At 38.9% G+C, this 59617-nt stretch overlaps 2 protein-coding genes across 2 annotated transcripts; both read left to right on the top strand.

The window, feature by feature from the left end:
• The first annotated feature begins 914 nt into the window (after positions 1 to 914).
• Positions 915 to 36508, top strand: DMC1 (DNA meiotic recombinase 1). Its single transcript, XM_025984237.2, has 13 exons — positions 915 to 992; positions 1805 to 1849; positions 2769 to 2915; positions 5278 to 5360; positions 10581 to 10633; positions 11956 to 11997; positions 13072 to 13144; positions 17638 to 17729; positions 18144 to 18217; positions 18347 to 18461; positions 18819 to 18879; positions 30783 to 30899; positions 35647 to 36508. The coding sequence occupies exons 1-13, from the start codon at positions 942 to 944 to the stop codon at positions 35714 to 35716; spliced, it is 1023 nt and encodes a 340-aa protein (XP_025840022.1). The 5' UTR covers positions 915 to 941; the 3' UTR covers positions 35717 to 36508.
• A 17043-nt stretch (positions 36509 to 53551) lies between these two features.
• DDX17 (DEAD-box helicase 17) lies at positions 53552 to 59617 on the top strand. The gene is made up of 3 exons (XM_072746242.1): positions 53552 to 53944; positions 58439 to 58589; positions 59242 to 59617. Exons 1-3 carry the CDS (start codon positions 53895 to 53897, stop codon positions 59374 to 59376), a joined length of 336 nt encoding a protein of 111 aa, XP_072602343.1. The 5' UTR covers positions 53552 to 53894; the 3' UTR covers positions 59377 to 59617.

Below are 59617 nucleotides of genomic sequence, written 5' to 3'. Positions count from 1 at the left end.
TCCTGAGATCTTAACAACTAGTACGGTGTTAAAGACTCCATTTATCTGCCTCTAGCTTCTCACGTTATCCTAATATTGGGTATCTATCATAATTTTCAATCTTAAAAAAATTCTTGAGACCAGTAAATACCATAAAATAAAATAGATCTAGTGTTTTATGAAACAAAGGGATATGTTGCAAGGGAGCCCATTCATAATTAGGAGGCAGGAAGGCATTCATCATATATGACAAAAATAAAATCTATTGATTGAGGGTAGATTAAGTTCTAGGAGCCAGGGAAGATACAGGAAGAATGACATGAGGTCAAAGTTCGCTGGGCATTGTTAACATAAACGTGAAAGGTGAAACAGCAATAAGCAATACTAAATAGCATTCCAAGACAACAAAAAAGATATTATCAGACAGTCATATTTGTGCTGTAGAAAATCAAAAGCTGAGGGACGCCTCGGTGGCTCAGTGGTTGAGTGTCTGCCTTTGGCTCAGGGTGTGATCCCCAAGTACCGGGATGGATTCCCCCATTGGGCTCTCTGCATAGAGCCTGCTTCTCCCTCTTTCTGTGTCTCCTGTGAATAAATTAAAAAATGAAAAAAAAAAAAAAGAAAGAAAATCAAAAGTTGAGAAAAGGTGACCAATTTTCAGAAAAGGGAGTAGAAACTAAGCCCCCTACCTTCACATACATATACCCACAAAAGAAACAATGTCAGGTGCCCAGCAAAAAGAAGATACTAAATCATTCTAAACTAAATATATCTCTTATAGCTCTTTTGGTCTTTGGTGACTTTGAAATGAAATCAAGATCTCTGGGCAAAGGATTTTTGTACTATATGATCTACTTTTTAGATACTTTTTAGATATGAACTACTTTTATATGAACTACTTTTTAGATAATATTTCTTATTTTCCCCAGAACTGATTGTTTTTCTGCTGCTCACCTTTCAAGATGAAGGAGGATCAAGTTGTGTTGGAAGAACCAGGATTCCAAGATGAAGAAGTATGGCTAGAATTTTGAAACATGGGTAGACATTCAGTCATTCCACAAAAATGAAGTTCCTTCTCTGCGAGCTATTATTTTTAGAAACAGAGATGGAAAGAAAGCATAGTTCTAGAGAGAGGCAATATTACAAATATGTAACAACTTGTTTGGCAAAGGGTGTTAAGATTAGCTACTTAGCAACTAAGCGTGAAAGTATTTTAATAACCTAACAACTGGTACCACCATGATGGTAACTCTGCAGGCTGGTACCAAATAGCAGAGGAAGGAGTTCAAGGTCTGGTGGGGCAGAAAGTTGAGAAAACATATTTTAAAATAGAGGCGTCTGGGTGGTGTAGTCAGTTAAACATTCAACTCTTTTGTTTTTGGCTTAGATCTGATCTCAGGTTAGTGAGATCAAGTCTCACATCAGGTTCCAGACTCAACATAGAGTCCGGTGGAGTTTCTCTCTCCCTCTTCCTCTGCCTCTGCCTGCCTCTCTCTCTCTCTCTCCAATAAATAAATAAATCTTTAAAAAAATAAAATAAGTTAAATGTTGTTCCACTCCTTTGGGTTAAGGTCTTAAAAATCTGGACAGGACATGACAAAAATATTGGGCTTCCCAGCCCTTTCAGTGTTGGTGCATCTTCTAAATATATAATAATGTGTTTGAAAAACACATTATTGATCCTACCTCGATCTATCTAGAGAAGTGGAATTTGAGGCATTTTGGAGCAACTCATAATATTGAATCAACCCTTTAAAAGATATGATACAATTGGATAATGAAGAATCAAAGTTGCACTTTTTATTTTCTGTTGCATCCCCTTCAGGAATCTTTGTTTCAAGACATTGACCTGTTACAAAAACATGGAATCGTAAGTATTTTTTCAATTTTCAATGTAAGTTTTCAGTGTGAAATTGTTCAATTCAGGGTTTCTCATCCTTGACCCTATTGACATTTGGGACTGGGCAATTCTTAGTTGTGTGTGTGGGGGTGCATTTGTAAGGTATTTAGCAGCATCCCTGGCTCCTGACCACTCACTTTATGTTGATAGCACCCCTTTTAGTTATGACAACCAAAAATTTCTCTAGACATTGTCATATGACCCAAGGGGGCAAAACTGCCCCCAGTTGAGAACCACTGGTCTGACTAGAGGTGTTCAGGGCTACCTACCACTGTTTTCAACAGAAAATTCAGTTCCTTGGCAGGTGATTAGAGTAAATGATGTTGACCAAAATCAGACTTTGAGTAACAAGATGAATTCAACAGCAGTTCATTGATAGTAAAGCTTCTCTGACATTATCTTTTGGAGCCCTCACATTTAATTTCTTTCAGTTGGATTTAGAAAATAGGAGCAAGAGAAAATCCTGGCCCTTTGGCAATGTAGTTATTTGCATTTCCCAAGGGTAGAAGAAAAAAAATTAATTAAAAAAACCATATTCATAATGAAGTTCTCTAGAAGGAAAGAGCTGAACCGAGGGGGCGAATGTGTGATAAATTTGCTAGCTTTTCTACCAACAGACTTTTCTTTTGAATTCCTTGTTACATTGCCATGGTCTCACTAACATTCTTGGGAAATCAGGGCACAGCCAGAACATTTGGCAGCATGCTGGGTATGTTCTACTCAGATATTTCCAGAACATTTGGCTACATGGTGGGTGGGTTCCACCTGGCTGCTTGTATAAAATTGGCATCGTGGTAGAAGGAGATGGACACAAAAGCACATGAGATCGTATGGGAGACTTGCAGGCTGGCATTTTATCAATCTGCTGCACCCATTCTTTTATTTACAGAATGTGGCTGACATTAAGAAACTGAAGTCAGTAGGAATCTGTACCATCAAAGGGATACAAATGACAACAAGAAGAGCACTATGCAATGTCAAAGGGCTCTCAGAAGCAAAAGTGGACAAGATTAAAGAGGCAGCCAACAAACTTATTGTAAGCAAAATCAATTCTTTGTTGTTTTAGCTTAGAAGGGCCCTGGGAGTCTCTGTAGCCTTTCTCATTGAACACCAGAAACTCCTCACAAATACTAGAAACTACTGAGGGAACCCTGAATTTCTATGGATCACAATCTATTATACTCCTCATGTTAACTTTTGATCCCTTCAGTTTCAAAATTTTTTTTTAATTTTTTATTTATTTATGATAGTCACAGAGAGAGAGAGAGAGGCAGAGACATAGGCAGAGGGAGAAGCAGGCTCCATGCACCGGGAGCCTGATGTGGGATTCGATCCCGGGTCTCCAGGATCGCGCCCTGGGCCAAAGGCAAGCGCCAAACCACTGCGCCACCCAGGGATCCCCCTCCCTTCAGTTTCAAAGCAACAACAATTAATTTTTGACAGATTGAGACAAGAGTTAAAGAGACTTGAATACTATAAAGATAATCATTTCTACCAAGCCTTTTTTTTTGGATCTCCTTTTATATTAATTTTTCTCCCTTTATGTTTCTATGCCTTAACGCCTCCTTATTTTTGCTTTGTCTTCTCAAATATTGTATCTTTGGTTGTTGCAAAGCACTCAGCACCAAAGAAGTTGTACTCTCATGGTATAGGTCAATTGGTGAGGGAACGTTGGGTTAGAAAAAGACTAACAGTGTGGTCTACACGTATACAATCGAGATAAATATGACCAAGAATATGCTCACTGAGGCAAATGAACTGCAGCTGAGCTGAACTCATACCTTGGAGCTGGCCCACAGACTATGAGAGGCCCATGCAGCTAAGAGGCTCCAAGCAAAAACATATGCCTTTGACCCTAGCTTTTGTGTTGAACTTTTGGAGGCCAGTGGAGGAAACTAGCTTTGGTAACAAGAATGTGCGGTAAGAAAGTCACCAAGTCTCTCCTTTTGCAGAACAAAGCTTTCCATATTTACATATGTGTGTGAGGGTCTTATTCCCAGCAACTCCTAGAAGGTTTTTCATGGACAGCCATTTGGTTTCCTTCCTCAGAGGCAGTTGAAGTGTGACAGTGATGACAGTGGCAGTGTGGTCCTGAACTTGAAGACAACCTAACTGAACTCTTCTGAACCCAGCTCAGTTGCCCTACCTTCTGAGTAAACTCAGGCGGTATATTCACAGGTCAATTCTACAACTGCCCTAGAGCAGTACCCAGAGTTTTTAAAACTGCCACTTTAGAGTTCATAAGCATTACTCTTATTTTCCTTGTAAACTAAATCCCATTATCAAAGAAAAGAATCCCTCTCCTTCTCAAGCATATACTAGTGAACCCAGAATCTGCATCCTTTCTTAACTAAAGCTGTTTATTCTTAGAAAGAGATTGAGATAGAAGGAGGGAGGGAGGGAAGGAGGGAAGGGGTGGAGTGAGGGAGAGAGAGACAGAGAGAGAAAGGAAGTTAATTTAGTAATATAGTGGTTCCAAACATTAGTGCGTATCAATGACCTGGAGCGGCTAATAATGAAGATATACGCCCAGACTTGTTGAAATAGGATAGGGCCTGTTTTTTTTTTTTTTTTTTTAAGAGTTGTGAGTTTAAACATTTTATTTACTTATTTTACAGGGTGGGGGAGGGGCAGAGGGCGAGGGAGAGAGAGAACCCGAAGTAGGCTCCACGCTCAGCACACAGCCCTACATGGGGCTTGATCTCATGACCTGAACTGAAATCACGAGTCAGAGACTCAACTGACTGAGCCACCCAGGTACCCCGGTTTGGGCTTTTTAAACCTCCTGTCAAGTTCTCCAAAGTTTGAGAACCACTGTCCTATGAAACAAGAACAGAAATACATTAGACCATATCATTAGAGCACATCAAGCCCTGTTCTCACTAGTTACACTACTGCATCACTACAGCTCATTGATTTGGCAAATAAGTAGCATTTCTACTGCTGACAGATATTGTCTCATGAATAGTGAATTTCTGTGCTCCTTGAAATTTCCAGAGCTAGGGGGAAATGATGCTGGTCAATGGAATCATTTAGTAAAATACCATTCTGCTTTGTGCAATAAATATACCTCATTTAAATTTTACAGCTACCCTATGAGAGAGACACTGTTCTTATCCTGATTTGACCCCAAAAATAAGTTGGAGTACAGCAAGATTAAGTAGTTTACCCTAAATTACACAACTAGTAAGTATTAGAGACATATTTTGAACCTACATAGGGCAGTTCCAGCACCTGTTTTTTAACCATGATCTTGTGCTGCTTTCAAAGATAAATAAATGAATTGTAGTTCATATCAAATGATGACCCTGATAATTAAGTAGAGAGTTTTGGGCAGCATTTGAAATTAACATCATCATCTTATACCCTTTTGAACATTTCCTTTTGTCTTTCTGTAGGAACCAGGATTCTTGACTGCCTTTGAGTATAGTGAGAAGAGAAAGATGGTTTTCCATATCACCACTGGGAGCCAGGAATTTGAGTGTGTATCTTGTATCTTTTACTACCACTAGACACAATCTTTGGAATGTTGTATCTTTTTTCTTGAGTTTGTTAGAAATAGCTTCTTTTTCTGAAGTAGCTTTTTTTTTTTCCTGAAAGACTACTAAAGCAAACAAATTCCAGATGATTTGTAGAAGCAAGATTAAATTTCTTATAAGAAATTCAGACCCAAAATATAAGTAGTTTTCTGAATCAGCCTGTATTTTTAAAACCATCTTGAAAATCAGTTTAACTTTTCATTTCCTTTTCTTCTTGTTGATAAAGGAAATTCCATTTCACTTTTGGTTTTACTTAAAAATCAGTTGTTAGATTGAATATTTTAGAAGAAATAAATTCAGTGGGGTTTTTTTTTGCTCTTTAGCATCAGAAGCTCTTACTCATTAACAAATTCTGTCTGCTCTACCTTCAACAACAAATCACCCGATTTCTTTATTTCTTCAACAAATAAATTACAAGGAATCAAAAAAGATGAAGTCAGGGAGAAGACGTAGAAATTAAAAGAGATTTAAAAGACATTTTACCTAGTCCCCAATATATGGATTTTATTTGAATCCTGATTCAAATACACTATAAAAAATAAGATGTATATGAGACAATTGGAAGATTGAACACTTACCTTTTTTAAGATTATTTATTCATTTAAGAGAGAGAAAGGGAGTACAAACAGAAAGAGGCAGAGAGAAGAGAAGCAGACTCCCCACTGAGCTATGAGCCTGATGTAAGGCAGATAGATGCTCAACCATCTGAGCCACCCAGGTACCCCAAAATTACTACTTTTTCAGGTAATAATGATAATATGATTATGTTTAAAATAAGAGTATTCATTTTTTAGAGATAACTACTGAAATATTTAGGATAAAATGATATATTGTCCAGTCTCTGCTTAAAATAATATGAAAGGGGAGGGAAGTAATTAGAGGTTTATATGAAAAAAGATTGACCATGAGTTCATAGTTGATAATTGTTGAAGCTAAATGATAGGTACATGATGGCTCATTAGTATACTGTTTTTTGTCCACTTTAGTTTATGTTTGAAACTTTCCATTATAATATTTATATATATTTTTTATGTGTGTGTGTGTATAGAAAAAAAGAAGAAATAGGAATTCAATTAATTCTCTACCACCTCCTCCACTGTTACCTTACTGGTTTAAACTATCTATTAATATCTCCTCTGGAGTGTTATTATAATGCTTCTAGCCTCTCTCTTTCAGATCTTGGCTCTACTATTTATTCTTCACACAGTAGCCGGAATGATCCCTTTAAAACTTAGGTCACAGGCGTCTGGGTCATTCAGTCGATTGAGTGTCTGACTCTTGATTTCGGCTCAGGTCATGATCTCAGGGTCATGGGATCTAGCCCTGCATCATGGGGTTCCATACTCAGTGGGGAGTCTGCTTGGGATTCTCTCCCTCTGCCCCTCCCCCTCTGCCCCACACTCTCTTAAAAACAAAAACAAAAATCAACAAACTTAGGTCAAATCATGACATTTCTCTGCCCAAAACTACTTTAATGACTCCTCATCTCAGAGCAAAAGCCAAAATCCTCTTTAATCAACTCTCATCTTTTTATTCTTTTTTCAGTTTGCTATACACCAACCACACCAACGTCTTTGCTATTCCTAGAACATGCCAGATACACTCCATCCTCAGGGTCTTTGCACTTACCATTTCCTCTGCTTGGAATACTTTTTCCTTCTACATCTGCATGGCATACTGTCATATCTTTCAGATCTTTGCTAAAATGTCCACTTCTCAATGAGGCTGCTTTAATCACTTTATTTAAATATTTAAACTCCCTGCCTTCATCCTCTGCATTTCTTTTTTTTTTTTTTTAAGATTTTATTTATTCATAGGGACACAGAGAGAGAATGAGAGGCAGAGACACAGGCAGAGGGAGAAGCAGGCTCCATGCAGGGAGCCTGACGTGGGACTTGATCCAGGGTCTCCAGGATCACTTCCTGGGCTGCAGGCGGCGCTAAACTGCTGCGCCACCGGGACTGCCCATCCTCTGCATTTCTTATTTTCTTTCTGGATCTAATTTTTATTCATACCATTTAATAACATCTGACATACCACATATTTCACTCATTTACTTATTATTGTTTATTGTCTATTCTCTCACTAGAATGTAGTAAGCTCCACAAAGTGAAGGATTTTTGTCTTTTGTTCATTGCTTTATTCCAAGTGCATAGAACAATCTCTAGTGTAAACTAGGTGTAGAAGCTGTTTTTAGGCAAATAGGCTTGAGTGATGGAATATATAAAGGGCCCACAGTGACAGCCTGGCTGAATCCAGTCAGGCCTATCAGGCAATGCACCTCAAAGTATCTACAGGCCCTAATAACCAATGGGCTACTTACAACCAGGCACAGTTTACCAAAAAAAGCAGAATTGCATTCGTTGCCATGTTTCCTCATCTGTCCCTTTTAAAAACAGCCACCCCCTCAAATAAATAAAAAATAAATAATAATAAAATAAAATAAAAACAGATCCCACTTACTGCTTCATAGCAGACAGCCTTTCCCTTTCTCTCTTGCCTGCCCCTCCCTTGCAGTGTATCCAATAAGCTATCTCCTCTGTCCTGCCTCTGGTGAATCCTTCACTGCCAGGACTGCTGGCTACCACCTGATCATCACCCCACATTAGGGGACCCCCATCCAATTAGGACACACTCTATCTATCTATCTATCTATCTATCTATCTATCTATTTATTTATGAGAGACACAGAGAGAGAGGCAGAGGGAGAAATAGGCCCCATGCCAGACATGGGACTTGATCCTGGGTCTCCAGGATCATGCCCTGGGCTAAAGGTGGCACTAAATCACTAAGCTACCAGGGCTGCCCAGGACAGACTCCATTTAAACACCACACTAGGTTCTCAGTAAGTATTAGGTGACTGCATGAATAAAGAAATAGTAAATGAAGTAAGTTGGTGAAGTGTAGTATACTATATATTCCTCTTTTGGAGATTCACAGTGTACACCAGCCTACTAAAGGATCTAAAATCCTGTCATGGGATCCCTGAGTGGCTCAGCAGTTTAGCACATGCCTTTGGCCCAGGGCGTGATCCTGGAGACCCAGGATCGAGTCCCACATCGGGCTCCCTGTATGGAGCCTGCCTCTCTCTCTCTCTCTCTCTCTCTCTCTGCGTCTTTCATGATTAAATGAATAAAATCTTAAAAAATAAAATAAAATAACATAAAATAAAACAAAATCCTGTCATGAAATACAACACCTTTTTAACCTAGCATTACCCCAAATTTTAAAAATCAGAACCCTTCTTTCACGTAACAGCTAAGGAAGAGTCTTTGGGAAGTCCTACCCCAAGGCATATTGGTCAAAATCAGGTTGATCAACAAAACAATTTGATTTAAGTGACAGCTTGATATTCTCCAGTCATTCTTCCACATCTGGTTTAAGCAACATTGGTTTAAAGGAATTCTTACTGTTGTAGTGAGTTTTCTGGTGTCCTCGGTTTTGAGTTTTGGGCACAGAAAATACTATTCAAGAACTAGGTTTTTAAAATTTTATTTATTTATTCATGAGAGACACACAGAGAGAGGTAGAGACATAGGCAGAGGGAGAAGCAGGCTCCCAGCAAGTAGCCTGATGTGGCACTCAATCCCAGGACCCAGGATCCCATGTCCCAAAAGTCATGCTAATAGAAATAAGAAAGATTTTAAGAGTCTCCTTCCAGGTCTTAGTACAGTTAACACAATTAATATTTGTTGTATTTAATGAATGAGTGACATAATGACCTAACCTTAAGTCTTTTCACATCAAGAATATTAAATACACTGAAACACTGAGTTGCCAATTAAATGTATGCTGTCAAAATCTGACAGTTATTCTTCTAACTGCTAGCATTACCTATAATACTTTTGAATATTTCCTATCCTGACATGTTCTTCATTGAGTTCTATTTGTGTAAGACCAATCATGGTGACAATCACCAGATTCTCCTAATATCTATTTTTCATACATTTCTCAGTATATTTAAACACTGGATATTCAGGGGATCCTAGGTGGCTCAGTCTCGTAAGCCATTTGACTCTTGGTTTTGGCTCAGGTCATGATCTCAGGCTCCTGAGATGGAGCCCTATGTCAGACTTGTGGCTCAGTGGGGAGCCTGGTTCTCTCCTCCCTCTGCCCCTCCCCCTGCTCATGCTCACTTTCTCTCTCTCTCAAATAAATAAAATTTTTTTAAAAAGATATTATTTATTTATTCATGAGAGACACACGGAGAGAGAGAGAGAGGTAGAGACACAGGCAGAGGGAGAAGCAAGCAGGGAGCCTGACATGTGACTTGATCCTGGGTCTCTAGGATCAGGCCCTGGGCTGAAGGCAGTGCTAGTTGAGCCATCGGGGCTGCCCCAATAAATTTTTTTAATTTAAAAAATAGGGGCACCAGAGTGGCTCATTTGGTTAAGCATCTGCCTTCAGCTCAGGTCATGATCTGGGTCTTGAGATGGAGCCCCACTCAATAGGCAGACTAGTTCTCCCTCTAACTCTCCCCCTGCTTGTGTGTTTTCTCTCTGTGTGTCAAATAAATAAAATCTTTAAAAAATAACAAAAATAAATTAAAGAAAACCACTAAATATTCAGTTGACTTTTTTTTTTTTAATTTTTATTTATTTATGATAGTCACACAGAGAGAGAGAGAGGCAGAGACACAGGCAGAGGGAGAAGCAGGCTCCATGCACCGGGAGCCCAACGTGGGATTTGATCCCGGGTCTCCAGGATCACGCCCGGGGCCAAAGGCAGGCGCCAAACCGCTGCACCACCCAGGGATCTCCTCAGTTGACTTTTAGAAACATAGTCCCAAGCACAATATGAACAATCCAGTTAATAACTAAGACCATTTATTCAAGCTGCAATTCAGTTCTAAAGAATAATGAATCTTAAACCTATATAGCCCATTTCCTATTGATATTCAGAAGTAAGAGCAAAAACAACAGGACTTATATGTTTGTTTGTTTGTTTGATCCACCTTGCCAATATACAGCAGAACCTATGGTCTAAAGAGGTAGAGTGCCATTTGTCCTGCCAAGAATTCCCGTTTGTGATGGTGGATAGATAGATAGATAGATAGATAGATAGATAGATAGATAGACAGATAGATATGACACAAATGGCACACTTTCTTCTTTCTTGATCTATTTCTGTTCCTTTTACTAATGCTTACTTTCTATTTCCAGTAAGTTGCTAGGAGGTGGAATTGAAAGCATGGCAATCACAGAAGCTTTTGGAGGTAGGTAGAACCTTAATATTTTGTTAAATGAAAAAACTTATGTACACACATACATATATAATTAAACAGACAACCAATAGTACATTGTATCTACTTTGAAATTTATGTTGAAATCTTAATTATAATAGAGGGCCGTTCCGGGCTGGAATTAAAATACATTCTAACATTAACGGAGAAGTCTTGTTGGCATTTGTCATCTTTTTGTCTCTGACTTCCATAGAAGAGAATAGACTTTTTTTTTCTCTCGTTACTTCAAAAGGTAATTGGATAACGAGACCAATCTTATTTCTAGGATATGCATGCTCCATGAACATAGAGAGTAGATTTTTTCTTCTCAGATTATATATCTTCTATTTTTCTTCAAAATAATTCATGCTAAACTATTTTATATGCTGTGCCTTACAATTCCAGTATCTGCAATCCTTGGAGAACTAAGTCTGTTTTTATGTTGTTGATGTTCTTGTCAACATAGAGAAATAAATCTGGTTTTTATTATTTCTGTTGACTATCAGTCTTAGTGGCTTACTCTCTTGTGTATTTTTTTATATTTGTGAGCTTACTGCCTGATTTTTGATCTATGGGATTTCACTGGACCTAAAATGGTGAGTGGGGAAGCAGAGAGAATTTGCTTTTATTGGGAGGTAGGGCATACCACCAGTCTGAGACTCCTTCAGCTTTCCCTTGAGGATCTCAGTGCAGTGGAAGAACCCTAGGCCCTCCTTCCTTGTAGTAGGGTCTTAAGTTTTCATTTATATGACTAAAATGAAAAAATTCAGTATTTTTTTCCCTTTATAGGGAAAACCCACTTCTTTCCTACTGTATATTTTTTCCTGGAAGTCTCTTACATAAACACTTCACTTCTGACACTTCTGGTCACCAAATATATGGATTATTTTCCCCCACAACAAGCAATTATCCAAGAATTCAAGTCATTTCTGACACTGTCTACCCAGAGATAGCATCAGATTCCACAGCTTAGGGGCACCTGAGTGTCTCAGTGGTTGAGCATCTGCCTTTGGCTCAGGTCATGATCCCGGGTTCCTGGGATCGAGTCCCATGTTGGGCTTCCCGCAGGAAGCCTGCTCCTCCCTCTGCCTATCTCTCTGTGTCTCTCATGAATAAATAAATAAAATCTTTAAAACAAACAAACCTTTAAAAACTTATTTTTACTACTGGTATTCATATTGCAGGATCTTTCCATGACACAGTGGTACTTTATATGTAAGATTTGACAAAGAAAATACTCTAAGACTGTTTTTCATTCTTTATGAAAATAGCTAAAAATTAACTATGTAGTTTTTGTTTCTTTCTATATTTCACAGAATTTCGTACTGGAAAAACCCAGCTGTCTCATACCCTCTGTGGTAAGGATATAAAACAACCACAATAATGATAATAATCATAGCTTTTGCTTACTAATTTATTTTGTGCCTGGAACTTTATATAATCTCATGTAATCTGAAATTTGCAAGGAAATTAAAGCTCAGAGAAGCTAAGTAAACTGCCCATGGTTACACAAATACTAGAACTGGTCTTTGAACGTGTGATGCTTGAGGTAATGTTATATGTGCTGCACTCTGAACACCACCTGAATGGTAACAAGGAGGAATTGAATGGGTATATGAGGATAGTGTTGGTAGTGGGGAGAGGCCCTCATTGTCTCCATTTTACCCATTCCATCTTTTCTATATCCTATTGACAAGAATGTTACAAAATTAGTTGAGACCTAGAATCTCCAACTTTCCATGGAGTGAAGTTGGCCTTAAAAAAGACCTAAGAATAAATTTTTCTAAAACAAAATAAACAAAAATACCTCCTTTTGTACAAAGATGTTACTCTGTATTTCTTTGACCTAAACAGAAGGTTTAGGCTCCAGTCTTGGCTCTACCATTAATAACTGTGTAACCTCAGGCAAGTTACTTCACCTTTCTAATTTTTCCCATCAGTAAAATAGGAATAATGATAGTGCCAAATTTAAGGTTGTTTTGAAAAATAAAGGAAATAATACGTGAACCCAATATAAAGAAATTCCTTAGTGTCAACTACTAATACCTATAAAGAAAATGCATTTTAAAATTTGATATGCATTAATTGGGTGGTTACTTAAATGAGTTATATAGCATAAATTATGTTTGTGATTGTTTCTTATAGGAAGAAAGTAATACTTAAAATCTATTCTTTAGGAGAATTTTCATGAATATCTCCCATTGTGAGAGATATTGACATTCTTTGTTGAACTACCATGTTGATGGAATATTTAACAGTTTTACCACTGGTTAGTAATAACATGCTGTTTAGAAACTAAAGGGTCATGATTTTTTGTCAGATTGATGAAACAGTTAGCAACCAACATAAATCCTATGTTAATTTATATTTTTACTTGTACAAAGTTTATTCAATTCTATTAATATTATTTATTTTTTTAAATTGCTTCCTAGTGACAGCTCAACTTCCAGGAGCAGGTGGCTATTCAGGAGGAAAGATTATCTTCATTGATACAGAAAATACTTTGTAACCTTTTTATTTAAATAAGTTGCTAGCATAATAGTGTGATGTAATAATGTTACTATAAAACAAAGTTTGAAATATATCATTCCTATAATCATCTCCTAAACCAGCAAAACTGAGAAAAGCCACAGGGAAAGCAGTTGTTGGTAGGGTTTTCAAATCACCTTTTATTTAAAAAGTTTCACTTTTCTAGATGGGTTTGGTGTAAAATTCACAAAATGGATACATGAGACGAACTTATATTTTATTGGTTTTAAACCTCTTCTCCAATTAAAAAGAAGATTGTTGACTCACTGAAAGTCATGGTTCAACATATAGGGAAAGGAAAGAAGAGAACAAAAGCACAGAAGAGAAAAAAGCGGAACCTGTTTGGGTCACAGAAAGAATTGTAGTTTAATTGAAATGTAAGATATTTCAGAATTAAGACTGGAAAAGTGATTTGGGTCTTAGATATGAAGGGCTTTAAAACAAGATGATGGGTGTAAATTGATACTTTTGCAATATTCTAGGCAAGTAATGAGAGCTTGATCTAGGTTGGAAGCAGGAAGAATAAAAAGAAAAGGACAAGGGGTGCCTGGCTAGTCAATCAGTGGAGCATGCGATTCTTGACCTCACGTTGTAGGTTCGAGCCTCATGTTGGGTATAAAGATTATTTAAAAATAAGAATCTTGGGCAGCCTGGGTGGCTCAGCGGTTTAGCGCTGCCTTCAGCCTGCGGCTTGATCCTGGAATCCCGGGATCGTCCCACATCCGGCTCCCTGCATGGAGCGTGCTTCTCCCTCTGCCTGTGTCTCTTCCCCTCTCTCTGTGTTTCTCATGAATAAATAAGTAAATAAAATATTTTTAAAAAATAAGAATCTTAGAAAGAAAAAAGGGACAAGAAATATTAGGGAGGAAAATTAATAGGACTTGATGACTGTATTTGGTAGACAAAGGAGAGGTTTGAGAAACTACTAGATACTGGAAGAATAGATACTGGAAGAATCTATTTTTGTCTAGATACTGGAAGAATAATGACACTGAAGACAGAATTGGGAAAATCATGTTTCAGACAAAAGGTGTATTTCATTTTGGTGTGTTAAATATGAGGAACAGGAGGACATCCACATGGCAGTTGGAAATGTTGGACTCGGTCTGAGAAGGGGCAGGGCCAGAGATATAGATGGAATAAACAAAAAGGGCAAGAGAACTTAGAAGAGAGGAGAACTGAGAACATAACTTCCGAATGTGCCTAAGTTTAGGAAGAGGGACTAAAAAAGAGGATGTCATAGAGACAGAGGAAGTAGGAGGAAATCTGGTTGTAGAAGCTGAACAAAAGGAAAGTTTCAAGAAGAAAAGGGCAGTCAGCACTGTTCCATGAAGAGAGAGAGAGAGATAAGGCACAAACTGGGAAAGATCACTGAGGTTTGAAATTAGGAATCCAAGAGAGCATTTGCAGTAAAGGAAGATGGCGGAAGCTTATTGCAAATAAATTACAAAGAATGGAGACAGTGTGTTATTAGCCAACAAATGGAAGAAGAAATACAGTAATTTGAAGTATCAGGTTCAGAGGAAATTGTTTTTAACAATAGAAAAGACTTGCACAAGTTTGTTAGGCTGTTCACAATGAAGCCCTAGCCTAGCTCTCCAAGCTCATTACTCACTATTACCACTATTAGAGGTAAAAGGATCCAGTCTGTTCTAGTCTATCATTGTCTCTAAAACATGAATACATTGTACATCAGCAATTAGTTAGATTTAACTATAAAGGTATTCATTATATTTGTTCTTTATGGTTTCTTGAATCCTTAATTTTCTTTCCTTTAGCTTTGTTTTATCAAAATACCTACTCAAGTCATTCTTATAGAAAAGTAATCTAGGTGGTAAGCTTTGAGCCCTAGCATGTCTGAAAATGCCTTTATTTTGCTCTCACTCTTAAATGTGAATCTGGCCATAGAGAAATTTGTATGGTGTATTTCTATCCTCCCTGAATATTTGAACTGTCTATCCCTACCTCAGAGTCTTTCAGAATCATACAAATCCATTAAAGGTCCTCCTTTGAAGGCCTGCTTTTTCTAATCTTCTCTAATTACCCAAGATTAAGAACCTTGTCTTTCTTATTTTGCTATAGAATATACTATCTAAAATACTCTCTTAGAAGGAAACACAAACCCAGAACCAAGTGCAGAAGACTTGATTTGGAAATAATGGGCATGAGAAGACCTGAAGGAGACTCCAAACTTGGGGAAGAGGGTGGAATGCCATGTAGCATTTCAGTAATGCAGCTAGAGTTCAGCTAGTTTCAGAAATAATTGATTAATAATGGTTCTTGAAGAGGGAGGAATGGTTCTTGCAGATGAGCAGCCACTGTTTGGACAATTTGGATTTTATCAAGAATGGTAGAGAGGAACAGTTAGGAACCAAGTCATATGCAAGAAGGAGTAGGGAGGACAGCTGAGGGGGAACAAGGACATTCAAGAACACCAATGGAATGTTCTCATTCCTTTAGTATTTTTGTTTTTAAGATTTTATTATTTAGAGAGAGAGTGAGACCATGAGCAGAGGGAGCGGGAGAAAGAATCTCAAGCAGTCTCCTCACTGAACACAGAGCCCATGGCTCACAATTCTGAGATCATGACCTGAGCCAAAACCAAAAGTTGGCTACTTAACTAACTGCACCACCCAGGTGCCCATCCTTTAGTTTCTCTTACATGTACACTGCTTTGTCTTAATATTTTCCTTTTTATGTGTTTATATTTTGCCTTCTTATGTTTTACATTTACCTATAATATGGATTGTTTTACCACTCCTTATATTTTCCACAATGCATTCCACAATTGCTTAACAATTACCAATTAATTGGTTAACAATTAAAATGGTAATCAATTCCATATGGTAATTGGTTAACAAATTTTTATAGATTGATTTGAACTTCCCTTCAGCATAAGCCCAACTTTTACACTTTTCAATCACATAGTAACCAGGTTCTGTAAAAAGTGATGTAGTGAAAAGCATTTTTACTGTGTTTTCTAGTTCCTTGCCCTCTTTGACCTGTCCACCAAAAACATCTACTGGGTATACTCAGTAGCAATGGAAGATTTTAATGATTGTCACTGAAGCTCTGAAGAAAAAATACAACGTTGTGCATTAAGATATAGATGGCTGGGAAAGCACAAAGACAATCCAATTCTACATATATGGAACTAGTTGTAAACGTCACAAGTAAAATTGTAAATTGTCCTCATTTTATAGTTATGGTATGATCAGTACTATACAAACACTGTAAACAAAGTGAAATGAGAACACAGACGTGGATTTTATTTTAGCTCATTTTACTTCAGAGAATACTGTAGACATATTTGGGATCACCAAAGACCTTAAAAAATGTTGGTTATTCCTTTATAAATTAGATAGATATAAATGATTATTAGCATCTTCCTTTTTAGAATACCTTTGCAGGTGCACTGAATTTGCCTCCCTAGGAATTTACTAATTTCAGAAAGCTAACACACAAGTCCTTTAGAAGAAGGTAGATTTTAAACCCTAAACAAACCCAAAACCATAGATTGGTAATTTCCTTCTGATCCTTGAAATTATGTTTTTTTAAAAAAGATTTTATTTTTGGGTGGCTCATTGGTTGAGCATCTGCCTTCAGCTCAAGGCATGATCCTGGAATCCTGGGATCAAGTCCTGCATCAGGCTTGCACAGGGAGCCTGCTTCTCCCTCTGCCTATGTCTCTGCCTCTCTCTCTCTCTCTGTGCCTCTCATGAATAAATAAATAAAATCTTTTTTAAAAATAGATTTTATTTTTAAGTAATCTCTACACACAATGCGGGCCTTGAACTCATAACACTAACATCAAGAGTTGCATGCTTGAATGACTGAGCCAGGCACCTCATGATCCTTGAAATTTCTTTTTGATCCTTTGTTTCATATAGTCAAATTTATCATTTGTTGGCAACTGGTGGTTAACAGTATATGAAATTATTTCATATTGAACAAGTGAGGAGTTTGAAGAGAGTGAATTAATTCACTTTGAAGTGACTTGAATTATAATTCAGTGATATTATCTTCCTAGAATAGATCTATTTTTATAGAACTGAGATCAAATGAGAGTCACAAATCTTAGTTTCTACTTTTTCCTCTTGTAACTGATTTGCTACATAATCCTGAGTCATTTGCTTAACCTGTTTGTGAGTGTCTTCATCTGTAAAATGTAATATAGGCCATAATAAATAGCTTCCAAAGTTATGGTAAGGATTCAAGTATTTGATATTAAATTCATCACTGCCTCATCATTTTTATCACTGTTATCACTAAGTTATTTATTAATTGGGCACTTAGGAAAAAGAAAATCTGATATAGATTTTAAGTGATTATTGGCATCCTCCAGAGTACCTTTGCAGGTACGACGTTTGCCTCTCTGTTAGTTTACTTACTTAAAGTATTATTTTTGTAGTTGTTCTAAAGTTTTTTTGGAATTGATTTATTGGATCCTTAATCTTGGCATACTCCAGCCGTCCGGATCGCCTTCGAGACATTGCTGACCGCTTCAATGTAGACCATGATGCAGTACTGGACAATGTACTTTATGCACGTGCTTATACGAGTAAGAGTCCCATGTAATTGGATGCTTGGGCTGTTTTCAGGTTGGCAGCACTGATTTACTATTTGAGTGATACTTATAACATTTTGACACTGTTCTCTTCTCTTTTCATTTTACTTTCCTCCAAATTTATTTAGTGAGTCCACAGATTTTTTCATCTGGCAAGCCCTGAGATAGTAAAATGCCCTCAAATGATTTCTTTTTCTTCTCTTTGAAATGGAGAGTAACATTCTTTTTGGATAATGTAGCATTTGGCATGCATGCTAAGGTAGAATGTAGAAATCATATTTAATAAATCCATGAATAATTAAGAAAATCCTTTCAGGACTCTCTTTTACCTGACTCCAAGAACATAAATGAACCTAGTCTCTGCCTCTTCTAGCTTTTATAAAATTTTCTCACTGCATTTCCCACCAGGTGAACATCAGATGGAGCTACTTGATTATGTAGCAGCAAAGTTCCATGAAGAAGCTGGCATCTTCAAGCTATTGGTACAAGCTTTTAAATACTGCTGCCTCAAAGAGCTATTTAGTGTATTGTTTTTCTTCTATTGATTCCAATCCAAATTTACATCTTTCCATTTTCAAATGCTTATTTATTTTTACTTTAATCCTGTGCAGATCATTGATTCAATAATGGCACTTTTTCGAGTGGATTTCAGCGGTCGCGGGGAGTTGGCTGAACGGCAACAAAAATTGGCCCAGATGTTGTCACGACTCCAAAAAATCTCAGAAGGTAGATTTTTAAAATAAGTGGCGCTATCAGAATAGCATCTGTGACTGTTGAGTAGGCTTTGCAGAGAAGCTTAGAATAATGTTGGGAGGCAATACATATTTAAAAAATAAAATTACCTTGATGGGAATGCAACTGTTTTTTTTAAACCAAAATACTGATTCTAATACAATAAGTACCTAAATAGTAATAACAGTAGTAACTTTAAATAAATTAACTTATGTTATGAATGAGAAAATAGGAATGTAATATTGTTTATAAAATAACTTCATAGTACAGTGTTCATAAACTTTGAAATCTAAGCAATGAACTTTTTATATTGCTATTCTCTTAGTTTCTTAATTTTATTTCTTGATGCAGAATATAATGTGGCTGTGTTTGTGACCAATCAAATGACTGCTGATCCAGGAGCAACTATGACGTAAGCCTCAATAGTCTGCTTTTGTATTTCACAAAGGTTAACACCAAAAGGGTTAGAGTGGAGAACAGAAAATAATTCCAAAATGATCAAGTCCCGATGTGGGCACAAATATATCACAAATCACTCTATTACACAGTGCATATTACTTCATAATTACAAATATTGCTTGTTATCTAGTGTCTATTTTTCTCTAGTTCTTTATAGAATAAAGCAATTCTTTAACCATTTTCAGAGATACTTTGGGCTCCTCTTTTGTCTAGGACTAAAAGGATATTGGAGGACAATGAGAAAAAGATAAAAATTTATATTTCATATACATGAATGGCTTCTATTGTACTGATAAGTCGTCAGCCTAAAAACCAAAAAAAAACGGAGGCTGTCTGCAGGATTTACAAGAGATACGTTTATAAGAGGTCCTATGAGAGATGTCTCCTGTTAGAAGAAACAGAATTTCAGTTCACACTTAGGCATGTTCAGAATCTGTTGAGGTGTTTGTGCACATTATATACTTATTGATGGCTCTGCTTGACAGATGGCAGTGAACAGAAAGGCAAGGAGAGCTAAATAAAGTAGGATGATGAAAACAGAAAATTCAAAGAAAGATTAGTTGCCACCATCAAACATTTTGAGCATGATGTATCTGAATAAGCAATCAAAATTACCCTGAATTCGTGATGTCAATCTTTCCAATAAGTTTTTATCTAGAAAATTGTTTAACCACAGAAAAGTTGCAAGACTAGTACAAGTGAAGACACATACATCATTCAACATTTGCCACATTTTTTTCTCTCTCATGTTTTGTGTATGTATGTGTATAAGCTCTCTTTCTCCATACATACACACATATACTCAAATATATATTATATTTTGGTGAAACATTTGAGAGGTCTTCCACCTGAATCGTTGAGAATTATTTACAGACATTATGACACTTCCCCTCTTATAATCCAGCATATTTCTTGAAAGAACAAGAACATTCTCCTACATAACCACAATACAACTATCAGAGTCAGGAAATTTAACATTGGCACATTAGTGTTATCTAACATAAATTTATATTCCAGGGCCTCCAATTGTCTCAATAATGTCCATTATAGGGGCTCCTGGGTGGCTCAGTCAGTTAACCACCTGCCTTCGGCTCAGCACATGATCCCAGGGGCCTGGGATCCAGCCCCACATTGGGCTCCCTGCTCAGCAGGAAATCTGCTTCTACCTCTCCCTGCCCCCTGCTTCCGCTTTCTCTCACTCTCTCTCTCAAATAAATAAGTAAAATCTTTTTTTTTAACATCCATTATAGTTGTTGCGGTTTTTAAATTTTATTTTTAGTTCAGGACTAATTGAGGATCATGCACTGCTTGGAGTTAGTTGTCTTGTCTCTTTACTCTCCTTTAATCAGAATGGCTCTTTAGCATTTGTGTTAGGCTTTTATGACTCTGACAGTTTTGAAGAGCACAGGCCAACTGTTTTTCAGAATGTCCCTCAATTTGTAGGGTATTTTTCCTCATTATTTAAAATATTAAACACTTTGGGCAGGAAAATTACATAAGCAATATTATGGCCTTCTCCATAGATCATCAGGAGGCATATGATGGCAGTTTGTCCCATTATTAGTGATGTGAACTTTGATCATGTAATTAAGATGGTGTTCGCAAGATTTCTCCATTATAAAAGACCTTTTCGCCTTTATAATGAGTAAGTAACTTGTGGCGTGTGTTAGAGCAATCTGAGACGTGTAAATATCGTGTTCTGCAATAAGCTCTCACCAGTTGGTTTAGTATCCATTGAAGATTCTTTCTTAAATCAATTATTACTCTGATGATTACAATATAGCTTTATTTAAAATGAAGGCAGTACATAATAACTTAGTAGCAGATAAATGGGTCATTGACATATGTGTTTGAAGATATTTGATATTTGCAAATTGTACTGAAACAAATGTTTCTCTCTTTAGGCATTTTCTTTGTTTTTTAATTATTTTTTAAAGATTTTATTTTATTATTATTTTTAAAGATTTTATTTATTTATTCATGAGAGACACAGAAAGAGAGAGAGAGGCAGAGACACAGGCAGAGGGAGAAGCAGGCTCCATTCAGGGAGCCTGATGTGGGATTCGATCAGGGGTCTCCAGGATCACACCCTGGGCTGAAGGCAGCGCTAAACCGCTGAGGCACCCAGGCTGCCCAAGATTTTATTTTTAAGTAATCTCCACAGCCAGTGTGGGGCTCAAACCCCAATCCTGAGATCAAGAGTTGCATGCTCAACTGACTGAGCCAGTGAGGTGTCCCTATCTTTTTATTTCTTAAAAGATTTTATTTTTAAGTAACCTCTACCTAGTGTGGGGCACAAACACACAACCCTGGGACTGAGAGTTACATAATCCACCAACCAAACCAGCCAGGTGTCCCTTTTCAGGCATTTTCTAAACTAACCCTAAGAGTATTGCTGCATCTTCTGCAATTTGTATCTCTTACTTTTCAATACACTTTTATGAGTATTTTCTACTTAATCACAGGAAATTCCAATGTGAAAACATTAACTACATGCATGGTATTAAGCAAGATAAAAAGATTGAGGAGGGGGGAATCAATCATTTTCATTCAACAAATACTTATTGAAAATCTATTATGTATCAAAATTCTGGGAATTCACTAGTGCACAAAAAAGACTATGTGCCTTGTCTCCATAAAGAAGAAAATAAATGATGTCCATTTAACTCAGAATTGTTAAAACTTGGTAGGTCGTGCGTTGTCTGTAGCCCTTGAGTGGTTAAGGCAATCTTCTCCATTTTATAGGGTGTCTTTCATACACAGGACATGAAGTACTTCACAAAGAGAATAATTTTAAACTGAAGAGAAATGGAAGATTTTCAGGGCTCACTTTAAAAAGAGAAAATGACTCATTGGCTCAGAGGGAGGAAGTGGGTTGCATTCAAATAAAACAGTACAAGTTAAAGAGCAATGTTCTTTCTTCAGGTGTGGGGAGGGAACACTGCAGAGGCCAGAATTGTCTATCTGGGGTTAAAAGGCAAAGGAAATCTGTTGAAATTAGGTCAGACAGGGGTTCTTTTTCTTGTATTTGTAGAACGTTTCAAAAAGAGTAAAACCATTTTGAATTGACTCCAATAAGACAATGAAAGGAGAAATAGAGAAATGACAGAAAGAAGCAATTGTAGGACCTAGGGAGGGGAGATTTATAGTGAAGTGAATTGAGACCCAGAGAAGGTAGTAAAGACTAGTATTTTTGCTGGGTGACTGCTTTGTAACCTCATCTCCTCCATGGAGCCAACTTGTGAGGAATCAGTGTTCACTATAATTTGTATATTCTAGGGCAGCCTGGGTGGCTCAGCGGTTTAGCGCTGCCTTCAGCCCAGGGCGTGATCCTGGAGACCCGGGATCGAGTCTCTCATTGGGTTCCCTGCATAGAACCTGCTTCTCCCTCTGCCTGTGTCTCTGCCTCTCTGTCTCTCTCATGAATAAATAAATAAAATCTTTACAAAAAAAAAATCATAAAAATAATTAGCATATTCTAAAGTATATTAAATTTTAACAATTTTAAATTAATTGTATGTCTTTATATAAAACACATAGATTGCCACAACTAAATGAAAAAGAAATAAAAAACAGTACAGTTTTAAACTAGAGGATCTCAAATGCTATCAGAAAACCTCCCAGAAAGAAAATCTTTGTTTCTCAGTGTTGAAAAACTCCACGCTGAGCTTGCCTAGGACCTGTCAGAGAAATATCACCATAATTGGTATGAGTCCCCAAGTATGCTGACAATAATTGAGGCTTATATTCCATGCATTATACTTGATGGCACATCGTATTAAAAAGGAACAAAATTATACAGGCGAGGAGCTGCTGTATGATACAGCAAAGCATTAGCTCCTAGATGAGATTTACAGATACAGATTTTAGAACTAGAATGATCCAGGTGATGAAGGCCTGGAGATAAAAAGTGAAAGTATCAGCCTGCAAAGCTCCACACCAGGGCAGATAAGATGAGCAACAAATAAGACCATGATGTTGCCACCTACTTCGTTTGTGTATTTGTTTTGCTAAAACAAAAAGTCATCTTAGAACATTTGCAGTCTTGTAAAAGTGCAGTTTATTCTCTAAGGGTGTCACCGACCGATCCAACATTATTTGTATGAGTTAAGAGGCAGTATGGTTAAAGAAAAAACATTAAGCCAAGTTCACTAGCATAGTGACCTTGAGCAAGTCATTTAAACTATTTGAACTGCAGGGGCGCCTGGCTAGCTCAGTCAGAAGAGCATGCAGATCTTGATCTTGAGGTTGTGAGTTCAAGGCCTACTTAAATAAAATTAAAACTTTAAAAATAAATAAATAAAAATAAACTATATGAACTTCATTAAGAGATTAAGAGGACTTATATTTATTGATTGCTTACCATGTGCCAGGTGCTTTTATGCATTATCATACATAAAACGATAGCTTCCTTGAGCCTCCCTGTTCTTTGTATGAAGTCAGTCTCAGATTGTTTTCTGTGCCCCCCTCCCAAACCCTAGAATTCCATCTTCAAACTTTTGAAAAAAAAGTGTAGATTTTTATGCGTATTTTATGAGAAAATGGCAGGAGGGGGAGATTACTTAACAAAACTTCTTAAACATACCCCTATTATTATTATTATTTTTCCTTTAAGTAGACTCCGTGCTCAGTGTGGAGCCCAGTGCAGGGCTTGAATTCTCAGGGCTTGACCTCATGACCCTGAGATCAAGAACTATACTGAGATCAAGATTCAGATGCTTAACTGACTGAGCCACCCAAGTGCCCCTAAAAATAAAATCTTAAAAATCTTCTCTTTCCCCCCAAATTTTTCTCCCTCTGCCTGTGTCTCTGCCTCTCTCTCCCTGTGTCTCTCATGAATAAATAAATAAAATCTTAAAAAAACAAAACAAAACACAAAAGCTTCCCCTTTAGCAGGTCCAAAGTACCAGGAGTTCCAGCTGTCCCTTAGGGACAGTACCAACTTGCCCTTGTGCAGTCCCCTGAAGGTCCCCACTCCAACCAGTATTTGAGGTAGATACTATTATTATTCCTAATTTGTAAAGGAGGAAACAGAGGCCCAGAGTATCTACTTGCTCAAGCATCCAGTTTAAAAACGGGAGCCAAGATTTGAACCCAGGTATCTTTGATTTCAAAGTTGATGCTCTTTTAGCCTCTCTGTGCTACCCTCCCTATCCCACTCCTAGGAAAATATCAGCTGCCCTCCTGTCACCATAATCTTGTACTTCATGACTAGAGCTCCCTGATTTGACATTGGGAGGTCAGGCTGTTCTGGGTCTTACCCTCAACGATGTCATACGCTCTGTCCTGTTCAACCAGCGGAGGGTAAATGACACAATCTCTCTTGGCCTCTCTTTATTCCTAATATCCACCCCCTCTTCCTCCTTCTCATCATACTCTCCCATCCCCTGAGAAAAGGAGGAAAGAAGAAAAGAAAATATGAAAGAAGGGGAAATAAGAATAGGCTGAAGGAGGAATGTGGGTGGTTTTCTGAAGCTGTTTTTACTAGGTCAGAAATAGAAGTAAATTAAAGCCCTCTAAAAGGATGCTGAATGCTGCATCTTCTTGTACTTTACCCCGAGTCTTGGTTATAACAACTAAAATACTCGGGAAGTTCAAAGAAACTTTAAGAAAGTCATGGTCTACATGTCACTGAAAGAGTGGCTATTTTAGCTGAATCATTTAATTAAATAATTAAATAATCATAGCTACCATTTATTGAGTATCTCTTATGTGCCGAGATCAGGGTAAGGGTAGAGCTAATGTACATAAATGACCTGGCACAGTTTCTGGCATGTAGGTACTCAATGAGTTATATTAAATATATCTTGAATCCTTATGGCAGCCTTAAAAGGTAAGATCTTTTTGTTCCCATGTTACAGTTAAAGAAACTGAATTTCATAAAGGTGAGGAACTAGTCCAAAGTAGCATTGATAATGTGTGGTTGACTTAGGATTAGGAAAGCAGATAATTGTAGCCACTGGGCTAATGCCTTACCTAAACTATTTCATTTTATTCTTACAAATACTCTACCAGTTAGGTACCTAATTACCCAGCATTTAAAATGAAGAAACAACACTTATTATGCTTAAACAATTTTCCTGAGGTCACGTGTTTGGCTGGTAAGCCAAAACTTGAACCCAGGTCTAACTTTAATGTTCGCTTATACACCACACAGTACATCAGGGCCATATAAGCCTGGGAAAAGGTTGACAAGCTGTCATTTGAGAAACTTTGCAGGGTATATACATTACCCTGGTGAATTTACCAGAGTTCAAGGCCCTCAGCCTTATAGGTAGAAATTTTATTTGGTCACCAACTGAGAACCAATTCATCTCTTGGAGCAGATTCACATTAATCAAGCTCAAGAGACTCAATGAAAGATTAGAGGGGCAGTTTACTGACAATGAAAAATGTAACTACATTTGAGGTTCTTGACCAGTGCATTCTCTCCCTGTAGGCGGATCTCTATAGGAATTCAAATTTTATTTAAAAAAAAAAAACAAATTTTATTTTTATTTTTTTAAAGATTGTATTTATTTATTTTTTTTTTAAATTAATTTTTATTGGTGTTCAATTTACCAACATACAGAAAAACACCCAGTGCTCATCCCGTCAAGTGTCCACCTCAGTGCCCGTCACCCATTCCCCTCCAACACCCGCCCTCCTCCCCCCTTCCACCACCCCTAGTTCGTTTCCCAGAGTTAGGAGTCTTTATGTTCTATCTCCCTTCCTGATATTTCCCAACATTTCTTCTCCCTTCCTTTATATTCCCTTTCACTATTATTTATATTCCCCAAATGAATGAGAACATACACTGCTTGTCCTTCTCCGATTGACTTATTTCACTCAGCATAATTTATTTATTCATGAGAGACACAGAGAGAATGGCAGAGAGGCAGAGACACAGGCAGAGGGAGAAGCAGGCTCCACGCAGGGAACCCGACGTGGTACTTGATCTCCAGGATCACATTCTGGGCTGAAGGCAGCGCTAAACCACCGGGCTGCCCATCCGGGCTGCCCAGAATTCAAATTTTAATCCAAAGTTATTCACTAAATATGGAATCATAGCAAAAGGAAATAATTGGATAAGAGTTAAGAAGAGCATCTGCCACATACTAAGGACTCAGTAAATCTTAGCTGTTATTATTATTACTAATACCCATCTGTGCCAGAGGAGAGAGAAACCATGAATTACCTAAACTTACATGCGAAGTTTGTGTATATACATATGTGCATTTTTCTGGGGGAGAGTCTGTATCTTTTATTAAATTATCAAAGTGTTGGGCACCTGGGTGGCTCAGCGGTTGAGCATCTGCCTTCAGCTCAGGTCATGATCCCAGAATCCGGGATCGAGTCCCACATCAGGCTCCCAGCATGGAGCCTGCTTCTCCCTCTGCCTGTGTTTCTGCCTCTCTCTGTGTCTCTCATGAATAAATAAATAAAATCTTTAAAAAAATTATCAAAGTGTTAGCGACCTATAAGAAAGGTTAAGAGCCATAAATTCTACATAAAATTCTACACAGAATCCTCAACACCTTGATGGAGTAAGTAAAATTTGAATTGACTTGATATTCTTCCAGAGCTAAGGTTGTTATAGCATGTAGCAATCTATTTTGATTAACTATAACCTCATTATGAGTTACTTTTGAGGACATTTTTCTTCCTATAATATCTTTCCTATATTTTTTAGTACTTTTGAACATCCATACTTATTTCCCCATTTATTTTATTCAAAATCATTTCCCTTTGGAGATGACATTTTTTTTGAGATAACATTCTTAATATTCAGGCTCTTCACCCAGAGTAATCAGTAACAAGCAGTAGTACCTATTCTCTTTTTGCATAAGGAATCACATTTAAAAATAATAATAATAAGGTACCACATTGGTAACAGCAAGCAATAATTTGCTAAGGAAATAATCATGGCTGTACATCTAAAAGCTCTACCTTTCTGCTCTTTAGATTATCAGTAATGGGGTGGGGGTAGGATTACTTCATTAGAGAGAAAGTTTATCTCCTTTTCCATTTGCCTTTCTGTCAGAACATCCTTCAAAAGCTCCTTGAATTATAGCTTCTTTGAAATGTGTATCCAAATCTGTATCCAAAAGAATATAGACCAGGGAGACCCAAATTATCCTCTCTTCTATTCATTTAACAATATTTATACAGTGCCTTTTATATTATAGGTGCTTTTCTAGGTGCTAGCGTTACAAAGATAAATAAGGATTTAGAGTATAGTAGGGGAATGAGACCTATAAATTAAAAATTAAAATGTAGGGGCACCTGACTGGTTCAGTTGGTGAAGCATGTGACACTTGATATCAGGGTTGTGAGTTTAAGCCCCACATTGGATGTGGAGTCTACTTAATGAAAAAAAAATTACAGTGTAGAATGCTTTAAAAGAGGAATATACTGTAATATGAGAACACAGACAAGAAGGCTCTACTCTGTTTCAGAAGATCAGGCAAGGCTTGCAAGAAGGAATGACATTAGATGTGTGAGTAGGAGCTAAGTGAACAAACACAGTGGGGAAAGGGGCTTTTGTTGCAAGGAATTGTGTGTGCAGAGGCACTGAAGTATAAGAAGGCTTGTTGGAATAAGGAAATAGCAAAGTTTGAGAGGGAAGAAGGATGACTACAACCATAGCTAAGTATGGATGGAAAGCTGAGGAAGCAGATGGAAAGAAGAGGACGTTAAGGGATCTTCCTCTTAAAAACACTCATTTCTTTTTTACAAAGAAGCAAGCTTTGTCATCCACGATGAGAGGACGAGAATGGAAAGGGTGCTTACGGAGACTAACCACGCTCAAATAGGAGAATTACTAAGCAGTACCAAGAGACCATCTGTGAGAACTAGTAACATAGCTGTTGAAACTTCTCTCCACCCATTTAGCTGACTATGTTTGTCTCCTCTTGGTAGAAATTTCTAACTGGTCTACTTTCTGTGGAAGCATCAATCTTTCTACAGTCCAATATTCTCCTTGATATTTTTATAATTTCTGTATCTTACGTTTTTGAGCACCCACTGTGTAGCTGGTTGCTACAAAGTTGTTGTTGTTGTTTTTTTTAAGATTTTATTTATTTATTCATGAGACACACAGGGAGTGAGGCAGAGGGAAAAGCAGGATCCATGCAGGGTGCCCGCTGTGGGACTCGATCCCCGGACTGCAGGATCATGCCCTGAGCTGAAGGCAGGTCCTCAACCCCTGAGCTACCCAGGCATCCCACTGCAAGGTCAAATACAGTATTGTCTGCCTTTAAGGAGCTTAGTGACAGGTGATAGAAGAGAGATTGAGAGTAAATATAATAGGTGAATAATAATAATAGCACTAAAGGCACAATATGAAAAGTGCATTAGTCTTTTAAGACCTTTAAGAAGCACTGATAATGTAGGATGACCTGGAAAATTTAGAGCCATTCCATTAAGAAGAGTGGCATTGATCTGTAAGCATTATATAGACAACTCAACTCTAGATATTTCATCCAACTGAGATCACATTAGCTTTACTACCCCTCAGCTGCCTGCAGAAAGCAACCTAGCCTAAAAACTTCTGAAGTTTTTATTTATATTCCACTTAGTTAACATATTGTGTAATACTAGTTTCTGGTATATAATTTAGTGATTCAGCACATCCATACATCACCCTGTGCTCATCACAAGTGGTCTCCTTAATCCCAATCACCTATTTAAGCCATTCCCTACCTCTCCACTCTGGTAACCATTAGTTTGTTCTCTATAGTTAAGAGTCTATTTCTTGATTTGCCTCTCTTTTCCCCCCTATGATCAATTGTTCTGTTTATTAAATTCCACATATGAGTGAAATCATATGGTATTTGTCTTTCTCTGACTGACTTACCTTGCTTAGCATAATACTTTCTAGCTCCATCCATGTTATTGCAAATGGCACTATTAGGTATCTACCCAAAGGATACAAAAATACTAATTTGAAGGGATTCATGCACCCTGATGTTTATAGCAGCATTATGTACAATAGCCAAATTATAGAAAGAGCACAAATGTCCATTGACTGATAAATGGATAAAGATGTGATATATAGCCTTCTGACTTAACTGCTGTCAGGGACAACTGCCTGGCTGCTACTTTCTTGATAGTGATTTACTCCAAAACTAACTTTCTGTGTTTGTTCCAACATTGGACTTACTGAATCTTAACCAATCCTCTCCAGCCCCAACCAAGGATCTTCTAGTCCTAACTCCTGAGCCATTTAACCAAGCAGCAGTTTATAAGCAGACTCTTGATGTTATGAGCAGACTCCTTTACCAGAGAGCTTCTTATCCCTACTGCCCTACAGTCTATTTAACCTCATGCCAATCAGCTACATCCTTACTGTATCATGCCTCCTGCTTAGAGTAACTAGGATTCTGAACACCTTCATGGAACAAGCATAATTTCAGTTGATTTGTAACCATATTCTCCCAGAGCTGAGGTTATTAGGCTATGTCACAGTTTATTTTCATCAAGTATAATCTGTTAGTTTATATTCAGTTCCCTTTATTGATGATTTCAAAGCCTAGGTTTTCTTCTACTGGGATGATTATGCGGATTTTTCCCCTCTATTATGTTGATCTGGTGTATTACACTGATGATTTTCCTGTGCTGAACCACTCTTGCATTTCTGAAATAAATCTTACTTGGTCATGGTGTATAATCCTTTTAATATGCTTCTGGATTTGGTTTGCTAGTATTTCTTTTTTTTTTTTAATTTATTTATTCATGATAGTCACAGAGAGAGAGAGAGAGAGAGGCAGAGACACAGGCAGAGGGAGAAGCAGGCTCCATGCACCGGGAGCCCGACGTGGGATTCGATCCCGGGTCTCCAGGATCGCGCCCTGGGCCAAAGGCAGGCAGGCGCGAAACCGCTGCGCCACCCAGGGATCCCCTGGTTTGCTAGTATTTCATTGAGGATTTTTACATCTAGGCTTTTTTTTTTTTTTTTAAATTCATGAGAGACACACAGAGAGAGAGGCAGAGACATAGATAGAGGGAGAAGCAGGCCCCATACAGGGAGCCTGATGTGGAACTCAATCCCAGGACTTAAGGATCATGCCCTGAGCCAAAGGCAGGCATTCAACTGCTAAGCCACTCAGGCATCCCTACATCTAAGCTTTTTAAAAGGCACTATTAGGGTTATTCAGAACCTTCACTTCTTGCCAAGTGAATGTTAGTTCCCTAGTGTGTATATCTCCTAAGATGAGTGTCAATAATATTTGTAACTACCTTGCAATCATAATATATTTTTTGAATTCAGACATAGTAAAAACTTATCTTTTCTGTATCCTCTTTTGGAGGAATAAACTTTGAGCATCAGTGATAAAGACAAGGATATTTCCAAGATTATTCTCACTGCAAATTCGTAACAAATATGATGTTGAAGGCTTCCAACACACAGTTAATGAACAAGAAGGAGGTTCTCAATCTGCTGTCATTTATACCATGACCTCATAGGGATAATTGGATATTTCTTATTCATTAGACTAGAATAGTGCTTGGCACATGGCAGGCCATTAAAAAACATTTTTGATGAATGAATGAATAAATAAGTTTACTCTTTGCATTTTAAGAAAAATTGCTTACCTCCAAGAGTTATCCTAAGACAGTGAATAACATCTTATTTGTGTTTTTTCCTTTTAAAAAAATCAATCAAAACGTGAACTGTACCTCATTGGACTCTTGGAAGCCTGAACTGGACAGCAGCTTCAAACCATACCCTACTCCATAGTTAACAAACGAGCCTCTGCTTGCTTAGAACACGTCCCATGCTGTCCTCCACAGAATAGTTGCCTTTTAATTGCAACTTTTACTATATATAGTCCATATGATAAAACTTGAAAAAAAAGTGTTTTATTAATTCAGTTTTCAGGCAGACCCCAAAAAACCCATTGGGGGACACATTCTGGCTCATGCTTCAACAACAAGAATAAGCTTGAGAAAAGGAAGAGGAGAACTGAGAATTGCCAAGATTTATGACAGGTAAATATTTTCTCATTTTTAATCAAATTCTTGGGCATATGGCTCTAAATAGAATTGCCTCTCCTGAGAGCCTGTAATTATACCACTGGCAGATCCTATAGGGATGTATTCTTCTCCTTTCTTCTGCCAAGTTTGGGTTTTTTTGGGGGAAGGGGGTTAGGTTTCAGTTTAAACATCACTTCAATAGGGAACCTGTCCATAACCTTTCAGTCTAGGCTGTACTCTATGATTTACATTCTTTCATGGTACTTTACTTATTTAATTAAGAATTATAAACAATAGGAATGCCTGGGGGGCTCAGTGGTTTAGCTCCTGCCTTCAGCCCAGGGTGTGATCCTGGAGACCCAGGATCGAGTCACATCGGGCTTCCTATGTGCTTGCTTCTCCCTCTGTCTATGTCTCTGCCTCTCTCTCTGTGTGTCTCTCATGAAGAAATAAATAAAATCTTTAAAAAAATTATAAACAATAAATTTTTACAGAGAGACCTATTACACAAAAGCTGTTCTAGGTTCTGGGGGTAGAACAGTAACTAAAGCAAAAAGACAAGTCCCTGCCCTCATAGAGCTTATATTTCACTGGTAATGATTTATATCATGCATGTCATCCATGCTAGACAGCAAATACCCTAAGGACAGGGACACTATTCTCTTGCTCACTGCTATATTCCCAATACCTGAGATGTAATAGATACAAAATATTTGTGACTTACTGACCAGCCAACCTTGAACAACAAGGCAGAGATATATAATAACTACTCAAGGGAGGAAAAAATCAACCAAAAAGAAATCACATGAGCTTCTAATCTGGTTTTTACTATGAATCACAGTACTTATTATGGGCTGTCACTGAATAAGTAGTAAATAATCAGTTCTCTCATTTATCTGATCATTATTTAAACCATTTTGCTTTTCATGACCTGTCTCTATAGACTATAATATACAAATGCTGTGTTTTATGGAGTTTCAGCAATCCCTAGAAATCTGCTATGAATGTTCTTTGTTGAATTAAATGGGTAGTAGGGATTGCTCCATTTTTTTACTAAAATTTCTTAGTCTGAATCTTAGATTGCTGTGTTTAGAACTTTCCTAGGAGCACCTGGGTGGCTCAGTTGGTTAAGTGTCCAACTATTGGCTTCTGCTCAGGTCATGATCTCCAGGTGGGGAGATCAGACCCCAGAGTCAGACTCCCCGCTTAGCAGGGATTCTGCTTCCCCTCTCTCTCCTGCTCTGCTCCTCCCTCCCATTCATGCTCTCTCTCTCTCCCTCTCTCTCTCTCTCAGAAATAAATAAATAAATTAATTAATTTAAAAACTTTCCTAAACACTTTCCACTCTGAATTGCATCAGCTGATTACACGTACATCTCCCTCACAAATGTCCCCAGCACATAACATGATATTTGGCACATAGTAAGAACTCCATAACTATTTGTTGAATTAACAAATGAACTCCATCTACGTGTTCAATCATTTGCATATTTTATCAAATCCTCCATATTTGCAGGACCAAGTAACTCCTGCTGTTCTTACAGTCTTGAGGCCATATTGGTTCTGTAGACTCAATAAAGGATAATTAAAGTTATTATAGAGGTTAGAAATGTCAAATTTCCATAAATTTGAATAAAAACAGCAAAACTAGATCAGAGCTAAAAATGTCAAAATGTAGTTTGCTGTGCAGCATGTCCTCCCTTCTTTCTGGTCCCTAAAGATTTCCTGCAAAAAATTCTTGACTTTAGAGAAAACTTTTTAGTTGAGAAGATGATGATGTTAATAATGATAGCTAATACTTATTGAGTGGCTGCTATGTACTAAACCTTGCACCAAGTGCTTCATATATATGTTTCATTGTTTATAACAACAGCCCTAAGAGATGGAGGTCATTATCCCTATTTTCACCATGAGCAAACCAAGGGCTCAAGCAGTTAGGTAGCCATTGCTCCTCTAATAGTCTATTTTAAGCACAGATACCAGAGTGATCCCTTGTAAAATTATGTCAGATCATATCTGTCCTCTTCTTAAAACTGATGGCTCTTCTTAAAAGATGGCTCCCCATCTTAACTCAGAATAATAGCTCAAATCTCTAGGGTGGTTTAGCATGCATTGCCCCTGCTCTCCTCTTCTCACAGCACTGCAACCTCAGTGGGCACTTTGATGTTCTATAAACATGCCAGGCACAATTCTACCTTAGGGGCTTTGTACTTGCTTAGAATCATCTTTCCCTACATAGCCCTCATTCTGGCTGTCAATCTTACCTCCTCCAATCTTTGATCAAATGTTACCCTCTCCACAATACCTATCTAGATCTCCCTATTTAAAATTGCAACTCCTCCCAGTTTCCACACTTGTACTGTCCCTCACCCAGCTCTATTTCTCTTTCCCCATAACACTTGCTGTCTTCTAACATATTACATAACATATTTTTTATGTTCATTATTTATTATCTGTTTCTTCCTTTCTCCAAATATAAGTTCCATAAGGGCAAGGATCTTTGTCTATTTTTTTCACTTCCAAATTTGTTTTTTTTTAAACAAATTCTTTTTTTTTTTAAGATTTTATTTATTTATTCAGAGACACACAGAGAGAGAGAGGGGCAGAGGCACAGGCAGAGGGAGAAGCAGACTGCATGCAGAGAGCCCAACGTGGGACTCGATCCAGGGTCCCCAGGATCACACCCCGGGCTGAAGGCAGATACTCAACCACTGAGCCACCCAGGCGTCCCGATTAGTGATTTACAAATTTTTATTTCTTGTTTAGCCTTTTACTTGAGTTTTAGATATGTTTCCAACTGCTTGCAGAACTCCTCTACAAGAGTATCACACAGGTACTTCAAACACAACATACCTAAACCTAACTTCTTACTCTCTTTCTTATCTATAAAACAAGTATCTCTATTCCTGTGTTTTTGCTCATACTACTCCCTCTGCCTGAGATGTCCCCATTTCTGCCTCAAAAGCCACTTCAAATATGATCTCTGAGGCCTTTCCTAATCAACCTCACTGGTACAATGTCTCCTTTCTTTAGAGTCCTGTAACATGTATATTGCCTTTATAAAATTTAACTTACTTTACATATTGGACACACGTCATAGTTCCCCTGTTAGACTTCTTGAGACTAGAGGTTCTGTCTCACCTTTGTGAAATCTGTAGGTCTAGTACATATACTAACGTATGATTTTCAGAAGTTGAAAACATAACTTTCCTGCAAATAAATGTAAAATAAATGTGTCAAAGATTTGATTCAGCTCCTTAAGGAACGAAGAAACTGATTCAAAGGATAATTTGACAAACAGATTTATGTAGTCAAAGGAATGCTGAAATAAATGTGTTAATAGATGAAAATCTGATTAATATCTTACAAGGCGGGCAGCTCCGGTGGCTCCATGGTTTAGCGCCACCTTCAGCCCAGGGCGTGATCCTGGAGACCCGGGATCAAGTCCCACATCAAATTCCCTGAATGGAGCCTGCTTCTCCCTCTGCCTGCATCTCTGACTCTCTCTCTGTGTCTCTCATGAATAAATAAATTCTTTAAAAAAATATATCTTACAAGGCAATAGATTTTAACATTTGAAGTTGTCTTTTCTATTGGAGGGAAATCAATTGCTTCTCTACACAATGAAATTCATTTCCAGGGGCATCTGGGGGGCTCAGTCCGTTAAGCATCTGCCTTCAGTTCGGGTCATGAGCCCAGGGTCCTGGGGTTGAGCCCCACATCAGCTTTCTGCTAAGTGAGAAGACCGCTTCTCCCTCTCCCTCTCCCTGCCACACCCCCTAGTTGTGCAAATAAATGAATAAAATCTTTAAAAAAAAGAAATTCATTTCCAGTGCTATAGACTGGAATCATCTGCATCACCCTCAGACAAGAATCATCTGCATTGCTATCAGTTTTCCACAAATTAACCTTGGCTCCTACGGTGTTGTAGAATAAAGTAAAAGGTAAAATCTAAAAGATCATATAATCACGTACAAATATAAAGTGTCAAAGATTTTATTGAAGTCATCAATTAATGCAGGAACTAATAAGATTTTATAACCAGATCAAAGAAAAAATCAAATTAACACACATATGGAGCCAAATAAAAAATGCTAACATGAATTAGAAATTGATCAAAAACAGGGCAATATCCATAAGACAAGAATGAATTGCATTCCTCCTCATACAATTTACATTTCTACAGGCAAGAATGATTTGTATTACTCATGATTACCTATAACTTCCAGAGTAGTCAAGTAGCTCAAAGACAATGAAAGGCAGAGTTCTCACAGAATTGAGGAACCTGGAAGGATGTGCTGGGCAACCTATTTTTCCACTGAAGGTATTTGGCAATCTTTTAGTTTACTTCAAAGCCTATCACAAAAAAAAAAAAAAAAAAAAAAAAAAATCCTGTCACAATCTTGCCTTGCATTGGTCTAGTTAATAGAAACATGCATACCCTCTGTGATCCAGGCCCCTGTAGGTCTGCCACAAAGTGCTGAGGATATACTGAAAGTATACCCAGTTACTCCTTCTGCGTATTTCCAAGTTTCGGGTAATTTTTCTTGACATTCAGAACCTTACAAATGGAAGTTGTTCAATAAGCATTTGTGAGGGTTGACAATACTTGTAGGTAAATTCTGTAGTCCACATTTAGCTACAGCAACTCTGAAATGTCTCTGGAGACTCAGACTGATAGGAGTGTGATGCCTGTGACATGACTATGGTATTTATAGAAATAGAGCTTTTTATAAACTTCTGTTCCCTTGTATTCTGTTAGCCCTGAGATGCCTGAAAATGAAGCCACCTTCGCAATAACTGCTGGAGGAATTGGGGATGCCAAGGAGTAGGTGGTGAATTGATGCAAATTGCTTCTTAGTGCTTATTAGGAGCTGAAGAAATGGAAAAGCAGTCTCAAATTTCAGGCCTTGAAGTAAGAGTTTGTTTTTTTCACATATTATTAGAGGAAAGTCAGCAAAAGAAATTTAAATCTTATGTTTATCCTAAAACTCACTGATGTACAATAACTATACATTGTATGTCAGCTTAGGAATACATATATATGTATGAAACCCATTGTTTCAATGGTATGAAACCATTGTATGTCAGTTCAAGTATATATATATATATATATATATATATATATATATATATATATCCTATTGAAAATTAGTTGGGAAGGGGTACCTGTTCCTCTCAGTTTAGCTGTCCAAAGTGGGCCACTAAACAGATGGAAATATCTAAGAGCTCAGAAATGCTCCATTCTCCTACCATTTCCCATTGAATGCTTACAGAGGTGGACACATAACCAAAGGAGGGAGCTATTTAAGGAAGGAATGTTTACAGGACACACAAAAAAGCTTTTTTTTAATTTGCAGCAACAAACAATACATTCACTTCTATAGCAACAGAAAAGAAATATTAAACTAAATTTTAAACCATATGACTTTTTGACAAGTTGAAATTACTTTTAAAAAATTATTTCTTTTTTTTTTTTTTAGTTATTTCTGATACAAACATTTTATTGGGGTGATCAAGAGAAAGGTAACTAGGAATGTTACAGCTTGGGGTAATCAATGTAACATGAGTTTTATATTTTAAACAGCGTACAGAATTAAAAATATTTAAAAAAATGTTTTAAAGTTAACATGTAAAATTTTTAAATACTAAGTTTAGAGATGTGCAAAAGAATATTGCTTTTCCTAACTGTTAAACAAAAATAAAAGCTAGTTTTCAAAGTGAATGTATGATGAAATATTTAAAAATTAAAATACTAATAATATTTATAATGACAATCTTTATAGACCTCAAAAAGATTTCATGTCTTATGTTGCATCACCTTGTATAAAAATGGAAGTATTGAAAGTACAATTTGTTTCAAAAGGTATTTGATTATCCATTCTCATTCACTCAGCAATGCTTGGAGCTAAAGAATATATAAGGAAAGTATGGTTCCTGCCCTCAAAGAACGTGTACACAAGTTAAGAGAAATACTAATATTTATGAAAGAGAGCAAATGATTATATAACTAATTAATCAGTAGTGTGGGCTTGGATTAGAGGATTCCAAAAATGGGAGAGGAAAGGTTAAGCTGTGGGACAGCATGTGCAAAGGCAGAGAAGCTGAATTTGGAAACAAGAGACCAGCCTGACAAGTAGAAATTGTTCAGTGTTGGGTACTGGGAAATAAGAACTTTTTTTTTTTCTTTTTACTTATTTTATACCACAGAAGTTGCTTTTTTTGAATAACCATAGATAAAGTCATCTAGGATCAGATTTTCTGTATTCAGCAAAGTCATCTAAATGACTTCTTCTGGTATCCAAATAAAAATGCATGCTTTTGTCCTTCCTAAGGGAAGATTTTACTCGATAGAAACTGAGCAACAACTAAAGATTCCCTGGTATGTGGAATACTAATTTATATAGGAGCCCAGAGCCTTTGGGTAGGAAAGGAAATAGAAGTCCCAAGATTTGAGATTCAGAAAAATTTTCTGGATTAAACTGAGTAACCTCCTCACCAATGAGAATTTACCAAGAGGTGGGCAGTAGGTTTGGATGTCAGGGCCTGATACAAGGGCCTACAGTTCCGTGAGACCAGTTGTAATATGGCATGTAGCTGAAGCCAGAAACTTCTCTGGGTCCAGCTACTCTGTGTGTTCTGCTTTGGAGAACAGTAGCTGAGAACTGAAGATGGTGAACTAAGAAGCTGTAACCTTGGGGCCCAACTTCGGGATAGCACAGCAGATTGTGCAGTGCCCGTGGAACTCTGCTAGGCCAGGGTTCACTTTGCTGGGGTTTTCCAGTCCTCCCTCTCCACCTGACTATAGAAACTGCTCTCACTTCTTATCTAAAGGGGACAGAAGAGCTCAAAAAAGAGCTTTTATTGGTCTGGACTCTTGGTTACAAGCCACAGAAACTCAAAGTAGCACATGGAAGATAGGAATTTATTGGCTCATGAAATTCAAAGTCCAAAAGTAGTGCTGACTTTAGCCACAGATGGAGCCAAGATCTCAAACAGCATCATCAGGACTTGCTCTCCCTGCCTCCTTTTCCTTTTCTGATCATTTCCATGCTGCTATTGTTCTCAGACAGGCTTTCCCCACATAGTAACCAAAATGCTGCTTACAGCTCCAGGCTTACATCCCACTAAGTTAGAAAACCCACTAGAAAAAGCATGCCTTTTCCTCCATAGATTATTCATTTTGTGGGAAAAAACAAAATGAGAACAGAGGCTATTTATCCAGAGTTTGCTACAGCAAGAGAGTCAGTGACCTTTATTTGCTTTTTGAGACTCAAAGGCAGGCAGAAAGGGAAAGCTTTATAGTAGAAAAAAGGAAAGACTGTAGGTGTGCTCTGATCAGAAGTTGTTGGCATGGGGAAGCTGAAGGATTAACCTGATGGAGACACAGAAAAAAAAATAAAGGAAATAACATTGGCATCACAGAGACAAATTAGGAAATAGTTACAATAATTGTGAGATGATAAGGAATGGGACTGGAGTAGCAGTGAAATAGATATTTCAAAAAGGTAGTTAAGAATTGGTATGAGGAGTGGGATACCTGGGTGGCTCAGCGGTTGAGCATCTGCCTTTGGCTCAGGTCATGATCCTAGGGTCCTGAGATTGAGCCACATGTCAGGCTCCCTGCTCAGTGGGGAGCCTGGTTCTCCATCTCCCCTTGCCCATCCCACTGCCTGTGTTGGCTCTCAATCTCTCTCTCTCAAATAAATAAAATCTGTAAAAAAAAAAAAAAAAGAATTGGTATGAGATTGAATGAAAACAAGAGTCACAGGTGACTATTGACAAAGTTCTCTAACCTATGAGGGGAGATTATGTTTGTATCATGATTAGGAATAAGGAAGTGTCAAATAGAGATTAGGCCTTTGACCTGGAGAGGTTAGTGTATTAGTTTGTTAGGACTGCCATAATCAAGTACCATAAATTGGATGGCTTAAACAATAGAATTTTATTGCCTCTGGAGGCTAGAAGTCCAAGGTCAAGATTGGTTCCTGAGGTCTACCAGGGAGAGTCTGTTCCATGCCACTTCCCTAGCTTCTGCTGGTTTTCTGGTGACCTTCATTCAGTATTCCATGACTTGTAGAAGAATCACCCTGTTTCTGCCTTCATCTTCACATGATATTTTTACTGTATGTACGTGTGTTCAAATTTCACCTTTTTATAAGGATACCAGTCATGTTGGATTAGATGTCTACCCTATTCTAGTATGACCTCAATTTAACTAATCATATCTATAATTACTTTATTCCCACATAAGGTCACATTCTGAGATATTAGGGTTTGGGACTTCAGTGTATGCATTTTAGTGGGGACAGGAACCCACAGCAGTTAGTAAGAATCAGGTACAGCCAAGGGTCAATCACTGTTGGCCCATAACCTCCTCAGGAGCTTTCCACGGATAGTCTGAAATCAGCCCCCATAGATGGAGGGCAGAGAGAGACTGAAGAAAGAGGCAGGCCACTCTCTTGGTGGGTGGCCATTTTACTCAGCAAAGGGAACTTACATATGAGGCTTGTCTTGGGCAGCAGCAGTAGATCTCTGCACCCACCCACCAAATTTTAAAAGTATATGTAGAGGCCTTAACTGCACTGAGTCATGTATACTGTGCAGGTATTTTTCAATACCACACCACTATCTCAAGGCTATGTCCTTGGAAAAATGGGAAAGACAAGCAAATCCCATACTCCAAGGAAAGGGGAGGGGGCAAGGAGCTCCAATTTTCTGAGCCTACCTCACAGGTCAACAGGAATTCATGTCTTCTGATGACCTCCCCTAACAAGCATCACAATGCAGAAGACACAATCTGTACTCAATACTGGCTATAGTCAGAAACATGTAAATCAAGGTCTAAGGAAACCTAGTATCTTTTTAGAAAATGAAGAGGTTGAAATAGTATATCTCTACCATCCCTTTCTACCTTTCCTGTTCAATCATTCCTTAAAGATCAAAGAAAAAACAAGAATAGAAAGCCAGGAGATCAGAATAGGGTTGCCAGGCCAAAAATAGGGAATACAATAACCTAGACACCTGAGAAAGGATATCTTTCAGGGCATAAAGAGGGATTAGGACCTTGGACACCAAGCCACACCCAGTCAAGTTGTCTTCACCTGACTCTGGCTTGGATATAGTGAATGTTTATAATTTTTTGATTGTGAAGTTTCCATTTCTCTGTTATAATAACATCCTGGTTTTCTTTTAAAGAGTTCTCTCTCAAGACACCTGGGTAGCTCAGTCAGTTAAGTATCTGCCTTTGGCTCAGGTCATGATTGCAGTGTTCTGGAGCCCATATCGGGCTCCCTGCTCAGTGGGGAGTCTGCTTCTCCCTTTACCCCTCTGCTCTCTCATCTCTCTCTCACTCACTCACTCTCTCAAATAAATAAATAAAATCTTTAAAATAATTAAAGAGCTATAACTTCCCAATTCTTGTAGTCTATTCTGAGACGTTGGATACTGAGTGACAGTTGCAAAGATTAAAACATGGATTAGAAGCCACTCATTTGTGCAGTGACAGCAGGGCAGCAGGGCCAGCAGCAGCGGCGGTGACCTGGCAGTCTGTTCCTGCTGCTAGACTGCAGGTTTCTGATTTCTTAACTGCAGTATTGCTCAAACTCCTGTCCATTTCCTGGGTAGTTTTCCAGCCTCCTGCCAATTCAGTGACTCCTAATGTCCTTCTGACAGATTTTCCTTTGTTTCAGTTAGCCAGAGTTGTACTATACTACTTGCAATCTAGAACTCCAAACAAGGCACAGAGAAAATGATTCCCAAATGCTGTTTCAGGGAAATGGAGAAAAAGGAAGCCAGGGAGGGCTTGCTTAACACTCAAATGAGAGATTCCTTATTATTCATACTCTTCATATACTCTATCCCAGTAGAGGCCAGTGTGGGGCTTGAACTCATGACCTTGAGATCAAGACCTGAGCTCAGAGCAGACACTTAACTGACTGAGCCACCTAGGTGTCTCAGTCTTTAATATTTTAGAAGAAAGTTGGGATTTTACTTGACTGAATATAAAAAGAAAACAACAACAACCTGAAAATAGCAGTGTCTTAAACAAAATCAAGGTATATTTCTCTCGTTGACAAGCCATCTGAAGCCAGGCAGTCCAGAGATTCTGTGGGACCCTACTTTGTCATCAGGTTTCTGTCTTGACCATCCTAGCTTGGCTTCCATGCTCAAGGTCACTTTATGGCCTAAGATAGTGCTTGGAACTCTTGTTAGAGAAACCAAGCTGGAGGAAGAAAGATGAAAGGCAGAAGGGCAGAAAAAAGGGTTCCTTCCAGCTGAGTCAGCCCCTGTGAAGCAGCCCTCCCACACACTTCTGCTTGTATCTCATTGGCTTGAACTCAGTTATACAGCCATATCTACACACAAAGAAGTAGGGAACTAGTCTTTTGTTCTAGACAGCAATATGCCCAGCTAGAATTTTGAGTTCTATAATTAAGGGGAAAAGGGAGAACAGTTGTTGGGTAAGCAACTAGCAGTCTACCGCAAAGTCTTTTACTTCCTCAGCAAAGACAAACTCATTGAAGGTCTGTTATAGACAATGCAGAGCGTTTCAGGAGTTTTCTATTTGTCCCAGTAGAGCTGATTGAGGAGTATATCAGTTAGAATGCCTTCAGCTGCAGAGCACCTGGCTGGTTCAGTGGGTAGAGTATACGACCCTTGACCTCAAGGTGGTAAGTTCGAGCCCCACATTGGATGTAGAGATTACTTTAAAAAGAAAGAAAGAAAAAAACAATGCCTTCAGCTGCAAGGAACAGAAAACCCAACTCGAAGAACTTAAACAATGAGGAAATAGGCCATCTCATATAATAAAAAAGTCCAGAAGTTGACCTTAATCAATTAACTAGTTGGTTCATTAATATAATTTATATAATAGTTAAGTTAATTGCAACTATATAATGTCATAAAGGGCCCAGGTTCTTTCTGTTTTTTCACTTGCCCATCCTCACTGCTGATTTGTTCTCCAAAAGCTCCCTCATGGTCAAAAGATGGCTACAGCAATTTTCCTTCATATCCTAACATGACGACATCTAGATAAAAGAGCAAAGAATCAACCCACACAGCTGCCTTCAGCTCATGGGTTGCCTGGAGGGTCTAAGATGGCCTCACCCATATGTCTGGGGTCTTCTCAAGATGGATGAAAGGGCGGGACTTCTCTCTGTTATCATTCAGTAGTCTAGCCTGAGCTTCTACATGGTAGCTGGGTTCCAGGAAGGCAAGCACTTATCAAACCTCTACTTATCTCATGCTTGCTAATGTCCCATTGGCCAAAGCAAGTTGTGTGCCAAGCCCAGATTCATTGTGAGGGGACTACATAGGAGCTTGAAAGCCAGAAGCTATGGTTACTTGGAAGTCATCAATGTAATAATACTCTACAGGATACTATGTTGGGCCTTTGTAGGTAGGGAGAATTCATCTTCAAGAGGTTACAATATGACCAGGGACACGAAACACAAGCTATTATAAAGTTCAATAACAACACATGATTTAAATATTTAAATAACATTTTTAAGACTATGTAAGTCTAAAAGCAGACACAGAGAAAGGGGTTTCAACCTGGGAAAGCTAGTTGGAACTTTCCCAAGAGGTTTCATACAGTGGTGAATGTTCCATGCCTCAGGGTCAGGCCTTCTGCCTTCATCTTCAATGTGTTTAGTTCTTCCAGCATTGACTAATTTCTAGAGAAATGGCTCTGTCTGAATAAGCACACAAGCTGCCAAGTGGAGTATACCAGAATGCTAGTGATATTGAAGAATGGACTATAATGGCAAGCTGATCAGATATAAAGATTGACCTGAACTACCCACTGCCTCAGTGAGCAAGTTCAAATGAAGCTAAAGTTGCTTGATAAACATGGAATCAGAATAAGGTTGCTTGATGTCCACAATAGCCAAACTATGGAAAGAGCTCCATGTCCATTGACAAATGACTGGATAAAGAAGAGGTAGGACATATACATGCAGACACACAATGGAATACTATTCAACTATCAAAAAGAATGAAATCTTGCCATTTGCAACAACGTGGATGGAACTAGAGGGTATTATGCTAAGTGAAATAAGTCAGAGAATGACAAATATATGACTTCACTCATGTAGAATTTAAGAAACAACATAGATGAACATAGAGGAAGGGAAGGAAAAATAAAATAAGACAAAAATAGATAGGGAGACAAACCATAAAAGACTCTTAACTCTAGGGAACAAATTGAAGGTTGCTAGAGAGGATATGGGTGGGGGGAATAGGACAACTGGGTGATGGGCATTATGGAAGCATTTGATATAATGAGCACTGGGTATTATATGCAACTGATGAATCACTAAATTCTACCCCTAAAATTAATAATACAATATATGTTAATTAAATTGAAATTAAATTTTAAAAAAATTTAAAAAGCTGTATCTCAGAACAAAAAAAAAGAATAAGGTTGAATTATTAATGGCCACTGACAGCACACTACATTCATCCTCATTCATTCACTCATATGTATATTTTAAATATATTATAGAGTAAGACAAAAAGGTATAAAAATAATGCAGTTGATAATCGTGAATGAAAGATTACCAATACAATTGAAGACCCCTGAGTATCCTCTAGGATTGAATCTCTTTCCTCCTCTACAGAATTAATCATTTTTCTGAATTTGTTGTCAAACACTCCTATACATTTCTTTTTTCTTACATTACATATATGTGCATCTCTAAGTTATAAAGCATACTGCCTTGTGGGCAGCCTGGGTGGCTCAGCGGTTTAGCGCCACCTTCAGCCCAGGGTGTGATCCTGGAGACCTGGAATCGAGTCCCACGTTGGGCTTCCTGCTTGGAGCCTGCTTCTTCCTCTGCCTGTGTCTCTGCCTTTCTCTGTTTCTCATGAATAAATAAATAAAATATTAAAAAAATAAAGCATACTGCCTTGTATTCCACCAATACTGAGACACCAGTTAGTTGCCAAGTATACCAGATACAGGAATGATTAATCAAGACAGTTCCTGATGTGTAGACTTGTAGGGAAAATCATCCAAATAACTATAAATGTGGCTAAGAGCTACAAAGCAAAAGTACGGGTAACTATGAGAGTACTGACTAAGGGAACTGGCTTGTCTTGGATTAACCTGACCCGGTTTGGGGCAGGTACAAAGACCTGCCAGGCAGCCTGGAGATTCACATTGTTTTGACAAAGCACCCTCTACCTTGGGTAGCTCTTGGATGGCTGCTTTGCCACCCTTCCTACCACCCCCTTCCTCAAGCAGTTTCCCTCTTTGGCAGAGAGCAAAAAGCCTGTCCAGAACACTATGACCTCAATTCAATTCACAAGTACTGTCAAGGGAGTCAACTCCCACATTTCTGAATCTAAGAACTGGTCTTTACAACAATTCCAGTAAAGGAGGTAATGTCATGTGAATCTATTTACACTGACTTATTTACTTTGTGCAGGAGTCCATTTGAGGGGGGACACAACAAGCCTGCAGTACTCCTGTAGATTTTCAAACATATATGCCTAGATTTAGATATTTATACAAAAGCAAAAGTCCCTTTTGACTCCAGTACCAATGTGAACCACCCCCAGATCAGGTAGTGTGTGTTTGTGTGTGTGTGTGTGTGTGTGTGTGTGTGTGTGTTTAGACTTGGTGTCCTTATTTCACATAGTCCTTCCTAAGTGATAACCCTGATGTGAAGTTGGTTTTCCTCCAAGTGTGTGAAAACTATATTTTGCCTCTGTGATCAAAATTATGTAAACACCAGAGCTTTCTTTCTCATTATATAATACCTTTGAGACACCAGTTGGTGTTTAACTGACCCATCGATGTTTTCACTGTCTTTGTCCTTATGTTCTCATTTTTGGTGCCAGCCTGTTTTTCTTCACATTATTAAGTCTATGTATTTCTAAAGTACAATTGTATTTCTAAAATGCAATTTTAAATATATAATTAAAGAACATAATTGTATACTTTCTGGTCAATTCTCCTCCTTTCCATTCTGTTGCTCAGCAGGATGTTGCCAACTCTCCTCTCAGAGTCTCCAATGAGCTCCATACCTGATCAACATCCCTGTATCTGTCTGGAGAACACAGAGGAATCTATTTGAAAACATGAACTGGCCCCTCTACCTTCTGCCCAACTGCCTTAGCATATACCTACGCCCTTCCTTTCGGCCTATGAAGGCTGACTTTTCCTCTCTCGGATTTGTCAAAAGTAAACCAAGATTGCCAACCACCTTTTCCTCAGATTTGTATTTCCCAGGAAAATCGAGGCCCTGCTGTGATTCTAGAGACTGTCAGGGCCTCCCAAGCACCAGCGGTGCCAGTCACACAACTCTGGCAGGTCTGATCTTTAACCTTTGAGCCACACCCAGGTGAGCTCAGAGATTGGGGTCCAGCACGTAACATGGTAGATGGTCCTTGACCACAGGAACCCAAAAGTTTGCTTGGGTCATTTTTTAAAAAATTTTTTTTTAATTTTATTTATTTATTTATTTATTTATTTATTTATTTATTTATTTTAAAAAAAATTTTTTTTGTTAACTTTTATTTATTTATGATAGTCACAGAGAGAGAGAGAGGCAGAGACACAGGCAGAGGGAGAAGCAGGCTCCATGCACTGGGAGCCCGACGTGGGATTCGATCCCGGGTCTCCAGGATCACGACCTGGGCCAAAGGCAGGCGCCAAACCGCTGCGCCACCCAGGGATCCCTTAATTTTTATTTATTTATGATAGTCACAGAGAGAGAGAGACAGACAGACAGACAGACAGAGGGAGAAGTAGGCTCCATGCACCGGGAGCCCGACGTGGGATTCGATCCCAGGTCTCCAGGATTGCGCCCTAGCCCAAAGGCAGGCGCCAAACCGCTGTGCCACCCAGGGATCCCGCTTGGGTCAGTTTTATGCTTCTCCAGAACTAAAAAGATACCACGGGAATGGACTTGGTCAGTCAGTCTGTGGTCAGTCCAAGCCTGTGATAGTTTTTTTCTATTGCTAGCATGCAAAGAGGAGCCCATAATGTCAGCCTTACCCGGACTTCAATTGCTGAAAAGCCTGGGATTGGCTGCAACCTTTGCAACAGTGGGCATGGTGGAGAACAGAGACTGTGGGAGTAAAGAGTAACAGAGAATTTGGGGAACCAGGAATCTAAAGAAAATTAAATCCCTGTGCCTTACAATCTATTAGAACATCTCAGAATTTTCTCTGGACTGGGAATCAGTTACCTCCCATGTGGCTGCATCCATCCTGATGGTGTCTATTCTCAACCATTATCCATCTTGAAGAGGAATTCAGCAGTCTGCGGCATCTTAATGGCACCTCCGTTACAAACACCCTCTACTGAGCACTAGAGAACATTACTGATTTCTTTTGAAGGTAAAACATTGCCTTATTGCCTCCTCCTCCTCTTCCCCCATGTAAAACATGTTTACTTTCTCTGGCTTCTCAGATTTTGCACTCCATACACATCATTTAACACTGTCTTTAAATTCATCTATATTCAACAAACCAGTGAGCCTTCAGCTACTAGGATCCCTTGACTTGGAAGGCTGCTAGGGAATTATAACAATTTTTTCTGTCACCAAAAGAATTTTTCTTGTCCCACCCTAATTAGGAAGGTAAATTTGCTGAGGCAAAGGGCAGGGTGGTTGTATCATCCTGTGCATTTGTGTATGCAAGTGTAGTATTCGTCACACCTTGTTAATTATAATCCCCCCTTTCTCATTTAGAGTCTTTAAGATGCAGTAACACTGTTAATCTCTATGCTTGTGAGTCATTCTCTTTAATTCTTGACTATGTCACCCCTAGTGAGCTGAGTGTATAGTCTCAACTCTCTTCCTCCTCAGCTTGCTTGCATGCTGTGCTAAAGGGAGGAACCAAACAGCTGCCCCCATTATCTATCAAGAGAACAGAAAAAATATTGTTTCCAGGTGGTGATTAATGCCTCCAAATGCCAAAGGACAGACAGGAGATCACGTCTCTAAGTTTCCAAGCAGGGAGAGGACAGAAGTAGACCTTGAGTTTTTCTATTCATATGTATGAATAGGGGTTAATAAAAAAATCACAAAAGTTGGCATAAATAAATATTTTAAATGTAGGTAAAGACTAGAGATTTGCTGAAGCAGGGAGGTAGTGAGATGTTGGACATTTTATATGATTCTGTTTTCTCTTTGAATTATTTTCTTTCCAGAATTTTATCCCATATTTTTATATTGAATGTCTTGTTTGCCATTAATTTTATTTCGGTCACACAGAATTGTGACACAAATATTAAAATATTTTTATCTCATTTCCTATGATCATAAGGCTCTACATATTAAAATTTCTAAAAAATTAAAAAAAAAAAAAAAGGATCCCTGGGTGGCGCAGCGGTTTGGCGCCTGCCTTTGGCCCAGGGCGCGATCTTGGAGTCCCGGGATCAAGTCCCACGTTCGGGCTCCCAGTGCATGGAGCCTGCTTCTCCTTCTGCCTGTGTCTCTGCCTCTCTCTCTCTCTCTATCATAAATAAATAAAAATTAAAAAAAAAATAAAATTTCCGGATTAGGGACGCCAGGGTGGCTCAGCAGTTGGGTGTCTGCCTTCAGCCCAGGGCGTGATCCTGGAGACCCATGATCGAGTCCCACATCGGGCTCCCTGCATGGAGCCTGCTTCTCCCTCTGCCTATGTCTCTGCCTCTCTCTCTGTATGTCTCTCATGAATAAATAAATAAAATCTTTAAAAAATAAGTAAAAATAAAATTTCTGGATTAAGTTATCATTATAATTATTTTTAGAACACAAGCAAAGTAATATAAATATATTAAAACTTAAAAACTATGCAGCCTGAGTGGCTCAGCAGTTTAGCACTGCCTTCAGCCCAGGGCATGATTCTGGAGACCAAGGATCGAGTCCCACGTTGGACTCCCTGCATGGAACCTGCTTTCCCTCTGCCTCTCTCTCTTTCTCTCTCTGTTTCTCATGAATAAGTAAATAAAATCTTTTAAACAAATAAAAATAAAACTTAATAACTATTAGACATAGACATTTTTTATTGGGAATATCTTTTTATTTTTTTAAAGTTTACTTATTTATTTAAGGAATCTCTAGAGACAAACACCCTTGAACACACAACCTCAAGACCAAGAGTCACATGCTTTTCCTACTGAGCCAGCCAGGTACCCTGGGAATGTATCTTTTAATAAGATAGATGTAGATTAAGAAATAGATCCTGTATCCATGGAATAATATTACTTTCGACTATTCTTTTTTCCCCCTCCTTTTTTATAGCTGTAAGTGCTGAGAAACTTTAATCACATAAATTAGTAGGTGGGAATAGAAAAGAGCTTTGTTACAGTAATGTCATTCAATTCTTTAATCTCCTTCCAAGTTATATGCCAAAAATCTCATGATCTATCTCAAGTTATTTTTAATGATTTACTGACTGAAAATTCCACATGGTTCTCTTTCCATTTTGTTGAAAGCAAATAACTGGAATTCTCCTAATTTGCAAAAAGGTGTTACCAATTCATTAGAATCATTTCCTTTTCTCACTTCTGGATCATTTCTAATTGTCCCTGTATTCAGCACCTCTGAGATTTGAACATACCTGGCAAAGTCCACAGTAAGATTTTAGATAGAAGAGAAATATTCTTTTTGTTTGTAAAATAGGTGACATCTTAAATTTATCCATTTTATGAATTTTAGAAAAGAGTATATATGAAAGTTTATGTTTTGAAACTAGATTTCCTAAAAGCTCTGTTCCAATGTGTCCCTCATATGCCATAGTTTGAAGGCAACTTCTTTAGGTTACCTTGTTGACTTAAGAATGTCAGTATTCTCAGCCTCTTAAACCTAAACTACAATGAACCATGCTATCAAAAAACTAATCTCAGTCCTACCAAAGCAGAAAGCAGAGGCAACTATATTTCACATTTGGGGAGTTTAAGGACTATGAAATTGCAGAGTTGTAACACTGAGATGAGAGAATGTATGTATAGAACTTAGCATAGGTGGTTGACAGCAAAATAGCTTAAAAACAAAAACCTATGGTTTTAAAATCTAAACAAAAGGAATAATTCTCTTATTGGTTGGAAATTGAGTGTTGAATATAAATTTTACTGCATAATAATAGAACAGATAAAATGAAAAGCAGCATTGATACTGTTGGCAGATAGAAGGTAAACCAAATTTGCAGAAAAACTTGACAGTTGAAAGAGAATAATAATCGTCCTGTGATCCCATGGGGAGGTAGTATAGCATAGGGTTTCTTGAGCAGCAGTTCTCAATTAGAGTCATCTCAATGTTCCCCCTGAGATGTCTTGTGACATTTTGTTGTCACAACTAGGAGGAAGAGATTCCATTGGCATGTAGTTGGTAGAGTCCAGAATGCTACAAAACATCTTATAATGCATAAGATAATCTTCACAACAAATTATCTGGCCCACTATGTCAACAGTACCATGTGAAAACGTTGCTAGCATATCTAGTTTTGAGTCCCAGCTCGGCCAATTGCTGTGTCACCCTGGGTGAGTGACGTAGCCTTTCTAAGCCTCAGCTTTCTCATCCAAGAGAGTGGAGAGATAATAACAGGTAATATTCATTTAGTGCTATGTGCCAGGCACTGCTCTTGAGTAGTATTTTCATTCGTTCCTTCTAAAATCTTATGAAGTACTGTTACCTCACTTACGGATGAGAATAGGATACAGTAAGCATGAGTATTCAATAACCATCAGTCTTAGTGGTAAGGCTTTATTTATTTATTTTTTTTAGAGAAGTTTTAGGTTTACAACAAAATTGAAAAGTACAGAGATTTCCTATATAACTCCTGCTGCTCACATGCAGGATATAGGAAAGATGTTGGGGTTTGGAGCCAACGGCTAAGAAAGAATTCTTGAGATGTTTTTGATGCAAAATGATAGTTTTATTAAAGCACAAGGACAGGACCCATGGGCTCTGCACTAGGGTTGTGAGGAGTGGCCCATGATGTACTTTCAAGTTGGGAGGGGGTTAGGGAGAGCGTAAGTCTCTAAGGAATTTCAGAAGCAAGGTTTCCAGGACTTTGAGGGAGCCAGCTATTGTTAGGAAAAGGTAATTTATTACTAATAAAACCTTAGTCATGAGACCCTTCAGATGTATATCAGTGGGCCATATGCTTGGGGGATGATTGCCAACATACCTTGGGGGGGTTTAGAGATCAAGGAAGTTTCAAAGAAATTTTTATATGTTAAATAGACTTACAGGATCCTGAAGATTGGGCTAAGATTGCCTTTTTGCCCTTAGCAAAGTATTAACATCGAGGCAGCTAAGATCCTAGAGGAATGTCACTCTGCCTGTTTCAAGGACTTGTCAGTGGGCTGTACAGAGTAAGAAAACCTAATCCTTCTTTTGCCTTTGTTTCCCACATCAATGCAGAGCCATTATCAACACTCTCCACATTTATTACAACTGATGAACCTACACTGGCATATCATTATCACCCGAAGTCCATAGTTTACATTATGGTTCCTTCTCTGGGTTTGGATACATGTATAACGATATATATTCACCATCATGGTACCATACAGAATAGTTTCACTGTCCTGAAAAATCCTCTGTACTCCATCTATTCATCACTCCCTCCCTGCTAACCTCCCTGGCAATCATGGATCTATTTATTGTCCCCATAGTTTTGCCTTTTCCAAAATGTTATGTAGTTAGAATCATACAGTATGTAGCCTTGTTAGATTGACTTCTTTCACTTAGTAATATACAGTTAAGATTCCTCAGTGTCCTTTTAAAGCTTGATAGCTCATTTCTTTTTAGTGCTGAGTATTATTTCCCTTCCCTTGATGTACCATAGTTTATCTGTTCACCTATTGAAGAATATCTTGGTGGCTTCCAAGTTTTGGTAATTATGAGTAAAGCTACTATAAACACCCGTGTGCCGGGGATCCCTGGGTGGCGGAGCGGTTTGGCGCCTGCCTTTGGCCCAGGGCGCGATCCTAGAAACTCGGGATCGAATCCCACGTCGGGCTTCCGGCGCGTGGAGCCTGCTTCTCCCTCTGCCTATGTCTCTGCTTCTCTCTCTGCCTCTCTCTCTCTCTGTGACTATCATAAATAAATAAAAATTAAAAAAAAAAAAAACACCCGTGTGCCGGTTTTTGTCTCTATGTAAGTTTTCAAATCTTACATTAAATACTAAGGAGCACAATTGCTGCATCATATGGTAAGTGCTTAGGTTTTCAGAAAAAAGATGAAGTGAGCAAAGCATAGTTCCTTTTTCCCAACAGTCTTGCCTGTTACTAACAAAATTCCTAGGTTCTCTGACAGCTCTATTTAATGAAAATCTTTCCCTGTATTTTGAAAAAATGTAGTAAGCTTCAACCATCTTTGGTGAGAAAACATATATCAAGAATGAGAAATGCATACTGTGGATTCACTTTATAAAAAAAAAAAAAAAAAAGCCTGCCATAGGAAAACTAAAAGTTCACCTTTTTTGGGAGGTGTTATTAACCTGATAATGATACAAATATATAATTACATACTGTGAAAAGCTTTATGAAGACAAAGGAGCTATGAGATGCTAAAGATAGGGACCTGATCTAGTAGCAAAATATGACTTTCCCTCAGCAAAACAGAGGGAGGGTTTCAGTGGACCTAACTTACTTTATAAATTATTTATAAAGAGAGCCTCAGATTTAATTATTTAGCCTATCTGCTAAATAGGCAAAACAGTCTGAATTATTCCTTAAGTGCCTGTACAGTCTAAATCACGGGAGCTTGTTTTGTTACTCCTACAAGGTTTATCTTTGAGACTTTCCTTCATATCCCACCCATTAGCAAATCATTAGCTACATTTTCAATTAGACCATGTCTCCTTTACCCCTTGCTATTAGTCTGCACCGAACCCCATCATCTCTTGCCTAAACTAGTGCACTAGCTTCCTATTTAGTCTACCTGCTTTTGCCCTAACTCACTCTCAATTTATTCTCTATTCTGTAGTCATAGGGGTCCTTTTATTATGTCACTCTAAAAACTTTCTAGAGATTTCCATTTTACAGAAAGGAAAAAAACAAAGTCCTTACAGCAGCCTACAAATCCTTCAAATCTCTCCCGTCTTTCCTCATTACAGCCCGCCACATTCTGCTTCACGGCCTTTGCATGTGTTCCTTCCTCTGCCAGCAAAGCTAACTCCCTCCCTTTAGGTCGCTGCTCAGACGTCACTGAATTAGAGAGGCCTTCCCCCAGGTCACCCCATGTAACACCATGACATCCATACACTCCCCTCCCCCACAGGCACAGAAACACTATTCCCTTTCCTTGCTTTTTCTATTTTAATCAGCAATCTTTATTTTTTAGTTAGCAATCTTTAAATAACATAAAGACTCATTGTTTTATTCCCCCCATTGTGGTATAAACCCCATGAGGGCAGGAACCCAGGTGTCCAGTGCCCTCTGCCCCAGTGACTAGCACAGTGCCGGGTTGATGCGGTGTTCAGCACAGGTCCAGTGATTCCGATTGCCCATCTGCGCTACAGCCCCAAGGACCTCTCTGAACGGCTCGTCACCAAGCTCCTTTCCTTGAGCTCCTTTTGTCATAATTTGGGAAACATTCACAACCAAGAGACAACACTCAGCCCCCACAATGAAGGACCTCGAATCCCGCCCCCCCCCCCCCCCATCTGTAGAAATAAACAAAAGAGACATCAGATGAGCTGCTCGCGAGGGCCTTAGCAGTCAACGATTCTGTGACGCTGTCTGGCCAGGTTTGTGAGACCGTCAAGCTCAGTCTTGAGGGAGGAGGCAGGAAGTTGGAAACCAGCGTGGAAGGAACTGAGAGGAACATGCTCCGGCCTGGTTAAAAACACGTGCTCAGGCCTTCACCTTCTCTGTGTCGAAAGGCCACCGCTTTTAACCGTCCTCGCCCGGGGAGGGCGCTGAGGGCCTGCCAGGACCTCCCGAGGCAGCGCCGACGAACGGAGACCATGGGACCGGGAGTCTTCCTCAACAGGGGCTCCACCTGCGTGTTGGTTCTTTGTTAGCCAACTGCGCTCAGCCCCCGACTGTGAATATTCTGCTCAGAAAACGCACTTCAGTGTGAGCCAAGCGTAGCAGGGAGTGCTTTAACCTGACTGGGACGTCGTCCGCCGACCACCTCCCGAAAGAACGGACAAGGAGCATCCATCATGGCTGCCGGCGACAGCGCAGCGAGAGGCAACCGAAAGAAAATGGCGCCGGGGCGCGCGGCCGGTGACGGCAGGCCCAGGCCGGCGGAGCGACCCAGGGGCGCCATCCAGGGACCCTGAAGACCCGCCTGGACCCAAGGCGCCAGGAAACCCTGACACTTCACGACTGCAATATGGAGGACGGCTATCGTGTCTGCAAACCAACTTGCACAAGGAGACCGTGTTCCGTCCCGCGTTCGGAACCCGGCAAAATCCTCTATTCTCCAAACAGAATGCGTTACGCACACTGCGCATCTTCGCAATAGTGGGCCGGGTAACGACGCAAAGAATGTTACGTCGCACCGGAGGCTCTTCCCCTCACCCCACCCCACGTTCTAGTTCAGGTGGCGCGAGCACTCTACGCCCGCTTCGTACTTTATTTTTCTTCTACGGACTGCAACATGTGCCGGTCTGCGCAACTGACGTAAATGGCTTCCAAGAATGCCCTTAGTACTCCGCCAAGCCCTCGGGCTATTCCAAGACGCTGTTTACGTATCGTCTCCGACGTACGTAGCGTTAAGCTGGAGCAGTCTCAGCGCCGGCCGCCATTTTGTGCAGTCGCTGGGAAGGAAGGAGACGCCTAAACCGCGGCACTGCCGGGTTTGAGCGTAGCCAAACCTACCCACAGTTTTTATAACCCCGATTCTCTGTGTTTTGCTCCCGTCTCCGACGAGAGAGGCGGCGACGGTGGCGTCTGCGACGGGAGACAGCGCGTCGGAGCGAGAGAGCGCCGCGCCTGCCGCCGCCCCAACAGCGGAGGCGCCGCCGCCATCGGTCGTCACCAGACCGGAGCCGCAGGCCCTCCCGAGCCCGGCCATCCGTGCCCCGCTCCCAGATCTCTATCCGTTTGGGACCATGCGCGGAGGCGGCTTTGGGGACCGGGACCGGGATCGTGACCGTGGAGGGTAAGGGGGGAGGGGGAGAGGGAAGGCCTCGCGTGTGCGTGGGCCGGGGGGAGGGGGAAGGTTGTTTCCTGAGGAGACCGCAGCCTGCCGCCGAGCGGGAAACCTGGAGCGGACTGCGGGCCTGGGAGCGACGCCCCCGACTCCGGGAGGCGAGGCGACCTGGGACCTAATAGCGGTTTGGTGTGCGGGCCTGCGGGTGGGCCTGCGCCCCGGGATCACGGGAGACCCGGCGTGGGGGGGCGGCCTGGCGACGCCCCAGCCCCTCCTTTCGGACCGCCGTCGTGGCGGGGAGCCGGAGCGGCGGCCCGAGCGCCGCAGACCGAGCCTGGCCTCGCCTCGCCTCGCCGCCCGGCTGCCGGGCCCGGCCGATTTGGGCAAGTCATTTGATCTCTCCAGGCCTCAGCGCTCATCTGTAAAACACGGATGTTCTTGCTGAGAAGAGGAGGAGGTCTCCGAGTTCGGCCTGGGAAAATCTTGACGCCAAATGGCTTCCCTTATCTTATCTGTCGCCAGAGATAACTGCTAAAGGAACTGGAAATCGAGTTGGAAACTAGACGCCAAATGGCTGATTTCTAGTTTTAAATGTATCTTAAAATCCCCTTTAGTCGTATTTCAGATAATTCGAAGGAAGCACTTTGGACAGTAAAGCGGTGGAATTGTTTGCCATCTAAATGATCTTATTTGAGGAGGGAGGGTTTTTTGTTTCTTTGGGTTTTTTTGTTGTTACTGTAGGGTTCCCTCCCACCCTGTGTTCCGTTCTTCTCCAGTTGGACTGGAGTATTAGTTTCTCGGCCTGGTTAGAAAGTTTCGATGTGATAATGCCACGGCTGAAAGTTAACAAGACTAAAGTTCTTCCCAGATACTGAGATTCAGATCTTAACATAAGTTAAAGGGAAAAGTTGCCTAAGAGATGCGAATGTTCGTGCTGTTAACTTTTTGTAATAAAGGTCTTATCTCTGGATAAATAATAATGGAACGCCAGTTATTAATATATATACATATGTGACCTACCTACAAAGATCCTGGACCTTCTTGTGAGCCTATTTTCTCAACTGAAGATGGGCATAATAATTGCCTTTACTTTGCATTGTTTTTGGGAATTGAGATCTATGTAAAATTGTGTCTTTGTGATAGGTGTTCTGTTGACATTTTCTCCAAACATTTTTGTCTTTTGCGGTTCAAATACAGAAGTCCCAGACCTCTAGTCACAAGCACCTCAATTCACTTGAATTGCCGAATAAAAAGGATTATTTTATTTATACCTTGTTAGGAAGGAAAATATTTGATCTTACTGTTAAATTTGGAGGGCTAGAAGTGGAATGTTTGCTTAGAGTTTCACAGTATAGCTAAATTTAGAAGTGAATTTCAGTGCAACCACTTGAGACAGAATTTTTGACATTACCTAGTAGAAAATGACCCAATAATTCCTTTCTTAAGCTTTGTACCCTAGACACAAGCCTAGAGAAATCATTGTACATGTTCCCCAGCATTCATGTACAAAAAATGTTCATACCAACACTGTTCATGAAAATATTGGGAACCACTCTTCTGTCTAGATAAAGGGTGGGTATTCATTACAGTAGAATGTAACACAACCGTGAAAAAAAAAAACGTGCATCAAAATGGATGACCAGCAAACATTGAAAAAGCAAGTTGTGGTAAAAGGATACCTATATGACTGGACTCCAAAAAGCAAAAATCAAGGTGGTAGTTGTAGTGGGTTTGTAAACTTGAAATAGGCACAGAGGGCTACCAAGGTACTGATCATGTTCTGTTTCTTTACCATACCATAGGTGTTTGGTTTAATACTTAATTTCACCATATACATGTTTTAACAAATTATTTGAAAAGAAGAAAAAGCAAATTACTGATCCATATTCTACCCTATATTGACTATCAGATGACGTTTTTTTAAAGCTTTAAACTGTTCTTTTCACACAAAATGGCACTTTTTCATAATGTCTGTGTCCTAATTCTACATTTACCATGAAATTGCATTTATGATTTTGAGTTACTATATTATTAACAATTACAGAGCCGAAATAGATTATTTTGAAAAGAGAATAAAAGTGAGTTTAGTGTATACGTGTACATGTAAAATCCAAGAGTGATGTGCCTTGTACATTTAAACTAGCATGATGTTGCACATTAATATAAATCTTCAGAGTTGTGTTTATTGCAAAGCAAAGTTAAACTTAATGAGTGTAAGTATAGTATGCTAGGGATTAGGTCATGTGCATCTTTGAAGGATGGCAAGAATACTCAAAAATTCTACAAGAGTAGAAAAAAAGGCAGTCTTGAGTTTTGAGGTAAGCTTTAATTGTAAAGGTGGAAGACAGCATATTTTTAAAGAGTTAGGTGTTTCAAATTATATGTGTAGTGTAGAATGGTATGTCTTAGATAAATAGTCAAGGCCATAGGGAGATAGGAAAAAATCTCTCCTTTTGAATAAGTCTCAAAAGGAATGTTACTTTCCAAAGTTCTGTTTTCTTGTAGATCATTAGCTTAAGGTCTGGGTAGCATTGGAATGCAGCAGCAGCATTGGAACAACATCTAGAAACCACATAAATTAGTATGAACTGGGCTGACAAACTCTAAAAATTGACATTACAATTCTTTGTAAGCCTGACAATCTAAAGACTTGGCTGATCTCTATAGATAGGTGTTAGTTGCTTCATTTATAAGGAGGGGTGTTGATGCAGGTGGTCTTTGTTCAGTATTGAGGTTTGGGCCTGATATCATTGATGCTATCGTGTGTGTATATCTTTTGATTCCTGGTTTCTCATAAGTAGTATAAATGGAATCCACCAAGTTCTGCCCTTTGAGTGTAGATGCTCAGTAGTCCCAAGAAAATTTTCCACTATCAGTCTTTGTATGTTTGTATTTAGAGAAATGTCTAGCTGGGTAAGTAAGTTTTAGGAACACTTTGAATTCCAGGAAATTGAGGCCCTTTGAAATATTACAGCTACTGCCTGTCGATTATAAAGTGGAACCATCTGCAAGATGATGATATGAGTGGGTTAGAGTGGGAAAAGGAAGTTAAATTGAAATTCACAGTGTGTTCAGGAGTAAGGAAATGGAATGAAAACATCGTGTAAGTGTATACTATTTGTATACAAAGCAATGCCCCACACTTTGCTAGGTTGAAATACAGAAATGAAAACCATCTTCATGTTTTAGGAAAAGTAGGATGTTACAAGTTCGCCTAGTGGAAGATTGGCTTTAAATCTGTTTCGAATTTTTAAAACCTAATTAATACAAGAGGTGCCTGGCAGACTCCACTGGAGCATGTGACTCTATCTTGGGGTGGTGAGTTTGAACCCTATGTTGGATTTAGATTAATAAGAATAAACTTAGAATAAGTAAAACCTTGAAGATTTACCTTTTTTTTTTTTTTTTTTTAGCAAATTTGTAGTCAAATTAATAGTACTATTTTCCCTGGGAACAAAAAGAAAGTAAAGGTGGAGATAAAAAGGAAGGACAGGTCATAAATCAGTTCTGGCTATTCATTAGCCTAAACTAAATGTGAAGAGTAGCCTGCTGGTCTTGGGGAGGGGGTCTAGTAGTTTTCCTTAGATTAGCAGACAATAGGAGTGCTTATCACAATTAGTGATAAAGAGTTTTAAAGAAACTTCCAGTATGGGATAGCTTGGCTTGAAGTATATTCTTTCCCTGCCCACAATGTGTAACTATTTGTTGAATGAATACAGTTATGCTAACTTGTACTGAGTGCTTACTATGCCAGATACTTTTTTTCTTTAAGATTTTTTTATTCATTTATTCATGAGAGACACAGAGAGAGGCAGAGACACAGGCAGAGGGAGAAGCAGGCTCCATGCAGGGAGCCTGATGCGGGACTTGATCCCAGGACCCCAGGATCACACCCTGGGTCAAAGGCAGGCGCCAAACCACTGAGCCACCCAGGGATCCCCCAGATACTTTTTTTTTTTTTTTAAGATTTTATTTATTCATGAGAGATACACAGAGAAAGGCAGAGAAGCAGGCACCTCACAGGGAGCCCAATATGGGACTCGATCCCTGGACTCTGGGATCACGGCTGTGGTAATCAGGTGCTCAGTGCCACCCTGGCACCCCTGCCAGATACTTTTTTGAGCACTTTATATTAATCACTTCATTTTCACAACAATCTCTGAAATAAGTGGTTGTATTGTTTCTACTTTACAGAGGAAACTGAAGTATAAATAAATTGTTCAAATTGTACCATAAGAGGCAGAATCAAAATTCAAACTTTTGCAGTGATTTCTAAACTTAGAGTTGTTAATTTTTTATCTGTTGTAATCATACCTGTAACAATGTTACTGGATTGTGAAGGAAGTTTTACAGACTTTTTCTCCATACTTTTGAGTAAGAACAAAAAAATATTCTTTGGAGGGGGCTTGATAGTATCCTAGGAAGCAGTCTTTTTGCTTGTTCTTATGCCACCCAAGGTATATTGCTTTTAAGATACTAATAAAAAGTTTTTGGTGTTTCTAGATTTGGTGCAAGAGGTGGTGGTGGCCTTCCCCCAAAGAAATTTGGTAATCCTGGGGAGCGTTTACGTAAAAAGAAGTGGGATTTGAGTGAGCTCCCCAAGTTTGAGAAGAATTTTTATGTAGAACATCCGGAAGTGGCAAGACTGACTCCGGTAAGTTTGGGGGATTTACCTTTTTTCTATATGCAGTAATGAACCAAGTTAACATTAGGCAGACTTCACTGCTGTTAGATGTTTATTCTAGTGTAGTAGTTCCCTTAGATTTTTACTAAGACTGCTGGTACTTGCATGAGGAAACAGTTTAAATATCTACCTAATCTATTGTTTGGTTCTCGTTTATTGGCTATGCTTCCCAATTTGTCGTATATGAGATTTTAACTATATGAGGTATCTTGTCCTTTCATCTACATTAAAACATTGACATAATGTACTTCTGTTTTTTTAACCTTGTTATTGTTTTGGACTCCACTCATTGAAATGTTCAAAAAAGATATGATGGAAAAAGCACTTGGTCCAAGTTCCACTGTTTATCCCTCATCCTAGTTCTGACTCTTGGGCAAATTTCTTTTAATATTTCTAAGCGTCTGTTTTCTCATGGGGTAAATAGAACTCTTCTCACATGCTTCATTAATTCAAAGTTGGGAGGATCTTTGCAAATTAATGAAGTTGAATGTATATGAAAGCAGTATTAGAAGTGTTAGATATTTTCCAGTATAACTGTATAGTTAATTGTTCATCTTGATTGGAACATAAAGTGTTGTATGTTTAGAGTAACTTATTTTTCTTACTTCGTTTTCTTCCATAGTATGAGGTTGATGAACTACGCCGAAAGAAAGAAATTACAGTGAGAGGGGGAGATGTTTGTCCTAAACCTGTGTTTGCCTTCCATCATGCTAACTTCCCACGTAAGTGTTCTTCAGTCCAGGATTGTAATTGTTAATTTTATTGAATGGTAAACATGGATAATGGGTTATTTAAAGGTTTTGATTCAGGCTTAGGATTTTATTGAAAGTGGCAAGTTGAAACCTTTCATAAAGGTAAATTTCAAGACTTTTAAGTAAATGCTTATGTTTTTTATTTTTAAGCTTTTTTGAGTTTTTCATCTTCCCCCTAGAAGTTTTGCCTCTACCTTTTAGAAAACAATGAAATTGCTTTCTAGCTGGATATAACTTGGCAAATAA

The sequence above is a fragment of the Vulpes vulpes genome, unplaced genomic scaffold (genome assembly GCF_048418805.1).
Source record: "Vulpes vulpes isolate BD-2025 unplaced genomic scaffold, VulVul3 u000000677, whole genome shotgun sequence".
In the NCBI taxonomy this organism is placed as follows: domain Eukaryota; kingdom Metazoa; phylum Chordata; class Mammalia; order Carnivora; family Canidae; genus Vulpes; species Vulpes vulpes.
Note: the sequence above shows the minus strand (reverse complement) of the source record. Positions and strands in the feature narration are given on the sequence as shown.

Excerpts from the sequence above, each read along its gene's own strand:
- DDX17 (XM_072746242.1), top strand. The coding sequence starts at position 53,895 with ATGCGCGGAGGCGGCTTTGGGGACCGGGACCGGGATCGTGACCGTGGA. Across the intron at positions 53,945-58,438 it reads CGGGATCGTGACCGTGGAGG|ATTTGGTGCAAGAGGTGGTG; the intron begins GTAAGGGGGGAG and ends TGGTGTTTCTAG. Across the intron at positions 58,590-59,241 it reads AAGTGGCAAGACTGACTCCG|TATGAGGTTGATGAACTACG; the intron begins GTAAGTTTGGGG and ends TTTCTTCCATAG.
- DMC1 (XM_025984237.2), top strand. The coding sequence starts at position 942 with ATGAAGGAGGATCAAGTTGTGTTGGAAGAACCAGGATTCCAAGATGAA. Across the intron at positions 2,916-5,277 it reads AGGCAGCCAACAAACTTATT|GAACCAGGATTCTTGACTGC; the intron begins GTAAGCAAAATC and ends GTCTTTCTGTAG. Across the intron at positions 5,361-10,580 it reads ACTGGGAGCCAGGAATTTGA|TAAGTTGCTAGGAGGTGGAA; the intron begins GTGTGTATCTTG and ends TTCTATTTCCAG.